The sequence below is a fragment of the Schistocerca cancellata genome, chromosome 2 (assembly GCF_023864275.1).
Source record: "Schistocerca cancellata isolate TAMUIC-IGC-003103 chromosome 2, iqSchCanc2.1, whole genome shotgun sequence".
NCBI classification, from domain to species: Eukaryota; Metazoa; Arthropoda; class Insecta; order Orthoptera; family Acrididae; genus Schistocerca; species Schistocerca cancellata.
This window is the reverse complement of record NC_064627.1, coordinates 121,930,730-122,002,818: the sequence shown is the minus strand read 5'-3', so window position 1 is coordinate 122,002,818 and position 72,089 is coordinate 121,930,730. Positions and strand designations below refer to the sequence as shown.

Below are 72,089 nucleotides of genomic sequence, written 5' to 3'. Positions count from 1 at the left end.
GATTGATGCCGTATTCCTGGACTTCAGGAAGGCATTTGATACGGTTCCGCACTTACGTTTAATGAAAAAAATACGAGCTTACGGAATATCGGACCAGGTTTGTGATTGGATTCAGGATTTCCTAGAAGAAAGAACTCAACATGTCATTCTTAACGGTTCAAAATCTGCAGATGTAGAGGTAATTTCGGGAGTACCGCAAGGAAGCGTGATAGGACCTTTATTGTTTACAATATACATAAATGACTTAGTTGACAACATCGGTAGCTCCGTGAGGCTATTTGCAGATGACACGGTTGTCTACAAGAAAGTAGCAACATCAGAAGACTCGTACGTACTCCAGGAAGACCTGCAGAGGATTAATGCATGGTGCGACAGCTGGCAGCTTTCCCTAAACGTAGATAAATGTAATATAATGCGCATACATAGGGGCAGAAATCCATTCCAGTACGATTATGCCATAGGTGGTAAATCATTGGAAGCGGTAACGACCGTAAAATACTTAGGAGTTACTATCCGGAGCGATCTGAAGTGGAATGATCACATAAAACAAATAGTGGGAAAAGCAGGCGCCAGGTTGAGATTCATAGGAAGAATTCTAAGAAAATGTGACTCATCGACGAAAGAAGTAGCTTACAAAACGCTTGTTCGTCCGATTCTTGAGTATTGCTCATCAGTATGGGACCCTTACAGGTTGGATTAATAGAAGAGATAGACATGATCCAGCGAAAAGCAGCGCGATTCGTCATGGGGACATTTAGTCAGCGCGAGAGCGTTACGGAGATGCTGAACAAGCTCCAGTGGCGGACACTTCAAGAAAGGCGTTACGCAATACGGAGAGGTTTATTATCGAAATTACGAGAGAGCACATTCCGGGAAGAGATGGGCAACATATTACTACCGCCCACATATATCTCGCGTAATGATCACAACGAAAAGATCCGAGAAATTAGAGCAAATACGGAGACTTACAAGCAGTCGTTCTTCCCACGCACAATTCGTGAATGGAACAGGGAAGGGGGGATCAGATAGTGGTACAATAAGTACCCTCCGCCACACACCGTAAGGTGGCTCGCGGAGTATAGATGTAGATGTAGATGTAGTGTTTAGTGTATCTGGGATTGTAAAACAGTTAAGATCCTTAGACGCCAGGAAGGCATCTGGCTCAGACGGTAGCCCCGTAAGATTTTATGATGACTATGCTACAAACATAGCACCATTCTTATCCATCATCTATCAGAGATCATTGGAACAGCGGAAAGTTCCACGGGACTGGAAGAAGGCTCAGGTCATAGCAATCTATAAAAAGGGTAGAAAATCGGATGATTGTAATTACCGGCCAATTTCACTGACATAGATTTGTTGTAGAATCATGGAACATATTTTGCGTTCAGACATAATGACCTTTCTAGACTCTGAGAAACTCATCTGCAGAAACCAACACGGACTTAAAAATCAGCGGTCATGCGAGACACAGCTGGCCCTCTTTGTGCATGATACACAACAGGCTCTAGATACCGGCTCCCAGGTTAATGCCATATTCCTCGACTTTCGAAAGGCGTTCGACTCAGTTCCGCACTGTCGCTTGCTCCCAAAAGTGCGCGCTTACTGTCTGTCCTATGACATGTGGTTCTATAGAAAGTTTTCTGACAGACAAGAGAGCCGTATGTCGTTCTGAATGGGGTGACTTTCAGCACAAACAAGCGTAACATCAGGTGTGCCCCAGGGCAGTGTAATAGGTCCGCTGCTTTTTGCGATTTACATAAACGATCTGGTTGATGGTATTGACAGCGGCCTTAGACTGTTTGCCGATGATGCTGTAGCCTACAGGAAAGTAGTATGACACGAAAGTTGTGAACAAATCAATGAGGATTTGCAGGAAATAAATGCGTGGTGTAATGAATGGCAGTTACCTCTCAATATTAGTAAGTGTAACCTACTGCGTATAACAAGGCGAAAATCCCCATTAATGTACGAGTACAAAATAAATGCCCAGTCTTTGGAAGCGGTAACATCAGTCACGATATGGGTGTGACTACTCGAAATGACCTCAAATGGAACGATAAGATTACACAAGTAGCGAGCAAGGTGAACTCTTAGATTGCGGTTTATTGGTAGAATTCTGAATCGATGCAGCCCTTCAACAAAGGAAACTGCTTCGTGTAGTCTGTGTGGGACCCTTACCAATTTGGTCTGATTCAAGAGATTGAGAAGGTCCAAAGAAGAGCGGCAAGATTCGTGACTGGTACATTTACCCATCGCGGAGCATTACAAATCTAATAGAACGTTTGAAGTGGGAGACACCTTCCGATAGACCCGATAGACGACGCTCTAAATTCCAGAATCCGATCTTCGCCGAGGATGTAGAGCATCTATTATTACCACCATCTTTCATATCGCGCAATGATCACCATTCAAAGATAAGAGAAATTATTGCTCGTACTGAGGCGTTCAGACAGTCGTTTCCCCTCGCGCGATCCGCGAGTGGAACAGAGGGGGGAAAGTATGACTTTGGCTCGAAATGTGCCCTCCGCCAGACACCGCTTGGTGGCTAGCGGAGTATATACGTAGATGTAGAAGTAGATGTAGATGATTAGTAACACTGAACAGTTCAAATTTCTATATGTTCTGATAGATAGTAAACTGTTGTGGAAAGGATCTTGTTCAAAGACTTAATGTTGCCATTTTTAGTATTCGAACGGTATCTGAAGTAAGTGATCGTTCGACACGACATTTAGTGTACTTGCTTATTTTCATTCGCTTATGTCGTATGGTATTATATTTTGGGGTAACTCTTTCCGTTCTAAAAGGATATTTTTTGGCTCAGAAACGGATGGTTCGGGCAATAAGTGGTGTAAGCTCGCGAACCTCTTGTCGACTCCTGTTCACTAGTCTGGCTATTTTGACATTGGCCTCTCAATATAGATATTCTTTATTGTCATTTCTTGTTAATAGTATCAGCCTATTCCCAAGAATAAGCAGCTTTCACTCAGTTAATACTCGGCAGAAATCAGACCTGCATTTGGATCGGACTTCCTTAACTCTTGTGCAGAAAGGAGTGCAGTATAGTGCTGCATCCATATTCAATAAGCTACCACAAGAATTAAAAAGTCTTAGCATTAATCCACGCCCTTTCAAATCGAAACTGAAGAGTCCCCTCAAGGGTCACGTCCTCTATTCTGTCGAGGAGTTCTTTGAAAAATTAATCTGATTCTTGTTGTACTGTTGACTGCGTTTACTTAAACTTATGGCTTGACTTTTTTTTTGGGTTCATAAAGATTTTATTTTTTTCTGTTACTACTTTTATGTTGTAATTTCATGTACTGACACGTTCCATGGCCTTGGAGATTTGTTCCTCAATTTGGTCTTACGGAACAAGACGTGTAAATAAATAAATAAATAAGAATAATCATTCTTAGTATGACGACACCAAGTAAGCGATAATAACGACAAAAAAAAAAACATTTAATGCGTGGTGACTATAGCAGCGCCACACATTGGTACATCGCATAAACTGGCAGCAGTGGCAAAGAAACATAAAAGCTTTCAAATAACAACCGGCAAGACCGCATCGAAACGTCGCCAACGTCAAAACAAGATGGATCATTCCCGGCCAATGCAGCGACGAATAATGAAGCGAGGGATGGGAAGGATGTCCCGAGTGCCGTCCGGAAAAAAATTGTTGTAAATCCATTTTTCTTTAACATTATACAGACGCTACTTTCTTCAATCATCAAGTCACTTTAAAAATAAAATAGCATAAGAAAATAATTTTACTTATAGCTGTATATTATTTGTTTACTTGTACGCGTACCGCTAGAAATGTCCTCGCGAACCATTAGTGGTACGCGTATCACCGTCTGGGAACCCATGGTGTATGCGGACGAATACGGAAAAATGGTCTGAACAGTTTTTGTTATAAACACGGTTCTGTATCATCTCCTCAAGGACTGACCCTACCTTCTGATACATACTGTAAATGAAACAAGAAGAACGAGAAAACACTATTAGGAGCGTAGTAAACGCATTTAAAGATTTGCACAATGCCGTAGCAGCTTCTAAAATCCGATGTCTTCGAATCGAATTCCTTTTGCGGTTGAGGTGTCGTTATACAACGCGGCAAGTGGATCGGAACAGTTTCGCCGCAGCCAGCTGCTGCTGTTGCTGACTGAGGAGCTGGTCGTGTGAGAGATCGTATCACGGCTCACGCCGCCTGACTCGTGGTCATTCGAGCCTAAATATTATCCAATACTCTAAAATATTCCCATCAAAAATAAATGCCTTTAAGTTGACGCAATAGCTATCACGAAAGGCAGGTGTGTCAATCTGAGCAGACCAAGATCCGTTTGCATGCGAACAAAGGTACGATGAATTCGCCGACAAATAAATACACGGAACTTATAATGCTGAGTTTCCTTTGCCAGTCTCAGCTCATACGTCTGACCAGTGTTATGATCTGGAGAAGAATTGATACTCAGTCACCTCGATGTGTAACATATACTGTGAAAAGTTAAATTTCTAACAGTAGAAGAAGCGAGTGGACCACAGTGTCACACCTCTTGCTAATTGGGAGTTCTCATAACACTTCACCCTGTTTCTTGAGCTGGGGCATCCACAGTATAAGGCTCTATTATTCCCATGGTCAGCCACAACGTATGTAATAGTACTGTATCATATGCCCCTTGCATGTCTACGAAAACGAAATAAAATATCCGCCCTCATCCAATACAATTTACTATCATTTGTGTAAGTATGAGAATAACATCTGTGACTCCAGTTTCTCAAATCAGTTTTTTAACAGTAGTTTGTAAGCCTAGGCACCGAACACACCCTTCTGCTTCCTACAGTATATTAAACACAGGGAGTACAATTGCCTTCTTCCATTAAAAAGACAGATACTCGCACTTTAAGACAGTAGGAAATAATAATCCATACTTTCTCCAATCCGCCAATGATCATGTGATAACCGCCAAATATAGTGATGATTCTGGTTATATGCTGAGAAAACTGTAGCAAGAATATGACAAGTGAGGTGTGTTGTGTCAACTACTGCCGGAGTCAGCACCGACACAAACGAGGAAAGAGAGAAGTTGCGATGGCCGGTGGCAGGAATGCAAAATGATGTGTATATGCACACATACACTTGCAGATTAATAGAACTCTTTGTTTCTAAAAAGGAAAGAAACATAATTTCTCGTTACAAAGTGGCTTGATGTGCTTCCTGTGCCTCCTATATGCAACTACATGTACACTCTATGGCTACTCGCAAAACATAGGCAAATTATTGTCTTCCTACTACACCCTGCTGATGCTCTCGAAGTCTGTGAGTAAACAGTGCTCCACCAGCGATGAGCGGCTGGTTATGTCAGTGTGGTCGGAAATTGGAAATTTGTGGTAAGTTCCTATGGGAGCAAACTGCTTAGGTCATCGGTCCCTAGGCTCACACGTTACTTAATCTAACTTAACCTAATAACCTGACTTACGCTAAGGACAACACACACACCCATGCCCGAGGGTGGACTCGGACCTCCGACAGGGGGAGCAGTGCGAACCGTGGCAAGGCCCCTATACCGCACGGCTTGTATCAGTGTTGACAAGGGGCGCTGAACTGTCTTTATGGAGGTGCGGCCCTACCTGCTCTTTCCATTGGCGCGCAGGTCAACGCCTTTGATACTGTTTAGCGGCGTTGCGCTGTCGGTATGCAGTCAATACTGGAGGACTGCACGAGGTTTAAAAGTAAACACAAAGAATGCTTCAAGAATGAGAGTAGGTAGGAGACGAGGTACTGGCGGAAGTAAAGCTGTGAGGACGGGGCGTGAGTCGTGCTTGGATAGCTCAGATGGTTGCCGGCACGGTAGCTCAGAGTGTTCGGTCAGAGAGATGGTTGCTCTCTGTAATAAAAAAACTGAGTAAAAGGATCAACAACGAACTTCAACGAGTGTCATGTGACGCCCACTACAAGCAAATGCAACGAACCATAACGAACAATTTTTTTAAAAAAGATGGTAGAGCACTTGCCCGCGAAAGACAAAGGTCCTGAGTTCGAATCTCGGTCCGACACACAGTTTTAAACTGCCAGGAAGTTTCAAAAATAATACTTGGTATATGGTAGTGGTGCAGACGAATACCATGAATTAGATGCTGGAGTTTTTAGTGTTAAATGTTCTTCTCCTTTTAAACATCTAATTTTAGCTATATACACTGTGCTCTTTAAACGAATGTAAAGACCGTAGAAGGTATCAAAAAGAAGGCAGCACAAGGGAAACTTCAACTCCTTCCTTGGAGTAATAATACCGCAAACAAAACGAAAAAGAAATAAAAAACAATGACAGAAAATAGATGCTTGTGAAGCAAGATAAAAAGGAAAAGCTCAACAGATACTCACAGAAATGGATTACTGAAGACGAAGTACAGATCTCAGAAGAAGATGGAACTGTAACGTAATGCAATCTACTGCGAGGAGGATGTTAAATATGGATATAGCTATTTAGAGCCAATGTTTGAAAACAGACAGCCAAAGCAGGTAAGGAAATCTATCCCATAGGAAAAGAGAAAAGAAGGTCTATGAATGACAGATGTTAAACAGTTGTAGACAGGACTCTCCAAGAGGGGGTCATGTGTGTGTGTGTGTGTGTGTGTGTGTGTGTGTGTGTGTGTGACCGTGCGCGCGCGATGGGAAGGTGGAGTGGGTTTTGCGCGGAAGGGGAGGGAGACTGAGAGAAAAAGATAATTGTAAATTCCGGCACAAACCGTCCTGTTATGTTACGCTCCTTGCTTACTGACGTAAGTCGTCGCGTCTGTCTGCAACATTTCAGAAGCTGATTTCGGTCGACACAGACGTTTCCTCTTCCACATACCATGCCTTTCGTTCAAGTATATTCAGTGGTCTTGTATGAAAAGAAGTGCGCTGCTTGGAGCAACAAAAAATAGAAAAAGTGCTTGAAGAATGGAAGGAAGTGTTTCTGTTAGCACGCATTCGTTTGCAAGCAGGTTCTCAGAGATACTTCCACGATTCTGTTTACGAAGCTAATGGAAGGATAAATACTTAATTCCCCTAGTTTTGGGAACTCAGTAATTCGATAGACATGTATAGCATACACGATGTGACAGCTGAGTCCCGCTACAAGACTGGCTATCCCTTCAGTGAGGATGTTGAAAGGTAAAAAAAGTGTGTGGTTCATTGTGTATTTACAATACACACTGCTATTTTCGTGAATATATTATTTAATGATGTTCCTTATGGAAACTTTTTTACGTCCAAAATACATACTGAAATTTCGTTTAGAAACACAAGCACATCATAACTTTCGTGGAGAAATCTTTTCAACTTCTTCTTCTCTAGTTACAGAGTAGCCATTAAATTACTTTTACGCTTCCTCCAGTCCTTCATCTGGCAGTTTATGCTTTCCTCTCTTCTGCTCATAAATTTCTTCCCTAATTTTCGGAACTGTTTTCTCTTTCTAGCTCTTGATTTTTTTCTCTATTCCGTTCTATCTTTAATATTTTGCTCATTTAAGCCAGTTTCTTCTAGGTGTTCGTGCAGCTTCTCAAGGCAAGTGATTTTGCCTTTCAACTTTTCAAAATTCTGTTTAAATTTGAAGGTAATTTAAGGTAAAACCTTCTAGGCTGTTAAGCCACATTATGTTCCTCTTCGGTTTCTTCTTACACAATCGACGTTTCGACTCTTCTTGGATCTTCTTCATAATCTTTTAATGTTCTCAGTTAGCTGTTTCGTCAGCATGCTGCTACTCATTCTTTTGATGTGTCTGTAGAACATGTCTATTTTCCCTAACTGCGTGTTTCTTTTTTTTCTACCTGATAGCGTACTTCAGTGTCATTTCTCAATTTAAATGTTTCTAGTTAGTTATATATCTTCGTCGCAATATTTTTTCCTTTTTCCTAAGTTGGTCGAATTACTCTCTTGTAATAATGAATGTTTACACTCACAGAGAATGATTTTTTAATTATAAACATCCTTTGTCAAGTGAAATATTAATCTCTTCGTCGCAATATTTTTTCCCTTTCTCCCGATTGCTTATTAGTCCTAAAATTGGTGTTTATGATGCATGTGTACAATCTTGTCCAACTACTCTCTTGTATTGGCGAAACTTTACATTCATAGAGCATGATTTTTTAATTATAAACATCCTTTGTTAAATGAAATGGTAAGTATTATTTCGTAATCTTGTTCCGGCGTCTTCTTTTTCCCATCGATTAGTTTGGCTGACTTCTCCTCAGAACCGAAATTTTCCTGTTCTCTTGATATTTAATTAATGAAAAGGTCAACATCACTGCAATTCATCCACCACACACGCCAAACGACTGGACAGAAACATTAGACTTTCGAGGAACCCCTGCATTCTGAATGCGTAGTACTTCGGTTATAGCCACGGGTGAAAGCATAACCGTGCAAAAACACATTTGCTTAGGTATCTTAACCAACTGTGGAAGACTTAAGCTAACCTTACAGACAACACACTATCGGCCAGCCCTTGTATCGCTGCAGACCTTACCACCATCACCAACTGTGCTCAAACACCCCACAAACAACGACAGGGAAGCCGAACACACACACACACACACACACACACACACACACACACAACCCACACGATATTCTACAATAAGTGAAATATTTTCTCATTAGATTGACTTCTCTAGTGGCGAAATTGGCATATTACGGGAACGCAGACGCTGAAGCTGACCCAGGAGACATCGTCAGTGTGTAGCAACAACGGTAACTAACACATCCTTGCACTCGGGCGTGAACTACCGGTGCTAGGACATAAATGCGCTTATATCCCTGTTACCCGTCAAGAAGGTCGCAGAGGTTTCTTTCCCACAGCGCTTGCTGTGGCACTTTTTTCCTCTCTGTCTTAAAAACCGCTATTTTTCAACCGCTCTCCACCAGCTGTCTCCTAGCTGGGACCGTATTAGTGAGTGATCGTGCCCAGACGTATGGACAACATCACAGTTCCGCATCATGTTAACCCTCGAAAGGAATACTGAATTTACAAACGTGACCCTAAAAGTTTTTGTGGTGGTCATGACAAAAGTACGGGCGTGAGAGGCTCTACTTCTTTTTCGGTGACTATTTGTTATTTAACAAAACAACGACATTATAAATTTAAAAAAATATACTTGCAAATAAACCATCACGTAGTTTACTGATTTTGCGTAACCAGCCAAACCTAACCAACTGTACATGGAGCACTTTAAATAACTGTGAAGCTCCAAGTATCTTCGTTGAAGATTACTGAATGTCTTCAAATAAAGAGCAAAACATCATCTGCGCGATGCATCGCTTCTATGAAATTGTCACACAGGTCCAGACTGATTGCGTAGCTCACAGATGATAACCTCCGCGCCTGTCAGTAAAAGTAATCTTTGGTCAAGACGTCAACTTTTGTTGTTATTTTGCCTTTAAATTGTTTAAAAATGTGGCTACTTCATAATAAAATCACCAAACAAGGTTTAAAATTTACTTCAGTATTTAATGGAGGGCAGTTTTCAATTAAATATGCCGATGACCTTGTAGCTCTAGTGCAAACGGTTTCTTCCGTATTCTTTAACACTTCCTCGACCTGCATGACTGTTCTCAGCACTTCTCGAGCTCTGTTGTTTGACTTTAATTGTCTTCGTTACTGTACCACTCTTTCGTTATCTTTAGAAACATCTTGCAAACGTTTAGGCGCATGTTCACCTTTTTTTGCACTGTAACTTCCACTTTATTTCATTATTTTAGGTCTATGATACTCCACTTCTCAATCAACGAAATTTGCCTGGTACTGCTTGGAAGAGATATTAATGCCTTTCATTAAATTTCACTTGTTATTTAGGTTTGTAAAATGCATTTGACATCCTAAAAGCAGTCTATTTCAAATGAGTCGCTAGTATTCCACGTTTCAAATTTAAAAGTTTGCATCTTTTTATGGGGTACTGAGAAAAATTACGTTACTACTTGTCACAAAATTAAAAAGTAAGAATAAAGAATAAAAAAAGAACACTTGAGAGAGGATATAATTACAAGCGAACTGCAGATGTTGGCAAATGTTAATTTTTTGGGAATACAGGTTGTTCATTCAAAGCCTCAGTTATTGCTACTTCTGCAGATAATCGTCTTCCTTCTGCTGTATGGGAGAACGTAGCTACAGACATCTCGCGCGAGATTATAAGTAGGGATGATAAAGAACATGTCTCAACAGCATTTGAATGGTGTTATTTTAGAGTTGCAGTAGACGAGATGCATAATCAATACAGCTACGTCTGCAACGACATCAATTGTTTGTATTGATTACATGGCTGTAAATACCTCGAACCGTTATTCGTCGCTTTTTTAGTTGTACAACTTCCCAAATGACTCCCTGCACGACGTAATCCCTTACTCTGCCACGCTAATTGTTGCACGAGATTTATCACGGCGGGAGCAGAGTATATCGATCTCAACGCTTTTCAGCAAGGTTAGGCAAATGAAGGTATTGTTTGCAAGATTCCTTGTACATAATTCACGATAAGAGTTGTTAATACGAGAGCTTTCAAGCGAGAACAAGTTGATACAGGATTATATCCGTATAATTCTACTTTCATGTTCCATGTGCAATTGCGTTTTGTATGGCAAGATAACTAGTCACGTAGCAATTTCGTTGTCTTTCTTTAATCAAGGTAGGTAGCAGTGTTAGAACACACAACGCTTCGCAGTAACGCTAAGCGCTGATTTGTCCAACCAACGGAGTAGGTTCTAAACTGGCGAGCATCCGTACTGATTTATTCTGGTGACGTCATGTGTGTCGGCCGCCACGAGTTTCCTGTTGGATGCGTCACCCAGTGGGAGGCGCTGTGTGATAACAGTATGAGTGCAGCATGAACCGTAGCTCCAGTGGCGCAATCGGTTAGCGCACGGTACTTATAAGGCAGTCGCCGTGAGCAATGCCGGGGTTGTGAGTTCGAGCCTCACCTGGAGCATAGTTTTACTTTCGTACGGTGCGTCTAACTTGTCCTTGCGATGCTAGAATTGAAAACTATTTCGGTTTCTGCGCTTTCTACAACTGTGTACATAGTCACCAAGCGTGTAAATACACTAATTTCATTAACGGCAGTGTCATTGCGATGAACACAGATTTTTAAGGTAACAATCGCGTTTATGCCTCACTCACGAAGGTATGATTATTGTTTAATTAATAATTCGTGGGATGCTTTTAAATTATGTTACAATTTTTTTATTTACAACTTTTTCCTCTGTGCGGGGAGACTATCCGATTCATACGAGTGATAATATTTCGTGTATCAAATCCGCTCAATAAGGAACGGAATTTGACTGATGGACAAGTAAATAGTTGTGTAAGAAATTTTGTGAAGTATGTACGCAATGAACCAGCTGCTATCGCATATGAGAAGAAAGGGAAAGAGTAATATCATCTATATTAACTAAAGAATAAATATTAGTATTCTCAGAGATCTGCATGAATAAGTGATGCTGTGACAAACGTCCATAAAAGTAGAAATTTAAGTGACAGAATAACAACGTGTACTCTATCCTGAAGCCTGGTTGGTAAACTTTTAAGCACTGTTTATTCAAAGCCTTTGTGTAAAAATATTTCATTGGTATTCTATAAAGTGAGCTTTTCACCTGATATAGGTTCAAATGGCTCTGAGCACTATGGGACTCAACATCTTAGGTCATAAGTCCCCTAGAACTTAGAACTACTTAAACCTAACTAACCTAAGGACATCACACACACCCATGCCCGAGGCAGGATTCGGACCTGCGACCGTAGCAGTCCCGCGGTTCCGGACTGCAGCGCCAGAACCGCTAGACCACCGCGGCCGGCACCTGATATACACTCCTGGAAATGGAAAAAAGAACACATTGACACCGGTGTGTCAGACCCACCATACTTGCTCCGGACACTGCGAGAGGGCTGTACAAGCAATGATCACACGCACGGCACAGCGGACACGCCAGGAACCGCGGTGTTGGCCGTCGAATGGCGCTAGCTGCGCAGCATTTGTGCACCGCCGCCGTCAGTGTCAGCCAGTTTGCCGTGGCATACGGAGCTCCATCGCAGTCTTTAACACTGGTAGCATGCCGCGACAGCGTGGACGTGAACCGTATGTGCAGTTGACGGACTTTGAGCGAGGGCGTATAGTGGGCATGCGGGAGGCCGGGTGGACGTACCGCCGAATTGCTCAACACGTGGGGCGTGAGGTCTCCACAGTACATCGATGTTGTCGCCAGTGGTCGGCGGAAGGTGCACGTGCCCGTCGACCTGGGACCGGACCGCAGCGACGCACGGATGCACGCCAAGACCGTAGGATCCTACGCAGTGCCGTAGGGGACCGCACCGCCACTTCCCAGCAAATTAGGGACACTGTTGCTCCTGGGGTATCGGCGAGGACCATTCGCAACCGTCTCCATGAAGCTGGGCTACGGTCCCGCACACCGTTAGGCCGTCTTCCGCTCACGCCCCAACATCGTGCAGCCCGCCTCCAGTGGTGTCGCGACAGGCGTGAATGGAGGGACGAATGGAGACGTGTCGTCTTCAGCGATGAGAGTCGCTTCTGCCTTGGTGCCAATGATGGTCGTATGCGTGTTTGGCGCCGTGCAGGTGAGCGCCACAATCAGGACTGCATACGACCGAGGCACACAGGGCCAACACCCGGCATCATGGTGTGGGGAGCCATCTCCTACACTGGCCGTACACCACTGGTGATCGTCGAGGGGACACTGAATAGTGCACGGTACATCCAAACCGTCATCGAACCCATCGTTCTACCATTCCTAGACCGGCAAGGGAACTTGCTGTTCCAACAGGACAATGCACGTCCGCATGTATCCCGTGCCACCCAACGTGCTCTAGAAGGTGTAAGTCAACTACCCTGGCCAGCAAGATCTCCGGATCTGTCCCCCATTGAGCATGTTTGGGACTGGATGAAGCGTCGTCTCACGCGGTCTGCACGTCCAGCACGAACGCTGGTCCAACTGAGGCGCCAGGTGGAAATGGCATGGCAAGCCGTTCCACAGGACTACATCCAGCATCTCTACGATCGTCTCCATGGGAGAATAGCAGCCTGCATTGCTGCGAAAGGTGGATATACACTGTACTAGTGCCGACATTGTGCATGCTCTGTTGCCTGTGTCTATGTGCCTGTGGTTCTGTCAGTGTGATCATGTGATGTATCTGACCCCAGGAATGTGTCAATAAAGTTTCCCCTTCCTGGGACAATGAATTCACGGTGTTCTTATTTCATTTTCCAGGAGTGTAGATTAAAGTGGAGAGTGAATGCGGTGGAAGCAATTTAACTAAGGAATTGCACTTTAGTAAATTACTTGGGAATTTATTTCTTTACCATATAATTAACTACCATGTCACGGGGAAACTTCCTACAAAAATAGAACTGTATGAACTCCGTTTGAACAGGCGATGGGAGGCCTGAGAGTCACCATCAGCCATTAGCCGTCACTGGGTGCAGATAAGGAGGGGCATGTGGTCAGCACCCCACTCTCCCGGCTGTGGTCAGTTTTGTGACAGGGAATGCTACTCCTCAGTCAAGTAGCTTCTCAGCTGGCCACACCAGAGCTGAATGGACCCAGACCCGGACAGTGACCCGTCCCAGTGCTAGCCACGCCCGACACATAGTCGTTCTTGTGAAACACAACTAGCTCTTTATATTCATGAAGTAATAAGTGCTATCGACAGGGGATGTCAAATTGATTCCATATTTTTAGATTTCCAGAAGGCTTTCGACACCGTTCCTCACAAGCGTCTTCCAACCAAACTGCGTGCCTGCGGAGTATCGCCTCAGTTGTGCGTCTGGATTCGTGATTCCCTGTCAGAAATGTCACAGTTCGTAGTAATAGACGGAAAGTGATCGAGTAAAACAGAAGTAATATCCGGCCTTCCCCAAGGAAGTGTTATAGGCCCTCTATTGTTCCTGATCCATATTAACGACATAGGAGACAATCTCAGTAGCCGTCTTAGACTGTTTGCAGATGATGCTGTTATTTACCGTCTTGTAAAGTCATCAGATGATCAAAATAACTTGCAAAATGATTTAGGTAAGATATCTGTATGGTGCGAAAAGTGGCAATTGACCCTGAATAAAGAAAAGTGTGAAGTTATTCACATGAGTACTAAAAGAAATCAGCTAAATTTCGATTACGCGATAATTCACACAAATCTGAAGGCCGTAAATTCAACTAAATACTTAGGGTTTACAATTACAAATAACCTAAATTGGAAGGATCACATAGATAATATTGCGGGTAGAGCAAACGAAAGACTGCGATTCATTGGCAGTACACTTGGAAGGTGCAATACGTCTACTAAAGACACAGCATACACCACTCTTGTCCGCCCTATTCTGCAGTATTGCTGTGCGGTGTGGGATCCGCATCAGGTGGGGCTGACGGATGACGTCAAAAAAGTACAAAGGAGGGCACCTCGTTTTGTATTATCGCGAAATAGGGGAGATAGTGCCACAGACATGATACGTGAACTGGAGTGGCAATCATTAAAACAAAGGCGTTTTTCGTTACGACGGATTCCTCTCATGAAATTTCAATCGCCAGTTTTCTCCTCCGATTGCGAAAACATTCTGTTGGCACCCACCTGCATAGGGAGAAATGATCATCACGATAAAATAAGAGAAATCAGGGCTCGCACAAAACTATTTAAGTGCTCGTTTTTCCCGCGTGCCGTTCGAGAGTGGAACGGCAGGGAGACAGCTTGAAGGTGGTTCATTGAACCCTCTGCCAGGCACTTTATTGTGAATAACAGAGTAATGACGTAGATGTAGATGAAGTTGTAGACAACGCTTAACTTTGGTGATCTGACGGGAACCGGTTTGAAAATTGCAGTAAGGCCGTTGGCATAAAAACTATATGCCACGTACTTGAAATGATCGTATGCTACTAATAAAAATATCTTGGCCGTATGATGGTCTGATGAAGTGAAAGAGGTACATTGACTGGGTATCTGGCCTTCAGTCATGTATACAGGGTGTTTCCGTGAGAGCGTTCAAAAATTTAACAGGACATAGAGGATGTCCACTGAACAATTTGAGGTAGGGAAGCTGGGGTCGGAGGAGCGAGCTTGACGAGATAATAGGAATACAGCAATCACATTTCTGTGCGCTTTTTAATTTACATTAATTACAGAAAACTGCAAATACCATCATTGACACAATGAACGTACCATTTGTGCTGTATCTTACAAAATGTGCTGAAACTGACGGCCATCAACCTCAGTGTAAACATGACATCGGCGAACAAGATTGACTCACCTTGACAAATGCCCCTGGTGTGTTTGGAATCTCATCACAGGCAGCTACAATTCTGGAAACTAATTCCATCTCCGTATCCACTGGGGTCTCATACACAAGTGACTTTAGATACCCCCAATAGGAAGTAATGAAGGCCATTTAGGCCAGGTGACCTCACAGGCAACGGAATAGGACATCCCCTACCAATCCAGCGACCAGAAAGTACAGCATTGAGATGGTTACGGACATCCACACTGAAGAGAGGCGGTGCACCGTCATGTTGTACCCACATCCTCTCAAGAAGAGCCAATGGGGCGTTTCCGACAACTCGGGTGGAAATCTTTGCACAAAACTCAAGTCCAGGTGGCCATTCAGACGGGCAGGTAGAAGATATGACTCGTCCTCTTTGTTTTCTTGCGGGAAATAAAGGTCGTACACGTAAATAAACGGCACAGTATGTGTAAAATTGTATGCATGTTAGTTGTAAATAAGCTGGAAAACAGTAATGCTAGACAAAGCGGTACACATGTTTACTTTCAGATCTCCTTAAGCTTGTTTCTCCGACCCCAGATACCTCAAATTGTTCAGTAGAGCATTCTCTACGTGCTGTTACATTTTTGCATGCACTTACGGAAACAGCATGTGCATTTGGTGTTAAGAAGATTAGCACTTAGGGTTGGTTACTAAATAATGATAACATGCCTGATATACTACGAAAATGCCTCTGATTGAAAAATGGTTCAAATGGCTCTGAGCACTATGGGACTTAACATCTGAGGTCATCAGTCCCCTAGAACTTAGAACTACTTAAACATAACTAACCTAAGGACATCACACACATCCATGCAGGATTCGAAGCTGCGACCGCAGCGGTCGCGCGGTTCCAGACTGAAGCGCCTAGAACTGCTCGGCCACACCGGGCGGCTCCTCTGATTGAAATTTTGAAGGAAGTGCAGAATTTTTAAATAGCACGTGATATCTGAACTTTCTTTTTATTTCCATGAAGTTTTGTAAATGTGTATACACATATTTGTAGTTAGTAAGTATCTATCATCACGTTTCATAGGGAGAAACGATCATCATAATACAATAACGGAAATCAGAGCTCGCACTGAAAGACGTAGGTGTTCGTTTTCTACCGCGCGCTGTTCTAGAGTGGAATAATAGAGAATTATTGTAAAGCTGGTTCGATGAACCCTCTCCCTGGCACTTAAGTGTGATTTGTTGAGTATCCATGTAGATGTAGATATAGGTGTAGAAGAGTTATTATCTGACACGTGAATACGTGAAAGACCAAAGTTATGACTTTGAAATGCCAGCTGGGTACAAAAAGAGCAAAAATATATTTGTACTAATATTTCCTGCTTGTTTCTATGGACAAATAAGTAAATGAGAGGTACTATAGAGGTACTGGGAGATGAAGAAGCTTGCACAGGATAGAGTAGCATGGAGAGCTGCATCAAACCAGTCTCAGGACTGAAGACCACAACAACAACTATAGAATTTCATGAACAAGCCTCAAGTAAATGGATTTTGCATGTCGCTGTACGGCAAATTCTCTATCGTAATATGGGATGTGTAAATCGCGTTTTCCGCTAACTTCTGGTCCGATTGTCCTGCGTTTTATCATCTTGATCTGCACCCACATACTGTATATTCTCTGCAAGCCAATGTACGGCGTAATGTGGTTTTCTTTTGTACGAGTGTGCCACCCGCTCTCTTGTTCCATTCACTAACGCAGCGAAGGGGAAATGACTGTACGCCTACGTAAGCGCTCGAATTTCTGTGATACTTTTCTCGCGATACCTACGCCAGATATGCGATGGACTCTGTTGTTTCGATCTATGTTGATCCATTATGGACCATGGGACAACGGCTGGCATGTATTTCTTGATGCAATAATTTACCAACCGCCGTATGTATTGTAGAAATTTAGTTTATGAACTTCTTATGTGCTACCAGTTTCGGCATTACATTGATACCATCTTCAGGCCCCACACGTCATAGTAGCAAAATCGCTATACACAGATTGCCAGTCTGTGTCGCTCTATTGAACTTAGTGAGGTGTTGATAATGACGAGTTTGTCGCCTTGAAGTCATTCTTGCCTAACATCAACTCACGACGTCCACTCTCAAAGGTAACTAACGCTCACGACAGTTGCAGCATGTTTTTAAAACGAACCTGATTTGCATTCTTACAGTGGCGCTGCTAGTGCCACTAATACACGACTGGTGCGAAATTTGAGCAGCCATCGTCTTTTAGATGTAGAAACACGCCTAGCAACTGTCGTTTACGTCGTACAACTCCTTCTCAGTGTTTCGATTTTTTTCCGTCAGGTTGTATTACTTTAATTACGTAATGTAAACTTATTTTCTTTTCTGCACACAAGCAATTCCTGGAGATCTGTTATGTCTAAGTGAAATACTGCTATCTAGTTTACATTTACGACAGCAGTGCGTATTTGCTCTTAAGCAATTTCTGTAATGTTTTTGCTATAATTCATTGTTAGGGAATCACCAGCCTGCTGGAGCAAATGTAATTTCGATGTATTGCTCACGCGCTGCCTGCGACAGGAAATATCTTTGCTGCAATAGAGTCGCAGGTCAGAGCAGTCTCGGCAGCAGTTGCAACCGCTCTCTGCAACAGAGTGTAACCTTCCCGTATAAAAATAAAAATGATATTTTTTATCAATATCTTAACTTATGAAAACTGATAAATTTTCACGTAAGCAGTGCTACGCCATGGCCCTGTGAAATGAAGCTAAATATGTGTGTGAGAAATAAATTGAAAAATTCTTACCTCATGATGGTGTCGCCGGATAACGCTGTCTATATATCTGCTCGTAAATGTCAGAGCTTAGTGCAATGCTGGCCTATCTACTAATGCTGGACAACATTTGTCTGAGATCTGAATTATTAGAAAAACTGACTTTGCTTATTGACATAGCTGCACAACTGGTCTTCTAATTACTAAAGAACACATAACTATGATCTGAGAAAATTTCTGAAATATTTAAATTTAAATATATGACTGGATCGGGACTGGTAATGACTTAAGGCAAAATTGTTCCTTTTTTTTATTGACTGGTAAAAATTATATTCTGAAAATCCTTTACGTTATTGATAAAGATCTGCAATCCATTATATGAAAAATTGAACATTACAAATCTGGGTCAACTGGTGCTGACGAATTACAAGCCGGCTGGAGTGGCCGTGCGGTTCTAGGCGCTACAGTCTGGAACCGAGCGACCGCTACAGTCGCAGGTTCGAATCCTGCCTCGGGAATGGATGTGTGTGATGTCCTTAGGTTAGTCCGGTTTAATTAGTTCTAAGTTCTAGGCGACTGATGACCTCAGAAGTTAAGTCGCATAGTGCTCAGAGCCATTTGAACCATTTTGAACGAATTACAAAAATATTGAAACAAATTCATATTAACATCTCAGACAAGTGACTTAACTACGCGCATTCCAATAAAAATAATAGAATTTACCTTACAATACCTGGCTATGAGCAGCTCGTGGTCGTGCGGTAGCGTTCTCGCTTCCCACGCCCGGGTTCGATTCCCGGCGGGGTCAGGGATTTTCTTTGCCTCGTGATGACTGGGTGTTGTGTGATGTCCTTAGGTTAGTTAGGTTTAAGTAGTTCTAAGTTCTAGGGGACTGATGACCATAGATGTTAAGTCCCATAGTGCTCAGAGCCATTTGAACCATTTTTGAACCTGGCTATGAACTGCACTGTACCAGCGACAGACTACAACTCACAGAACACCACTACAACTGACGTGTAGCAGCGAGCGATTGCAACAACTACCGAGATTGCTCTGACTTGCGACACTATTGCAGCAAATATATTTTCTGTCGCAGGCAGCGCGTGAGCAATACATCGAAATTACATTTGCTTCAGCAGGATGGTGAACCCCTTACATCATTAAGGAAAAAGGTGCAACTGCAAGTCTAATTTTTTTGCTGTTATTCAAACAAGACCACGGTCTATGTTTTTCCGGAGTGAATTTTTATTTAGTATTTTCGTGATCCACCATGATCTCTCTATTTTTTCACAGTTCGGATTAAGATAAAATTTGTGGCATTAACTGCTAGTGAATGGATCAGAGCTGTGTGTGAACTGAAATAATTCTTAGATCATTAGATTGTTGTTGTTGTTGTGGTCTTCAGTCCTGAGACTGGTTTGATGCAGCTATCCGTGTTACTCTATCCTTTAGAAGCTTCTTCATCGCCCAGTACCTACTGCAGCCTACATCCTTCTGAATCTGCTTAGTGTATTCATCTCTTGGTCTCCCTCTACGATTTTTACTCTCCACGCTGCCCTCCAATACTAAATTGGTGATCCCTCGATGTCTCAGAACATGTCCTACCAACCGATCCCTTCTTCTAGTCACGTTGTTCCACAAGCTCCTCTTCTCCCCAATTCTATTCAATACCTACTCATTAGTTATGTGATCTACCCATCTAATCTTCAGCGTTCTTCTGTAGCACCACATTTCGAAAGCTTCAGTTCTCTTCTTGTCTAAACTTTTTTCGTCCACGTTTCACTTTCATAGATGGCTACAAATGGCTATACAAATACTTTCAAAAACGACTTACTGACATTTAAATCCATACTCGATGTTAACAAATTTTTCTTCTTCAGAAACGCTTTCCTTGCCATTGCCAGTCTACATTTTATATCCTCTCTACTTCGACCATCATCAGTTATTTTGCTCCCCAAATAGCAAAACTCCATTACTACTTTAAGTGTCTCATTTCCTAATCTAATTCCCTCAGCATCACCCGACTTAATTCGACTACATTCCATTATCCTCGTTTTGCTTTAGTTGGCGTTCATCTTATACCCTCCTTTCAAGACACTGTCCATTCCGTTCAACTGCTCTTCAAGGTCCTTTGCTGTCTTTGACAGAATTACAATGTCATCGGCGAACCTCAAAGTTTTTATTTCCTCTTCATGGATTTTAATACCTACTCCGAGCTTTTCTTTTGTTTCCTTTACTACTTGCTCAATATACAGATTGAATAATATCAGGGATAGGCTACAACCCTGTCTCACTCCATTCCCAACCACTGCTTCCCTTTCATGTCCCTCGACTCTTATAACTGCCATCTGGTTTGTGTAGAAATTGTAAATAGCCTTTCGCTTCCTGTGTTTTACCCCTGCCACCTTCAGAATTTGAAAGAGAGTATTCCAATCAACATTGTCAAAAGCTTTCTTTAAGTCTACAAATGCTACAAACGTAGGTTTGCCTTTCCTTAATCTTTCTTCTAAGATAAGTCGTTGGGTCAGTATTGCCTCACGTGTTCCAGTATTTCTACGCAATTAAAACTGATCTTCCCCGAGGTCGGCTTCTGTCAGTTTTTCCATTCGTCTGTAAAGAATTCGCGTTAGTATTTTGTAGCTGTGACTTATTAAACTGATAGTTCGGTAATTTTCACATCTGTCAACACCTGCTTTCTTTGGGATTGGAATTATTATATTCTTCTTGAAGTCTGAGGGTATTTCGCCTGTTTCATACATCTTGCTCACCAGATGGTAGAGTTTTGTCAGGACTGGCTCTCCCAAAGCTGTCAGTAGTTCCAATGGAATGTTGTCTACTCCGGGGGCCTTGTTTCGACTCAGGTCTTTCAGTGCTCTGTCAAACTCTTCACGCAGTATCGTATCTCCCATTTCATCTTCATCTACATTCTCTTCCATTTCCATAATATTGTCCTCAAGTACATTGCCCTTGTATAGACTCTCTATATACTCCTTCCACTTTACTGCTTCCCTCTTTGCTTAGAACTGGGTTTCCATCAAAGCTCTTGATATTCATGCAAGTGGTTCTCCTTTCTCCAAAGGTCTCTTTAATTTTCCTGTTGGCAGTATCTATCTTACCCCTAGTGAGATAAGCCTCTACATCCTTACATTTGTCCTCTAGCCATCCCTGATTAGCCATTTTGCACTTCCTGTCGATATCATTTTTGAGACGATTGTATTCCTTTTTTGTTGCTTCATTACTGCATTTTTATATTTTCTCCTTTCATCAATTAAATTCAATATTTCTTCTGTTATCCAAGGATTTCTACTAGACCTCGTCTTTTTACCTACTTGATCCTCTGCTGCCTTCACTACTTCATCCCTCAAAGCTACCCATTCTTCTTCTACTGTATTTCTTTCCCCCATTCCTGTCAATTGTTCCCTTATGCTCACCCTGAAACCCCGTACGACCTCTGGTTCTTTCAGTTTATCCAGGTCCCATCTCCTTAAATTCCCACCTTTTGGCGGTTTATACAGTTTTAATCTACAGTTCATAACCAATAGATTGTGGTCAGAGTCCACATCTGCCCCTGGAAATGTCTTACAGTTTAAAACCTGGTTCCTAAATCTCTGTCTTACCATTATATAATCTACCTGATACCTTTTGGTATCTCCAGGGTTCTTCCATGTATACAACCTTCTTTCATGATTCTTGAACCAAGTGTTAGCTATGATTAAGTTATGCTCTGCGCAAAATTCTACCAGGCGGCTTGCTCTTTCATTTCTTAGCCCCAATCCATTTTCACCTACTATGTTTTCTCCTCTCCCTTTTCCTACTCTCGAACTCCAGTCAACCACGACTATTAAATTTTCGTCTCCCTTCACTACCTTAATAATTTCTTTTATCTCATCATACATATCATCAATTTCTTGGTCATCTGTAGAGCTAGTTGGCATATAAACTTGTACTACTGTAGAAGGCGTGGGCTTCGTGTCTATGGCTCTGAGCACTATGTGACTTAACATCTATGGTCATCAGTCCCTTAGAACTACTTAAACCTAACTAACCTAAGGACAGCACACAACACCCAGTCATCACGAGGCAGAGAAAATCCATGACCCCGCCGGGAATCGAACCCGGGAACCCGGGCGTGGGAAGCGAGAACGCTACCGCACGACCACGAGCTGCGGACGCTTCGTGTCTATCTTGGCCACAAAAATGTGTTCACTATGCTGTTTGTAGTAGCTTACCCGTACTCCTATTTTTTTATTCATTATTAAAACTACTCCTGCATTACCCTTATTTGATTTTGTGTTTGTAACTCTGTATTCCTCCTGCCACCGAACTTCACTAATTCCCACTATATCTAACTTTAACCTATCCATTTTCGTTTTTAAATTTTCTAACCTACCATCCCGATTAAGGGATCTTACATTCCACGTCCGATGCGTAGAACGCCAGTTTTCTTTCTGCTCACAACGACGTCCTCTTGAGTAGTTCCCACCCGGAGATCCGAATGGGGACTAGATCCTTTCAGTCCCAACAGTTCTGATTACTTAATTGATACTTGCGTGAAATGTAGCAGTGTCACTGACTGGTGTTGTATACGCTCGATTCTTGATGTCACCCTACAGAAAGAAGCCTAATGGGAAATCGGGAGAGCGCGAGGTCTATGCGATGAGACCATCGTGACCCATTCACCTCAGCAAATGTGTAATTCACGACATTAAGTATGTTCAAGCTCCATTATCATGCTGGAAAATGACTGACGGGCGCAGAAACCTTTCCTCCCTAAATCAGAGATCATTTTAGAGTGAAAATGTCCTCCGACATGCTTGCAGTTTCATTAAGTAGAATGGGGGGGGGGGGGGGGGAATATACTTCTGAAAGATAACACCTTCGGGTTTCAAAGACTTGACACGTGGTAAAGCGGACGTGCAACATTAAGGGTTCCAGAAGCTATATTAAAATTGTTTCTGTTGAGGGGCTGGATGTTGTGGAAATTCAAGAAGAGCACAATCATGTGGAAATATCTTGTGACAAAATTCAGAGGCAAAAAATAATTTATAATCTGAAGAGAAAAGCCACGGAAGATATTTGTGGAGACCATAAAAGCTATTTTGCAGTCGGTTAAAAGGAGAAGATATGCAAGAGATACAAATCAGATATGTCGACACCTTTCGTAAATCTATATACAAAGGTAGGGACAAATTTTTGCCAAAAGTTCCGACGGGTGTTGAAGAGGTTCATGATGTTATCAACACGTTATATGTGGAAACTACAGCCGGGGCAAATTCATTACTAGAAAATAATACCAAGAAAAAAGTTGTAATATTTTGAGAATCTGAAAACCTTAAAATACTCAGTATGCCACAATATACTGTATAATGACGTAACATTCCAGTGTTGCATAAAGTTTTTTTCCAGCTTTTTGCGATACTCGGGCTAGTTAGTGGACAGTACAACCTAACGACTTTTTTCTTTATTTAACGACAAGAAAACTTTCAGTTGTCGATTACTTTAACGATCTAGGTCTGAAATTTTCACCGTGAAAGACGTTTTCAGACTTTGCACACCATGCGAATCATACAGTCAACCAGTTGCACGTCGCTGTCAAAGAACTGTGACTGACGCCCGAACAACAGGAACTTACATGCATTGAGAATGGCTAGCTACTAGAGGAAATCTGGAATTGCATAATAAAATCTAAAAAGCACGACTGATTGCTGCACTCTAAGTGCGACATACAGTCGCTAGTGCATCCTCTTTCCGAATGGAAGGTAACCTGAATATTCGCAACGTTAACACGTCTCATGTTTACTCCCATCAGTGTGATGACTTTCATACTGTGTGCCATAGAGAGCCTGTTCCGAGGCCGGCCGGTGTGGCCCAGCGGTTCTAGACGCTTCAGTCTGGAACTGCGCGACCGCTACGGTCGCAGCTTCGAATCCTGCCTCGGGCATGGATGTGTGTGATGTCTTTAGGTTGGTTAGGTTTAAGTAGTTCTAAGTTCTAGGGGACTGATGACCTCATATGTTAAGTCCCATAGTGCTCAGAGCCATTTGAACCTGTTCCGAGGCATTGTGCTGCACTACAAGGCACACGGACAACCGTGGTTACACAAGAGAACTCAGTTCTGGTGTATTGCGTTTCTTCATAAGCCGTGAACGCGCGGCTGCTAACGACGCAATGTGGCAACGACGAACGAATTCGCATTATGTACACAACCACGTTCCTACATTAACACAAAAGGAACATCCATAGTGACTAATGATTTTGTAATTTGGAAATATGCTTTTTTGTTGAGTGTACATACCAAATATTTTTTTTTAAAAGTATAGCCTATGTCCGTCCGAACGTTTATTAGAGAATCGCATAAAAGTGTGAAGTAAATTGGTCAAGAACTTTTCGAGATACCTGGTAACAACGGTAAACATCGATTTGTCTTCGTCTAGTAACACAGATTTTAAATACAAAATAAATTTAAGAAACTGTAGCCTTTGTCAATCCGAAGGCTTATTGTTGTATCGTGCACAAACCTGAAGTAAATTGGTCAAGTACTTGTGTCGAATTTCGCTAATAATGCTTCCCATTTACATAGTCAATATATACCGGTAGTTATAGAACATACATAGTAAAAAATGTAGCTTGTGTCAGAGAGAAATTTTATTAGAGAATCGTGAAAAAAATCTGAAGTAAATCGGTCACGTACTTTTTGAAATTTTTTGTATCAACTTTAAACTACGACTTGTCTTTATATAGTAGTACAGATTTGGATTGTTCTACATCTACATGTACGTGATTGCTCTGCTATTTACTTCAAGCTGTCTCTCTACCGTTCCACACTCGAACGGCGCGTGGGAAAAACGAGCAATTAAATTTTTCTGTGCGAGGCCTGATTTCTCATATTTTATTGTGCTGATGATTTCTCCCTATGTAGGTGGGTGCCAATAGAATGTTTTCGCAATCGGAGGAGAAAACTGGCGACTGAAATTTCATGAGAAGATTCCGTCGCAACGAAAAACGCCTTTGTTTTAATGGCTGCCACTCCAATTCACGTATCATGTCTGCGGCACTATCTCCCCTACTTCGTGATAATACAAAACGATGTGTCCTTCTTTGTAATTTTATGTCAGCCGTCAGTCCCATCTCATGCGGACCTCACACCGCACAGAAATACTCCAAAATAGGGCGGACAAGCGCGGTGTAAGCAATCTCCTTAGTAGACCTGTTGCACCTTCTAAGTGTTCTGCCAATGAATCGCAGTCTTTCGTTTGCTCTACCCACAACATTATCTATGTGATCGTTGCAATTTACGTTATTTGTCATTGTAATCCCTAAGTATTTAGTTGAATTAACAGCCTACAGATTAGCGTGACGTATCGCGTAATCGAAATTTAGCTGATTTCTCTCACTACTCATGTGAATAATTTCACACTTTTCTTTATTCAGGGTGAATTGCCACTTTTCGCACCATACAGATATTTTATCCAATTCATTTTGCAGTTTGTTTTGGTCATCTGATGACTTTACAAGACGGTAAATGACAGCATCATCTGCAAACAATCTAAGACGGCTACTGAGATTGTCTCCTATGTCGTTAATATAGATCAGGAACAATAGAGGGCCCATAACACTTCCTTGGGGAACACCGGATATTATTTCTGTTTTACTCGATGACTTTCCGTCTATCACTACGAACTGTGACCTTTATGACAGGAAATCACGAATCCAGCCGCACAACTGAGACGATATTCCACAGGCACGAAGTTTGGTTATAAGACGCTTGTGAGGAAAAATGTTTTTTCTTTTACCTGTATTACATGAAACTACCTTCACAAAGGTGAAAAAGCCTTCAATACCCCACCATTAAAATGTACGCTACAAAACACGGAGTCTTTCTACAACCTTTCAGATGCAAAATAAGTGAGATTTGGATGCTGTCGCTGCGGCAACAGCTGAGCTTTCGCGTCGGTGTGCTGCTGTTCCACTGCACCAAGCGAAGCTGCGGACGGCGTGCGTATCGGCAAGCTCTTCATCAGTAAACCTGCTGCGTGCCGTCGTTAACGTACCACTGACACTTTCGGGAACATCCCTCACATCAGAATACGCAAAAAATATCTCTGAACAATCTTCTATATTTTGTCAGTCAATATCGTGCCTACCATGTGTAAGTAGGCTGTCTATGTTTTTATGTTGGTAACGTCACCTAGCGCTATGTATGAAAATCACTGGTTGTGCTGTGTGCAGTCTGTGGGTGGTTGGCATTGTTGGAATATTCGCCATTGTATTGTTGGGCAGTTGGATGTGAACAGGGCGTAGCGTTGCGCAGTTGGAGGTGAGCCGCCAGCAGTGGTGGATGTGGGGGGAGAGATGGCAGAATTTTGAGAGCGGACGATCTGGACGTGTGTCCATCAGAAAGAGTAAATTTGAAATATTGGATATCATGAAGTGATATATACACTCCTGGAAATTGAAATAAGAACACCGTGAATTCATTGTCCCAGGAAGGGGAAACTTTATTGACACATTCCTGGGGTCAGATACATCACATGGTCACAGGCACATAGACACAGGCAACAGAGCATGCACAATGTCGGCACTAGTACAGTGTATATCCACCTTTCGCAGCAATGCAGGCTGCTATTCTCCCACGGAGACGATCGTAGAGATGCTGGATGTAGTCCTGTGGAACGGCTTGCCATGCCATTTCCACCTGGCGCCTCAGTTGGACCAGCGTTCGTGCTGGACGTGCAGACCGCGTGAGACGACGCTTCATCCAGTCCCAAACATGCTCAATGGGGGACAGATCCGGAGATCTTGCTGGCCAGGGTAGTTGACTTACACCTTCTAGAGCACGTTGGGTAGCACGGGATACATGCGGACGTGCATTGTCCTGTTGGAACAGCAAGTTCCCTTGCCGGTCTAGGAATGGTAGAACGATGGGTTCGATGACGGTTTGGATGTACCGTGCGCTGTTCAGTGTCCCCTCGACGATCACCAGTGGTGTACGGCCAGTGTAGGAGATCGCTCCCCACACCATGATTCCGGGTGTTGGCCCTGTGTGCCTCGGTCGTATGCAGTCCTGATTGTGGCGCTCACCTGCACGGCGCCAAACACGCATACGACCATCATTGGCACCAAGGCAGAAGCGACTCTCATCGCTGAAGACGACACGTCTCCATTCGTCCCTCCAATCACGCCTGTCGCGACGCCACTGGAGGTGGGCTGCACGATGTTGGGGCGTGAGCGGAAGACGGCCTAACGGTGTGCGGGACCGTAGCCCAGCTTCATGGAGACGGTTGCGAATGGTCCTCGCCGATACCCCAGGAGCAACAGTGTCCATAATTTGCTGGGAAGTGGCGGTGCGGTCCCCTACGGCACTGCGTAGGATCCTACGGTCTTGGCGTGCATCCGTGCGTCGCTGCGGTCCGGTCCCAGGTCGACGGGCACGTGCACCTTCCGCCGACCACTGGCGACAACATCGATGTACTGTGGAGACCTCACGCCCCACGTGTTGAGCAATTCGGCGGTACGTCCACCCGGCCTCCCGCATGCCCACTATACGCCCTCGCTCAAAGTCCGTCAACTGCACATACGGTTCACGTCCACGCTGTCGCGGCATGCTACCAGTGTTAAAGACTGCGATGGAGCTCCGTATGCCACGGCAAACTGGCTGACACTGACGGCGGCGGTGCACAAATGCTGCGCAGCTAGCGCCATTCGACGGCCAACATCGCGGTTCCTGGTGTGTCCGCTGTGCCGTGCGTGTGATCATTGCTTGTACAGCCCTCTCGCAGTGTCCGGAGCAAGTATGGTGGGTCTGACACACCGGTGTCAATGTGTTCTTTTTTCCATTTCCAGGAGTGTATATGACGACTCTGGAACATTATTAAGGTAAATACATTGTTTGTTCTCTATCAAAATCTTTCATTTGCTAAGTATGCCTATCAGTAGTTAGTGCCTTCAGTAGTTAGAGTCTTTTATTTAGCTGGCAGTATTGAGCTTGCAGTGGTTCGAGTAACAAAGATTTTTGTGAGGTAAGTGATTCATGAAAGTTATAGGTTATTGTTAGTCTGGGCCATTCTTTTGGAGGGATTATTGAAAGTCAGATTGCGTTGCGCTTAAAATATTGTATGTCAGTTTATTGATGATCTGAATAAGTAATGAGACAAATGTCTGAGGACGTTCAGTTCTGCTCAGCTGCTCGAAAATCAAATAACGCAAGGGGTTTACCAGCACAGTCATTCATAAATTTTTTCTAAGGAGACGTTTCACATGTAGATCTTCTTCTTATACTTCTTGCTGGCCTCAACCCCTGTCTTCGCAGTGTCAGCTTGTTATTTCGGATTTGCCATTTTTAGGATAGTGACTGGCCGGATACTCTTCCCGACCGCCAAGACCGAAATCTTTTCGTAGTTTGGACATATTTTTTCAGAGTTAATGTAAAACTACCTGCCAACACATGCGATTTCTTTCTAGAAGGGACGACGAAAAATTTTTCGTTTGTGCGCGTTACTGCCGCGTATATGCAACGTAGAGCGACTCCGATGCGGGTATACAAGCACCAACACGTAGGCAATGGATTAGTGTGGTGCTCACATCTTTCCGACGCTAAATGCTGTAATATGAACAACGACGAAGTTATTAGCAAATGCGTCCAAACAGGACCAACGCGCTATTAGTCTTTTCTTGGCTGCCGAAGGGCAAACACCAGGAGACACTTATCGGAGAGTGAAAAATGTATATAAGGCAGCATGTCTGACGAAAACCACCATTGTGGAATGGTGCGCTCAGTTCCGTGCTGTTTGCGACTCGAACGGAAACTTTTTGGTGTATATTACAGTTTTAAACATGGCTGTTACTCAGTAACCGTATACTGGTTTCAATACAGGATTATACAACCAACCTGTTACAAATAACAGTTAAGTGTATTTACCTAGGTTTCGACAACAACTAGAGGTGTCTTTATCAGAATAAACCTTTCGATAAACGGTAAAATTACATTGCGAAAAAGTAATGATCAGAAATTAGAGCAGCTATGCTCAAGTAAAAATAAAACGTTCCAGCCTTCTTTCCCAACTAGACTCACGTGTCAAAGGCTGGAACGTTGTATTTTATTTTCGACTTGAAGATAATTGCTCTAATTTCTGACCGTTCCTTTTCCGAAATGTAATTTCACGGTTTATCAAAAGGTTCAGTTTGATGAAGACACCCTCAGTAGGTGTCGAAACCTAAGTAAATGCACCTAACAGTTATTGGCAAATAGAGGGTTAAATACTGAACTGTGCGTGCTAGGAATGGGATTAAAATCTCTTTCCAACCCCCTTTATTAAGATTTTATTTAGTTTCCCTAAATCAGCTCAAGTGAATACTCGACGGTTCCTTAAACGAGACCATAGCTCATTTCCTTCCTCATCGCTTTCCGCTTCAGGTTAGTACTCTGCCTAAGGACAACATTGTGCATATCTAGCTCTAGCAGTAGTGTAAACAATCTCTGGTCGTTCGTATGCTATAATAACCAACCAGTCGCTTTTATTGTGTTTTGATGCAGTGTATGATACTATAAAGTAGTTTTGAAGACACTGGAAGATCTTCATCAGACGACGATGTTACAGGAACGGTATATCGATCACGTGCGGTTAGACAATAGTGTCACGGTGATGATGTAAATAACAAAAATTTAGTTAGTGAATATTTATGAAACCAAAACATCAGTGCATTTTGGATTACGTACGTTGCACTGTCTGTGGTATTCGTGAAAAATTGTCCTCATAATACTTTTTTGGTTTCACAGAAAACAAACTCTGAACATAAGTACAAAGAATATACTTTTCGCTTCCAAAACATCATACATTAAAATATAGAATACGTCAAATGTAATAAAATTTCAAGTTTAAATATATTTTAGCCAATAATTAGCTAGCTGTAAATCTGGAGAGGTACAGCTTGTACTGGCATTCAAACCAAAACTTTGTTGCAAATGCTATCGCAACTCGCACTAACTCCTTTGACAGGTTTGGGCACGTCACTAGTTGGTCGTCCGTTTAGACATTTACACTGTCACTTAATGGTTCAAAAAATGGTTCAAATGGCTCTGAGCACTATGGGACTCAACATCTGAGGTCATCAGTCCCCTAGAACTTAGAACTACTTAAACCTAACTAACCTAAGGACATCACACACATCCATGCTCGAGGCAGGATTCGGTTCTAGGATGAAGCGCCTAGAACCGCTCGGCCAACTTAATGATTCCTCATCGTAGAAGCTCCATCGGGCAGGGTTATACTTGCAGTCTGAGACCCTAGTCCTTGCCCTGTTGAGAGCCTTCCAGGTTGTGAGAGATTAACTACTTTCAGCCGCAAGTTCTTCCTTCAGCTACAGGATAGGTTTTGGTGTTGCTTCGTTCCATAGCTTATGTCTCTTCTCTTTCGCGGTGACGTTGATTCGCTCTGACGTCCAAAGGAAGGTGTTTCTTGAGCGAGGCCGCCTGGGCTGTTGATGGTGCCCGTGTAGAGGGTGACGATTATTTCTTTCGTCCTTTCCACCTCGACAGCTACTTGCTGCCGTTTAATGGGGGGCGGGCTATCCCTATGAGAAGGTATATCGTCTCTGTCGGCGTGGGCCTCAAAAATCCTGGTATGATGCGGGATGACTCATTTAAGGCCACATCAATGCGTTTCACGTGGACCGAATTTTGCCACACAGCGCGGCTTATTCAGCTGTCGACGAACTGAGTACAGTGGGCTGTTGTTCGAAGCACTTGTAGGTCAGCACCCCAATCTGTGTTTATCATTTTGTGAGTGACATTATTCCTAGCACTTAAGTTTTGATTAGTGTCCAAACAATACTGGTTATATGGCATTGTTCCGTCCAACTTAACGCCTAAATATTTAGAGTGTAACACTGCTCTAGGTCTTACTCTTTCCAACCAACATGCAATTTTCTTTAGTTTCCATATTCCTCAGGTGGAAACTGCGAACTTGCGTCTGTGCTGGGTTTTATTTCAAGTAGTTTTGGGGATAGTAATTCCGCAGTATTTCAAGGCTGCTAGTTAATTTCTCATCCACTTCGTTGAAGGTGTCCCCTTGGGCAGTCACAGCCATGTGTAAACTGCCTGTCATGGAGTAGCGGTGGCTGGTCCTTGGAGTATAGTGAAGATCAATGGAGCTAATACCTTACTCTGAATGAGACCAATTTTTTGGTTTCTCCACCTATTTTTTTTCCTTGCATGGTAAGACACAAGCGCCTATTCTGTGGTACACACTGCACAAATCTTGAAAATCCAAACTCCTCAGTCACCGGTTAAACCTTGTATATCAGCCTACTGTTGACTGTCAGTCTATTGTGGTTAATAGCATCACAGGCTGTGCTCACCTAAATGAAAGCCACACCGGTCACCTGCTTTGTTTCATATCCATCTTCATTGTGCTTGGTTAAATTCAAAATTTTCCCAGTGCAATGAACGTCTTGGTCTAAATACGGCTTGTTCAGTCCTTAGGACATCAACTACAGGCTTTCTCTCGAGGGCCTTTAACAGGTGGCACAGCAAAGACGGAAGTTCTGAACATCTAATGATCGTTGCCCGTTTTCATAGGGCTACCACTCTTGTTTTTCTCCAGACCCTGGTGATCAGTCTGGTGCTGATGTAGTTGTTCATTAGGTCCGTTGGTCACCTAAAAGTTTTTGACCCAAAGTGTTTCATTTGATCGATCCTTAAATCGTCATGCCCAGCTGCCTTATTATTTTTCATTTCCTCTATTATTGTCCTCAAATGATTTGTATTCATTTTGCAGGTTCTTTGTAACAGAACGGGGAAATCTGTGGGTGGCTTTTACACTGAGTAGACGGTAAAGATCCGTGAGTGACTCCAGGCCTGTCAGCTGCCCTGTTTCCAATCCAGTGATTTGACTAAGTCACATCATCTCTCCCTTATCTCCAACTCTAAGGTGTCTTCAGAGAATGGATCTGGATTGAAAAGCTGCTTATGCTTTTCTAGGATTATTTGTATACTGCCAGTAGGCCCAGCAAGGTATTTCTTCCGGCAGCCTCAAGGAGTATGTCTTGCGAGCAGTCTAAATGTGTCATAGGAGCTAGAGACTGGAGGTATCCCATCAATCTCGGTATCCAATTCCTCTGTGAAAATCTCCAACGCGCCTTTTCGAAGCTGGAATAGAGCGGTATCTGGGCAAACTACAGCTTTTATGGTCAGTGTGATGAGTCTATGTTGGGTCCTTGATAGAGCGTCTTCTACCGACTCTTAACTGATCGCTGAGCAATCAAATCTGTTACATATATGTTGTCGGGGTTGTATACAAGTCCCTATCGTCCACTGTTCAAAGAGGCTGATAATTTGGGATAGTGTATATGCTTGAGTCCAGACATCTCTGCACATCTTGCGACTTTTTCGCCGTTGGAACCCGTCTCATGGTAGCCCCATGTTGTGCTGTGACTATGAAAATCTCCTATTATGAACTTGAAAGTCCGGTTTTGAAAGTTACTTGGTTCTCTGAACCTGAAATCTGCACCAGGTAACTTTTGTATGAGGGTCGCTGTGCATTTCTTCAATTTGATTCTTAAATTTCTATACTATCTATATGCGTGATCACCACTAACCGAACTATAAGGAGGGCTTTGTGAATATTGAACTTCCCAATGTTGATGGAGTCTTTCTGAAGCTAATATCATGCTTTTGATTTTCGGGCTGTGGCTAGTGGGTCCTCTATAGATTTCCTGCGAGATTAAAATATCGCGTTTGCATTTGCTCCACGTGCCAGAGAGTGAAAGTTCTTTATTTGCAGGTAAATCTTCAGTGTTAATTGAAGTCATTTTTAAGGCTGGTTCTCAAAGGGACCTTTTGTTTATATTTGTGTTTCCCGTTGGTGTACTGGTTTTAGAACTATTAGCCGGCAGCATACAGCTTCCAGCGACTCCCGATCTTTATACGATCTTGTAGGAGGCTCCTTCTGTGTCTCTAGTCACAGAGAATATGAATATTCTATACACTTCGTCACATCACTATATTTGACTTGAGATACATCACTTTTTTTTTTTTTTTTGACTGATTTGATGCTGCCCGCCACGGATTCCTCTCCTGTGCTAACCTCTTCATCTCAGAGTAGCACTTGCAACATACGTCCTCTATTATTTGCTGGATGTATTCCAATGTCTGTCTTCCTCTACAATTTTTGCCTTCTACAGCTCCCTCTAGTACCATGGACGTCTTCTTTCATGTCTGAATAGAGGTCCTATCATCCTGTCTCTTCTCCTTATCTGAGTTTTCCACATACTCCTTTCCTCTCCGATTCTGCAGAAAACCGCCTCATTCATTACCTTACCAGTCCAACGGATTTTCAACATTCGTCTGTAGCACCACATTTCAAATGTATAATTCTCTTCTGTTCCAGTTTTCCCACAGTCCATGTTTCACTACCATACAATTCTGTACCCCAGACGTACATTCTCAGAAATTTCTTACTTAAATTAAGGCCCTTATTTGGTATTAGTAGATTTCTCTTGGCCAGGAACGCCATTGCTAGTCTGCTCTTTGATGTCCTCCTTGCTTCGTCCGTCATTGGATATTTTACTACCTCGGTAGAAGAATTCCTTAACTTCGTCTAATTCGTGACCATCAATCCTGATGTCAAGTTTCTCGATGTTCTCATTTCTACTAATTCTCATTACCTTCGTCTTTCTTCGATTTACTCTCAATCCATACCGTGTACTCATTAATCTATTCATTCCATTCAGCAGATCATGTAATTCTTCTTCACTTTCATTCAGGATAGCAATGTCACCACCCGAATCGTATCATTGATATCCTTTCACCTTGAATTTTAATTCCACTGCTGAACCTTTCTTTTATTTTCGTCATTGCTTCCTCGATCTACAGATTGAACAGTAGGGACGAAAGAATACATCCTTGTCTTACACCATTTTTGATACGAGCACTTCCTTCTTGGTCGTCCACTCTTGTTAGTCCCTTTTGGCTGTTGTACATATTGTATAAAAGCCGTCTCTCCCTATAGCTTACCCCTACCTTTTCAGAACTTCGAGCATCTTGCACCATATTACCTTGTCGAATGCTTTTTCCAGGTCGACAAATCCTATGAACGAGTCTTGATTTTTCTTTATTCTTTCTTCCATTATTAACCTCAACGTCAGAATTGCCTCTCTCGTGCCTTTACCCTTCCTAAAGCCAAACTCATCGTCATCTAGCACATCCTCAAATTTCTTTTCCGTTCTTCTGTGTATTATTCTTGTCAGCAACTTGGATGCATGAGCTGTTAAGCTGATTGTGTGATAATTCTCGCACTTGTCAGCTCCTGCCGTTTTCGGAATTGTGTGAACGATACTTTTTCCGAAAGTCAGATGCTATGTCGCCAAACTAATATATTGTACACACCAACGTAAATAGTCGTTTTGTTACCACTTCCCCCAATGATCTTAGAAATTCCGATAAAATGTTATCTATCCCTTCTGCCATATTTGACCTTAAGTCCTCCAAAGCTCTTTTAAATTCTAATACTTTCCACCTATCCGCTCTCTCCTCTGCCTTTAACAGTGGAAATCCCGTTGCTCTCTTAATGTCACCACCCTTGCTTTTAATGTTTTGACTTATCTGTATGCTGGGTCTGTCCTTCCAACAATCATTTCTTTTTCGATTTCTTCACAGTTTTCTGCAGTCATTTCGTCTTAGCTCCCCTGCTCTTCCTTTTTATTTCATTCATCAGCGACTTCTATTTCTGTATTCCTGAGTTTCCCGGAATATTTTTGTACTTCCTCCTTTCATAATCAAATGAAGTATTTCTTCTGTTACCCTTGGTTTCTTCGCTGTTACCTTCTTTGTACCTATGTTTTCCTTCCCAACTTCTCTGAAGGCCCTTTCTAGAGGTGTCCATTCCTCTTCAATTGTACTGTCTACTGAGCTTTTCCTTTTTTGCTGTATCTATAGCCTTAGAGAACTTCAAGCGTATCTCGTCGTTCTTTAGTACTTCCGTATACCACTTCTTTGCGTATTGATTCTTCCTGACTAATGTCAGCCTAAACTTCATCACTACTATATTGTGATCTGAGTCTATATCCGCTCTTCGGTACGCATTACAATCCAGTATCTGATTTCGGAATCTCTGTCTGACCACGACAGAGATCTAACTGAAATCTTCCTGTATCTCCCGGCCTTTTCCAAGTGTACCTCCTCCTCTTGCTGTTCTTAAACAGGGTATTCGCTATTACTAGCTGAAACTTGTTACAGAATTCAATTAGTCTTTCTCCTCTCTCATTCCTTGACCCAGGCCCAGATTCTCCTGTAATTTTTTCTTCTACTCCTTCCTCTACAATCTCATTCCAGTCTCCCATGACTAATAGATTGTCATCCCCCTTTACATATCGTATTACCCTTTCAATATCTTCATACACTTTCTCTATCTCTTCATCTTCAGCTTGCGACTTGGGCATGTAAACCTGAATTACGTTGTCGATGTTGGTTTGCTGTCGATTCTGATGAGAACGACCCTATCACTGAACTGTTCACAGTAACACACTCTCTACCCTACCTTCCTATTCATAGCGAATCCTACTCCCGTTATACCATTTTATGCTGCTGTTAATATTACCCTGTGCTCATCCGACCAGAAATCCTTGCCATCTTTCTACTTCACTTCACTGATCCCCTAATATATCTAGATCGAGCATTTGCATTTCCATTTTCAGATTTTCTAGTTTCCCTTCCACGTTCAAGCTTCTTACATTTTACGCCTCGACTCGTAGAACGTTAATCTTCCGTTGAATATTCAGTCTTTTTCTCGTGGTAACCTCCCCTTTGGCAGTCCTCTCCCGGAGATCCGAATGGGGGACTATTCCGAACTCGTTTGCCAATGGAATAAATATTTACAGAATAAGTATTTAAAAGCATACACAATGGACGTAAGGGAACATTAAAGTTGGAGATGTGTTCATACGTCGAAAATACACTTGTAATATGGATCAAAATTTACGTAAAGACAGCCTATGCAGCCAGATAATTAGCGTCGCTGGTGCAGAAGGACTCGGGTTCGATTCCCGGCACCTCCTTCGGTTTTTCCGAGGTCTGGAAAGCGTTCCACTCAGACTCGTAAGGTCAAATGAGAAGCTACGTCAATAAAGAAAGAGCGGGATCATCAGAATTCATCTACTGGCAATAACGGCTGGAGGAATTGGCAACATGCAGATCACATGTCCCAGTATCACAGATCGATTCTCGTCCTGCCTTGTAGGCAGCCGTTGGTACTGGTCTGAGGCCTAATCCGTGAGTGATATTTACGTTTATCTTAAGTTCCACAAAAGCTACACAAACAGAGTGGAACATTTACTACATAATTAAAAAGTTAATGGGTTACTAGTGTGTGCCATTAAGCTTTTCTTCTTACACTCATGGCAATAAGGCGCAAAATACTTACAAATTAACTGAGTGCCGCAGTTGTAACATGAATAAGAGAACAATATCTTCTGCAAGAGAACGAATATATCTTATTAGTATCGGTTTTGAAGGTGTTTTGGTGGAAGGAAAAATGGCTCTGAGCACTATGGGACTTAACATCTGTGGTCATCAGTCCCCTAGAACTTAGAACTACTTAAACCTAACTAACCTAAGGACATCACACACATCCATGCCCGAGGCAGGATTCGAACCTGCGACCGTAGCAGTCGCGCGGTTCCGGACTGAGCGCCTAGAACCGCTAGACCACCGCGGCCGGCTTTGGTGGAAGGATGTGTTGGAAATTCTTGAAGAAAAATCTCTGAGTTGATTCAGTTTGTTCGTCCAGGATTGTTAGAGGTGATTTTTGTTTGTGAACGCACAAAGTGCGTCTGGAAAATTAGGTAAATGGTCTCCAAAGATAAAGAAAACAAGAGCTACAAACAAAACATCTTCACTGGTATTCGAAGCAGTCACTATTACCTACATCAAACTTCTGACGTCAGTTGAATGTTGGAAATTGATCAACGCTCCTTGTGGAATCGCTTGAAGCACCGTGGTCAGACGTTCTTGGAGGTCTTCATCATTACTGGATCTGAAGCCTGGTGCAACGAATATTCTCTGGAGACCAGCTGCACACATCTTCACTGGTATTCGAAGCAGTCACTATTACCTACATCAAACTTCTGACGTCAGTTGAATGTTGGAAATTGATCAACGCTCCTTGTGGAATCGCTTGAAGCACCGTGGTCAGACGTTCTTGGAGATCTTCATCATTACTGGATCTGAAGCCTGGTGCAACGAATATTCTCTGGAGACCAGCTGCACACCCAAATGAATCGCCAATTTAAATGACAACTGCAGTTCGTCATCCACAGTGAATAAAATGAATCAGCATCTTGTCGAGTTCTCTGTTGATCCTTCTTCGATACGGGCCAGCGGACGGTAAGATATGTAGGGAAAAAAAAACAGTCATCAAACAGCCTTGTTGTTGTTGTTGTCTTCAGTCGAGAGACTGGTTTGATGCAGCTCTCCATGCTACTCTATCCTGTGGCAGCCTCTTCATCTCCCAGTACCTACTGCAACCTACATCCTTCTGAATCTGTTTAGTGTATTTATCTTTTGGTCTCCATCTACGATTTTTACCCTCCACGCTTCCCTCCAATACTAAATTGGTGATCCCTTGATGTCTCAGAATATGCCCTACCAACCGATTCCTTCTTCTAGTCAAGTTGTGCCACAAACTCCTCTCCAATTCTATTCAATACCTCCTCATTAGTTATGTGATCTGCCATCTAATATTCAGCATTCTTCTGCAACACCATGTTTTCAAAAGTTACTTTATTTACACGACCAGTATCGTCACCTCATTAACGCCATTTTCAGTGCTCTATGCACTCCATGTATAGAGAATCAGATAAATCGATGCACGCAGAACCTGAGCCATCAATACCAGGATTCTGTGACCTTTTTTTGTGGAGTGTGTACTTCGAAGACTTGATGACAGCAAATGTCGAGTAGTTGTTGTCTCCGGTTACGCATGCATCGATGTATCTGTTTCTCTATACATGGAACGCATAGTGGCTTGGAGATGACATTAATGAAGTGCCGAAATTGGACGTGTAAATAAAATAATAACTTCTGACTGTTTGGTAAAAATCTTCTGGAGTTGGTGTTCATCCCGCATGTCGTATTAAGATCTCAGCTGGAGTGCGGCAATGTACAGCTGATAGCCCACTTTCGCCTGCCAGGAAATGCTGTCAGTATGCTTGTACAGATACAGTTGTAGTGGACACGGACAGCCCTGCTCGAGACGGGAATGGAATTGAGCGAGGCTGGCTGTGCCGAGATAAGGTGCGGAGGCCACGCGCCCTTCTCTCGCTGCGCTGTCGCCGGTAGGTGCCCGGGCCGCCCGTCACGCGGGACGCCACTTTCCCCGGGTTTTAGCACCAAGAGTGGCCCCCGTATATAAGCCGGTGCGTTACCGGTAGCCGGCACCAGTCACCGGGCACCTCCACCGCTGCCGTCATGAAATTCGCCGTGGCCGTCGTCCTCGTGGTGTGCGCAGCGGCCGCCGCCCGCGCCGGGCTGCTGCACCACGCGCCGCCCCCGCCACCGCCGCCCCCGCAGCACGAGATCATCTACGACTACGTGGCGCCGCCCCAGTACCGCTTCGACTACGCGGTGCGCGACGGCCACACGGGCGACGCCAAGACGCAGTGGGAGCACCGCGACGGCGACCGCGTCACCGGCGCCTACTCGCTCGTCGACGCCGACGGCACGACGCGCATCGTCGAGTACACGGCCGACGACCACAACGGCTTCCAGGCGGTCGTGAAGCGCGTCGGTCACCCCGCGCCGCCGCCCCCGCAGCCTCCGCGTCTTCCCGCCCACCCCGCACCCGCCCCCCACCCCCTGCCTTACCACGGTTAGCCTGCCACTACATTGGTAACATCTACGTCATCCATTCGCACTACAAAAATTTCATCTTCTGTCTCCCTCCTCACACTTGTTAATCGTCTTTCTGTGTTTCAACTTACTGGTACAAAATTATCATGTTAATATCATGCTGTTTGTTGTTAAATGTGTTGAAATAAACAACTTTGATTAAAATCTACATACTATTTTCATTTCTGTTCAAACTTAACTAACATCCTCTTCCTTAAATTTATCCAAACATTAATTATTTAATTTTCTAGAGCATTGGTTCCCAACAGGTGGTCCGCGGACCCCTAGGGGTCCGCAAGATGCTAGTAGAATGAAAAATATATTAAATATATTTCGTATATAACAGATTTTTTGTTCTGGCCGCTCAATATTTTTTTCAGTATTGAATGTGAATGTTTTTTCTAAGTACCAAAAATAGAAAAGGTATAAAAAGACTCTTAATTTGGTTTTTTTAGGTACTTGATACTGTGATATGACAAGGTACCAATCATGCTCGATGAGGCGGTCCTCGAGAAAATTTTGTTGGGAACCCCTGCTCTAGAGTAATTTCCAATCCGGCCCGCACTAGATCGGCCTCTCAGTAATCTAGCCGCTCAAGCAGAAATGGCGCATACAAAATAAATTCTCCTGTGCAACAATGTTGTCAGCTAACTACCACGTGGAACAATGCTATACGTATTTGATATTGTGGCTTTTTTTTACGGTTCAGCGTCAAGGCTTCTAACAGCAAATTCGGTATACCAGACCTCAAGGATGAGCTCGAAATTTGAGAAAAGCTCAACTCAGGTTTTTCGCAGATATCCTTTTCTGCCGAGTACAATGTTGGTCGAGCAACTATTTATGACCAAACTTTAACATACGAAGATATATTCAAAAGCATACAGGGAACTCGTGACGTTAGTGATGAAGGTTATAGGACATCTGCTTAGGGTACGTTATGCAACAATCAGAAGCGTGCACTACCGATGTAATGCCCATAAGGCCTTTGTGTGTTAAACAATACTGCCATTGCGTATCATCATTGTGACTGCCAAAAATTAGGGGCGTTTTTCGTACTACTGTACATGAATGCACTCAAGGACTAAGTCTTCTACGAAAATGAACATATGTTTGGATTTAATAAAGTATAATCCCAGTGACTTTACACTAAACTTAAGACACTATCTAATACGGCAGTTCCGCCAATACGGCACCCATATGCGCAAGAAATGGGCGGATTAGCAAGAATCTAGTGTAATACCGAAGTGATAGAAAAATGAAACTTTTAGTGTTGTCTATACATCTGCTCGGACGAAAATCTAGTCAACAGAATACCTAGTGACTTCCCAAGTCCTCAACTAGTTAACCACTCTCCTATACGTTAATTTGGACAGTCGAAATTTGTGCCAGTGATCATCCTTCAAAAAGTTTCATAGTTGCCTTCAGAGGGAAAAGTTACTGATGGAAAATGAAAACTCATCACAGTTAAGCAATTGTCATACATGCATCAGCTTTTGTGCACTGTATATAAATGGTATGTATCGCAATCTCTATACCGACAGACTGATTTCCATGGATCACACCCAATCATGTCTCGCACATGCTAACCAGGTTTGATGATTCTTTGTACCTGGCCAGTCGAACAATTGGAGACAACGTTGTAGTGATTTGTACCATTGTTCTCCTAGATGAATACTTCTACCTACATGCCATTGCTTGACACTTTAGATCACGTTCCTATAGCTGACACCACACTCTCAAACATTCATAAAATTATCACCAATACAGTATTGTTCGCATCATTAAAAGTAACTCCCTACACTATTAGAGGTGCTTTGCATGATAAAAGTGAAATCATCGAATGGTAAAGTAATACTGAGAGTATCCAAAACTCAAATTATAAATGTCATATAAAAATTAAATAACGTCTGAAACTCAATGAAGCTATTCACAGTGGAAGCTCTTGCATATAGGAAAGTCGGAAAGCCAGAAAATTTTTATATTGTGCACAAGTATCCCAAATCCACATTACTACTTGACTAAACCATAGCATTAGGTGAAAATCAAAATAATTAGGCACAATGCTCACAAACCAAAGGAGTTTCATGTGCCTTTACTACGTAATCTACAGTTACAAAATAGCGTCACTTACAGGATATGTAACAGATGGTGATAGCTCGTATCTACCTCAATGCTACAGAGTAACTGCATCAATAACATAAAACACAGGAACGATTCCAACTCATACATGAGATAATAACTTAATGGGGCGAAGAACACGTACAGACTGAAGTGTCATACGTTCATCTGTGAAAAAACAGTGTCACAGAGTGAAAAATCCACTCCATAGATGTTCTGTTTGGCTAAATGAATAGTTTAACAAAGTGCGTCTGTGGTGCCAGCGACAGGTTCGAAATGGCCAATGTCTGCTAAACGTGCTGTATATTATCATCTTGCCAGTTACAAAGTTTATGTTTATAAACCACTTATAAAAATGGGTACATTATTGCATAAGTAGAAAGACTGAATACAGAAACCTGCTAGAATCTACCAAATACTCACATAAATCGTATGAATATATTAAACATTAAATAACGTAAAATACATATTTTCTACTGCAGAACTTACAGCACAATACTTATTAAAGAGCATCATACAAATCCTTAGGCCGGCTTCTGTGACCGAGTGGTTCTAGGCGCTACAGTCCGGAACCGTGCTGCTGCTGCGGTCGCAGGTTCGAATCCTCCCTCGGGCAAGGATGTGTGTAGTGTCCTTAGGCTAGCTAGGTTTAAGTAGTTCTAATTCTAGGGGACTGATGACCTCAGATGTTAAGTCCCATAGTGCTTAGAGCCATTTGAACCATACAAATCCACAAAGAAAATAAATGGAGACATCGAAATTTGTGGGGGGTTGTTTTAGCCTCGTCAAAAATTTTCAAGCAATGTATCCACGATACCTCTGCCTTAAGTACATCAGTATATACCTTTCTGTTTTATCATGCATTCTACGCTGCTTTATAAACACAGCGAAGCACCCAGAAATGGGGAAGGAAACGGAATAAAACTTCACGGGTTGAGAGCTTATGTGATGCTATTTCAATGATTATAATACAGAATCAACTTTACAAAGAACATGGCAGTATGGGCTCACTTATCAGTAGGACCCTGCACAACCTCTCACCTGGATGCATCAGTTGATTTGGTTGAGAAGGGTGTCATAAGGACGTTGTATCTTCTCCTGAAGCAAGTTGGCCAACAACTGCCGTAATTGGTCCTTGAAATCCCGGATACTGGCAGTGGAACAGGCTTGCCATATGGGCTGGTCCCAAACATATTCTACTGGGGACAGGTCTGGCGCTCTTGTTGGACTTGGAGGTACGTCGACATCAGGCAGCAAAATCATAGTGACCGGTGCCACGTGCGGACGAGCATTGTCCTGTTGAAAAATAGCACTAGGTACTGTCGCGTGGGAGGTAACACATGAGAGTGCACGATGTCCATGACTTAACGTTGTGGCACTACATTTCCGTCAATCACCATTAGCCATGACCTGAAAGTATAACCGGTAGCTTCCACCAGTACTGTAGATAAAATATCGATACGTTTAATATATAGAATGTTCCATTTATCTTGACCACCGTAAACAACTATTTGTCCAGATGCCCAGATGCAAATCACAAAATGTTTTAAGCAAATGTTCCTTATCCGTCAGGGGAACATCAATCAGCGTGATTGCCTTCGTTGTAGCTTTGTTTTTTTACAAAGATATGAACAGCGATATGACTTTTTTAAATGGCATCCTGCATTTTTTATACGGTAATTCATTTCCTTTACTAAAAACCTATTCAAAAATGTATCACAATGTACCATTCACTGAAACACAACGTTATTAATTACATAACACCACACTGACTTTGAGCCCAGGATCATAAACTCGTGCACTTGCTGGAGTTGTCAGAAAACAAATGAAAACCAAGTAAAAACATAACACAAAATTGACTTTGACTCTCCAGTACCATTTCCCAGGAGTAGAACATTCAAAGGTGCTCAAAGAGGTGACCCTGGACACCGACACACTCGTTGAATGAAAGAATTATTTACTGTTTCCAGTGTTGCCTGCTGAAGAGAATTACAAGCAAGGACGATACGTCCCTGTATATCCTCTGGAGTTGTTGGAATATCGCGTTAGACTACGTCTTTAATGCATCCCCAAAGAAAGAAGTCCAGAGGATTTAAATCAGGAGACCTATAACGGTGTTCGTCCTCGACCAATCCATTTGGCAAGATACCTTCGGTTCAGAACACGATGTACACGCAAGGAGAATTACAAGCAAGGACGATACGTCCCTGTATGTCCTCTGGAGTTGTTGGAATATCGCGTTAGACTACGTCTTTAATGCGTCCCCAAAGAAAGAAGTCCAGAGGATTTAAATCAGGAGACCTAGCACGCTGTTCGTCCTCGACCAATCCATCTGGCAAGATACCTTCGGTTCAGAACACGATGTACACGCAAGGCATTAGGTGCTGACATCCGTCGTGTTGGTACCACATAAGCAATTCTGGTTCTTAGCGGCACTTCATCCAGAAGAGGAGGAAGAATTCGTCTTAGGAAGTTGGCATACGCTGTGCCGTTTAGACTACCATTGATGAAATAAGGGCCAATAATTGTAGTACCAAGCATCCCACACCAGACGTTAACTCTCCTTTGACGCTGATGTTCCACCTGTCTAAGCCATCGTGGGTTTTGGCTGGACCAATAATGCATATTCTTGTATTTACCTGTTCTTTGTTTGAGAAGGGACATTCATCGATAAACAGAACATTGGAGAAGAAGTTCGGGTTGGTGAGGATTTGTTGCTGTGTCCACTGACAGAACTGTACACGTTTCTGGAAATCATTCCCATGCAATTCTTGACGTAGGTGTACATGATAAGGATGGAATCGGTGACGTGGTTCAAATGGCTCTGAGCACTATGGGACTCCTTAGGTCATAAGTCCCCTAGAACTTAGAACTACTTAAACGTAACTAACCTAAGGACATCACACACACCCATGCCCGAGGCAGGATTCGAACCTGCGACCGTAGCAGTCCCGCGGTTCCGGACTGCAGCGCCAGAACCGCTAGACCACCGCGGCCGGCGAATCGGTGACGTGTAAGAATACGATGTACACTGGTTTTAGGAATGCCAATCTCGTGTTCAAATGGCTCTGAGCACTATGGGACTTAACTACTGAGGTCATCAGTCCCCTAGAACTTAGAACTACTTAAACCTAACTAACCTAAGGACATCACACACATCCATGCCCGAGGCAGGATTCGAACCTGCGACCGTAGCGGTCACGCGGTTCCAAACTGACGCGCTTAGAACCGCACGGCCACAGCGGCCGGCAATCTCGTGTTCAAGCCGTCGTGTGCTCACATGTGGATTCATAGCAACGGAAGCGAAAACAGTAACTTCGGCAGCTTCGTCTTTGCGAGTGCTACGACGATTGCGTTGTCGTGGATTGAAACTTCCCGTTTCCTGAAGCGTCGCAACAAGACGAGAAAACATCCGTCGGGAAGGTGGGTTCTTGTCAGGATATCGCTCTCTGTACAGTTCCGCTGCCTGCGTAGCATTTCGCCTACATTCAAAGACAACAATAAAAGAAACGTCATGTCGATGCAGTTCGTAGGAAGGACAGCCTTTGCTGTATGCCTACTCTACATAACAGTATTTAAATGGACTAAACGACTGTACTAAATGTACCCGCGCATAAGAAAGCAGTACTGCAATTACTGTTCTGCTAACTTACATCCCCCATAGATGAGCAGCATTTCTACCTTCTCTTCGTTGGTGTTCATTCTACTCGCACAACTCTTCAACTGACGATGGTTGACGGAATGACGGGTATGCATTCTACTTATGTTTACATTTGTCCTCTGTCAACGTCAGCACGTGGATGTGTTCCGTTACCCCGAGTACATGCACTAAGCGCTGGGAGCTTCAACGTCAGTGTTGTGTTATGTAATTAATAACGTTGTGTTTTAGTGTACGGTACACTGTGATACGTTTTTGAATAGGTCTTTAGGAGAGGAAATGAATCATCATCATCATCATCATCATCATCATCATCATCATCATCATCATTTAAGACTGATTATGCCTTTCAGCGTTCAGTCTGGAGCATAGCCCCCCTTATACAGTTCCTCCATGATCCCCTATTCAGTGCTAACATTGGTGCCTCTTCTGATGTTAAACCTATTACTTCAAAATCATTCTTAACCGAATCCAGGTACCTTCTCCTCGGTCTGCCCCGCCTCTTCCTACTCTCTACTGCTGAATCCAAAGTCTCTTGGGTAACCTTGCTTCTCCCATGCGTGTAACATGACCCCACCATCTAAGCCTGTTCGCCCTGACTGCTACATCTATAGAATTCATTCCCAGTTTTTCTTTGATTTCCTCATTGTGGACACCCTCTTGCCATTGTTCCCATCTACTAGTACCTGCAATCATCCTAGCTACTTTCATATCCGTAACCTCAACCTTGTTGATAAGGTAACCTGAATCCACCCAGCTTTCGCTCCCATACAACAAAGTTGGTCGAAAGATTGAACGGTGCACAGATAACTTAGTCTTGGTACTGACTTCCTTCTTGCAGAAGAGAGTAGACCGTAGCTGAGCGCTCACTGCATTAGCTTTGCTACACCTCGCTTCCAGTTCTTTCACTATGTTGCCATCCTGTGAGAATATGCATCCTAAGTACTTGAAACCGTCCACCTGTTCTAACTTTGTTCCTCCTATTTGGCACTCAATCCGTTTATATTTCTTTCCCACTGACATTACTTTCGTTTTGGAGATGCTAATCTTCACACCATAGTCCTTACATTTCTGATCTAGCTCTGAAATATTACATTGCAAACTTTCAATCGAATCTGCCATCACAACTAAGTCATCCGCATATGCAAGACTGCTTATTTTGTGTTCACATATCTTAATCTCACCCAGCCAGTGTATTGTTTTCAACATATGATCCATAAATAATACGAACAACAGTGGAGACAGGTTGCAGCCTTGTCTTACCACTGAAACTACTCTGAACCATAAACTCAATTTACCGTCAACTCTAACTGCTGCCTGACTATCCATGTAAAGACCTTGAATTGCTTGCAAAAGTTTGCCTCCTATTCCATAATCTTGTAGAACAGACAATAACTTCCTCCTAGGAACCCGGTCATATGCCTTTTCTAGATCTATAAAGCATAGATACAATTCCCTGTTCCACTCATAACACTTCTCCATTATTTGCCGTAAGCTAAAGATCTGGTCCTGACAACCTCTAAGAGGCCTAAACCCACACTGATTTTCATCCAATTGGTCCTCAACTAATGCTCGCACTTTCCTTTCAACAATACCTGAGAAGATTTTACCCACAACGCTGATTAAAGAGATACCTCTGTAGTTGTTACAATCTTTTCTGTTTCCATGTTTAAAGATTGGTGTGATTACTGCTTTTGTCCAGTCTGATGGAACCTGTTCCAACTCCCAGGCCATTTCAATTATCCTGTGTAGCCATTTAAGACATGACATTCCACTGTATTTGATGAGTTCCGACTTAATTTCATCCATGAATTACCGAATAAAAAATACAGGTTGTCATTTAAAAAAGTCATATCGCTGCTCATATCCTTGTAAAAAACAAAGCTACATCGAAGGCAATCATGCTGATTTATGTCCTCCTGACGGCTAAAGAGCATTTGCTTTAAACGTTTTGTAATTTGCATCTGGGCAAACAGTTATTTACAGTGGTCAAGATAAATAGGACACCTTATACACTATGTGATCAAAAATAGCCGGACACCCCCAAAAACAAACGTTGTTTATATTAGGTGCATTGTGCTGCCACGTACTCCGTATCAGCGACCTCAGTAGTCATTAGACATCGTGAGAGAGCAGAATGGGGTGCTCCGCGGAACTCACAGACTTTGAACGTTGTCAGGTGATTCGGTGTCACTTGTGTCATACGTCTGTACGCGAGATTTCCACACTCCTAAACATCCCTATGTCCATTGTTTCCGATGTGATAGTGAAATGGAAAAGTGAAGTGCACGTACAGCACAAGAGCGCACAGGCCGTCAGTTGACTGACAAGAGACCGCCGACGGTTGAAGAGGGTCAGAATGTGTAATAGGCAGACATCTATCCAGACCATCACACAGGAATTCCACACTGCATCAGGATCCACTGAAAGTACTATGACAGATAGGCGGGAGGTGAGAAAACTTGGATTTCATAGTCGAACGGCAGCTCATAAGCCACACATCACGCCGGTAAATGCCAAACGACGCATCGGTTGGTGCAAGGAGCGTAAACATTGGACCATTGAACAGTGGAAAAACGCTGTGTGAAGTGTCGAATCACGGTACACAATGTGGCGATCCGATGGCACGGTGTGGGTATGGCGAATACAAGGCGAACGTCATTGCCAGAGTGTGTGGTGCCAATAGTAAAATTCGGAGGCGGTGGTTTTATAGAGTGGTGGTGTTTTTCACAGAGGGGGCTTGCACTCCCTCTTGTATTGTGTGACACAATCACACCACAGGCCTACACTCATGTTTTAAGCACCTTCTTGCTTCCCACTGTTGAAGAGCAATTCGGGGATGGCGATTGCATCTTTCAACACGATCGAGCATCTGTTCATAATGCACGGCGTGTGGCGGAATGGTTACACGACAATAACGCATGCACTGGTCTGCACAGAGTCCTGGCCTGATTCCTATAGAACACCTCTGGGATGTTTTGGAACGCCAACTTCGTGCCAAGCCTCACCGACCGATATCGATACCTCTCCTCAGTGGGGCACTCGGTGAAGAATGGGCTGCCATTTCCCAAGAAACCTCCCAGCACTTGATTGAACATATCCCTGCGAGAGTGGAAGCTGTCATCAAGGCTAAGGGTGGGCCAACACCATATTGAATTCCAGCATTACCGATGGAGGACGCCACGAACTTGTAAGTCATTTTCAGCCGGCGATATTTCTTCCCCGATATATCGATACCAAAACGACATTATCACGTGGCGATATTTTTATTTTATATTTTTTCACAGTTTTCGGAAAATATCTGAAGTTGTTCTTTTGATGTAAGACATAATTTTACTTTCACTGTGTGAAGGAGTCTTACTACTTTTTGAGTTTTCAACACGTCCAACCTTTCTATTTGACTATGTGAAGCAAGTATATGTGGCATCAAAGAAGAGCGCCGATTGCACTGTGGGGGTGGCAGTGTGAATGGGGTAACAAGATTTCCGATGTGAAGAAGCAACACACCAGTTGCGTTAAAAAACAGTTTTTAACACAACTAGTATGCTATATTTCACATCGACTACCTTTAAAAACAGTTGCAGAAAATGAGGAACAAAAATCTAAATGACAAGATCGGTTGTTGTCGTGGGTGGCGACGTGTGAGGGGAAATGCTGACGTAGTCGCATCTCGGCGCTACCAGCAGAAACTGCAACGTTTAGCTTTACCACAGAATTTTCTCTATAGCTAGGTCGATGGCGTTTGCAGAAATGAAGAAACAGGAAAGTGGACATGAAGTGTTCTGGAAAAATTCGATATGTGTCGAAAGCTAACGATGGACTCATCGGTCACCTTTTATTGTGCCACTTAAAATGCAGTAACCATTGTTAGCAAAGTGGTTATCGCCGAGTATGAACGTGCGTTTTTTTTACTTTCTATTCTTGCTCTAAGAGATATAGGCTGGCTGGTAGCTTGTTCATTTACGGAATATCTAATAAAAAAATCAATACTTAAATATACATCTCTAAAACCGGCAGTATATTTACAATGTGCAACCGATATTTTTTAGGCAGGTACGTCGACCCACACTTAAGAGCCAAAGAAACTGGTACACCTGCCTAGCATCGTGTAGGGCCCCGCGAGCACGCAGAAGTGCCGCAACACGACGTGGCATGGACTCGACTAATGTTTGAAGCAGTGGTGGAGGGAACTGACACCATGTATCGTGCAGGGCTGTCCACAAATCCGCAAGAGTGCGAGGGGGTGGAGATCTCTTCTGAACAGCACGTTTCAAGGCAGCCCAGGTATGCTCAATAATGTTCATGTCTGCCGAGTTTGGTGGCCAGCGGAAGTGTTTAAACTCAGAAGAGTGGTCCTGGAGCCACTCTGTAGCAATTATGGACTTGTGGGGTGTGGCATTGTCCCGCTGGAATTGTCGTCCGTCGGAATTCACAAGGGACATGAATGGATGCAGGTGATCAGACAGAATGCTTACGTACGTGTCACCTGTCAGAGTTTTATCTAGACGTATGAGGGGTGCCATATCACTCCAACTGAACATGCCCCACACCATTACAGAGCATCCACCAACTTGAACAGTCACCTGCTGACATGCAGAGTCCATGGAGTCACGAAGTTGTCTCATACCCGTACACGTCCATCCGCTCGATACAATATGGCCGGCCGCGGTGGTCTAGCGGTTCTGGCGCTGCAGTCCGGAACCGCGGGACTGCTACGGTCGCAGGTTCGAATCCTGCCTCGGGCATGGATGTGTGTGATGTCCTTAGGTTAGTTAGGTTTAAGTAGTTCTAAGTTCTAGGGGACTTATGACCTAAGATGTTGAGTCCCATAGTGCTCAGAGCCATTTGAACCATTTTTTTGATACAATATGAAAGGAAACTAATCCAACTAGGCAACATGTTTCCAGTCATCAACAGTCCAATGTAGTTGTTGGCGGGCCCAACGAGGCGTAAAGGTGTATGTCGTCATCAAGGTTAATGAGTGGGCTTTCGGCTCCGAAAACCCATAGCGCTGATGTTTCGTTAAATGGTTTGCACGTTGACAATTATTGATGACCCTGAAATCTGCAGCAATTTGGGTAAGGGTGGCACTCCCGTCACGTTGAACGACTCTCTTCAGTCGTCGTTGGTGCCGTTCTTGCAGGATCTGTTTCCGGCCATGTCGGAGATTTGATATTTTACCGGATTCCTGAAATTCTTGGTACACTCGTGAAATGGTCGTACGGAAAAATCCCTACTTCATCGCTACCTCGTAGATGCTATGTCCCATTGCTCGTGCGCCGACTATAACATCACGTTCCAACTCACCTAAATATTGATAATCTGCCACTGTAGCAGCAGTAAGCCATCTAACAACTGCGCCAGACACTTGTCTTATATAGGCGACCGCAGCGCCACATTCTGCCTGGTTACATATCTCTGTATTTGAATACGCATGCCTATACCAGTTTCTTTGGCGCTTCAGAGTACCGATATATCGATACTTTTTTCGATTTATCGAGAGCTGTCGGTGACATCTTTTTAAATTCGATATTTCGGAAACCCGATATGTTTAAAAATATCTACAGTCCTAGTTCCCACACTATGACGCCAGGAATAACACTACTGTGTCTTTCCAAAACGTTGAAAGAATGAAAACTCAGCCAACGTCATGCGTGTTAGTGCGAAATCGTGATTCACTGATAACCGTAATGCGATGCCATTCACCAGCAGTTCATGCTTCGCGTTAATGGTACAACTTCCAACACAGCCCTTTGTGTTGCAGTATGAAACGTCTCATTTGAATGTAAAGAATGTCATTGCTGGAAAAACTCTTATGTTATTAGATTTTCAAACAGCTGAGAAAAACTCAACGTACTCAGACGGTTTTCTCTTTACTTATTCTGGTCACCACTAAACTAACACAATATTTTAGCGCGACGCAGTCTGACATTCAATAATCCCTACAAAAGAATGGCCCTGACTAACAATAACCTATACCTTTCATGAATCACTTACCTCACAAAAATCTTCGTGACTTTAACTACTGCAACACAGCGAGAGCCAATACTGCCAGCTAAATAAAAGTTTCTAACTACTGAAGGCATTAACTACTGATAGCCATAGTTAGCAAATGAAAGATTTTTATAGAGAATAAACAATGTTTTTACCTTAATAGCGTTCAAACGTCATAATATATATATAATTTTGAGACATCCAATTAAACAATTTCCCTTTTCTGACGGACACACGTCCAGATCGTCCGCTCATAGTAATCTCTCAAAACTCTGGCATCTCTCTCCCCACATCCATCATTACTGGCGGTTCACCTCCAACTGCCAAACGGTACGCGCTGTTCACATCCAACTGCCCGACGCTACACTAGCGAATATTCCAACAATGAGTCCAACCAGCCACAGACAGCACTCAACGCAGTCAGCGATTTTCATACAGAGCACTACGTGGCGTTATCAACATAAAAACCTGAACAGCCTACTTACAGTAGTATTATCTTGCCCTATGCGTGGGATGGTAATTCCGCAGCCCAACTGCTGCGAGTCACCGACCAATGGTCCAGGATGACACAGAATGTTGCAAGGAGAACACCACGCACGCACATATGGGAAGGGGTCACAGGGTGCTTCGTTTACAATTCGGCGGTCCTCCCTCGTGGTGGTCGGACGTGGTCAACATGGGGACACTGCCACATCCAAATGCCACACAAATCTGGATACTGCACGATTCCACTTGCTGGACCAAATGGAGACCCACAGTGTAGTCCCTTTCAAACTTTATCAGTGCTGATTACGCCTGTCTAATACGAGTACGTGGCATATCTGGGTTCTCCATGGTTAACAACATTGATCAGGAATATCATTAGTGTATTCTGGTGGTCATTCTATCTTTTAACTCAGCGTAAAAATGACCGGGCAAGTGAAATAGACGAAAGATCTATAGATTTGAAATTTGTAAGACACGGAACATTATTCTCTAGAAATAACTGGCTTGGCTTGATATTTACGCGACGGTGAAGATTCGGTATGGCTCAAGTGCGCTAATTTGATTGACACTAGGCAGTCGTACTTTTTAAAATCAATTGGCATGCAGGTTCTAAGCAGTTACTACGGTTTGCAGCTCTCTCGGTGAGATGGCCATAACGGCAGCTATGTTATCTTCACCCAAGTCGGTTATCACCATTCATAAAGCAAAATTCATCCGCATTTCGTTACAAAATCTGTTAATAACATATAAAGGGCGATATTGGCATAAAGAAAGACCATAACATAATGTTTGGACAAAAAACGATTGATTAGTTTCACTTAAAGAAACTTACGTTTATATATGCGTCTGAACAGTACATGGCCAGGAGTAGGAAACGTAACGATGGAAGCGAGAGAAGAAAAAAAGACAAAATTGTTCAAATGGCCCTGAGCACTATGGGACTTAACATCTGAGGTCTAACTAACCTAAGGACATCACACACATCCATGCCTGAGGCAGGATTCGAACCTGCGACCGTAGCTGCCGCGTGGTTCCAGACTGAAGCGCCCAGAACCGTTCGGCCACAGTGGCCGACGAAAACAGACAGACAAAAAACAGAGGTCACATCACAAAGCTGTTGTAATTTATTCTAAAAGGAAACGGGAGGTTCGGGCAATAAGTGGTATAAGTTCACGAGCCTCTTGTCGCCCCTGTTCAAGTGTCTTGGTATTTTGACATTGGCCTCTCAGTATATTTATTCCTTACTGTCCTAAGTTCATGGCTTGTGGAAGATAAACTAATGCTAAATCACAGTAAGATTCAGTTTCTACAGTTTCTAAATCAATTCAACAAAACCTGACGTTTTAATTTCACAGAATGGGCATATGATTAGTGAAACTGAACAGTTCAAATTTCTAAGTGTTCAGATAGATAGTAAACCGTCGTGGAAAGCCCACGTTCAGGATCTTGTTCAAAGACTTAATGCTGCAATTTTTACTATTCGAACGGTATCTGAAGCGAGTGATCGTTCGACACGAAAATTAATCTACTTTGTTTATTTTCATTCGCTTATGTCGTATGGTATTATATTTTGGGGCAACTGTTCCCATTCTAAAAGGATGTTTTGGGCTCAGAAACGGGCGGTTCAGGCAATAAGTTGTGTAAGTTCACGACGTCTTGTCGACCACTGTTAACGAGTCTGGGCATTTTGACGTTGGCACCTCGATATATATATATATATATTCCTTACTGTCATTTATTCGTAACAATATTAGCTTATTCCCGAGAACAGCTTTCACTCAGTTAACACTCGGCAGAAATTAAACCTGCATTTGGATCGGACGCCCTTAACTCTTGTCTAGAAATGTGTGCAGTATACTGCTGCATCGATTATCAATAAGCTACCACCCATATTCAAAAATCCTAGTAGTAATCCTCACGCTTTCAAATCGAAATGAGTCACCTCTTCTATTCTGTCGAGGTGTTCCTTGAAAAATTAAGCTGATTCATGTTTTGTTGATGGCGTTTACTTACTTATGGATTGACTTTTTTCAGGTTCATAAACATTTTGTTTTTATCTTACTTTTATCTTGTAATTGCATGTATTGACACGGTCCATGACCTTGGAGATTTGCTCCTCAATTTGGTCCTACGGAACTTGAAGTGTAAATAAATAAATAAACCCCTTCCTCCAGATTTTGAAACACTATGGATTCATATTTTATAAGTAAGCCTCCTTTCTTTGACATTAATATATCACTGTATAATTAATTCATTATAGTTGGTAAAAGCAATTTTACTAGCAGAAAAAAAAAATACTGATACGTCGCTATAACCTGTCACAGAGAACTACAGCTCTAATTATTTTGATACTCACCGATGGTCAGTACGTGTGCAGGGTGGCACTGACATCCCGCCATGCCTTCTGAATGCTCTACTTTCTGTGGTGTCACCGCCAGACATCACACTCGCTAGATGGTAGCCTTTAAATCGGCCGCGGTCCGCGAGTATACGTCGGACCCGCGTGTCGCCACTGTCAGTGATTGCAGACCGAGCGCCGTCACACAGCAGGTCTAGTCTAGAGAGACTCCCTGGCACTCGCCCCAGTTGTACAGCCGACTTTGCTAGTGATGGTTCACTGACTACATACGCTCTCATTTGCAGAGACAACAGTTTAGCATAGCCTTCAGCTACGTCATTTGCTACGACCTAGCAAGGCGCCATATTCAGTTACTATTATGAGTATCTTCAAGAATGTATTCTGAACAGATAATATTGTGAATCATGTACCGTCAAGAGCGACGTTCATCATTAATGGATTAAAGTTAAGTATCAAACTAATTAAGTCCGCTTTCTGAATTCTCATTCCTTGTCATGTTCCAGACCTCACGTCAGTATAGTTCTTCCCTCCTCACGCCAGCCTGCGTGAGCTAAAACGCGTGCACTTCGGCCTCCACTTGTAACACGGTGTTGGCTCTTCTGCTAACACAAAACTTTCTTTGTCAGACAGTGTATTAAGCACATGCAGTACCTTGAACCAACAATTAATTTGCAAAACAGCTGATATCAAGATACCAATGACAAAGTCAGAATCTCTTATAAATTTAGAAGCATGGTACTCATTCCATCATTCTGCCAGATAAAATACTACTGTGTCAAAACTGACTACAAGCACATGGTGAACATAATCATCCTGAAAGTTAAAATATTCGAACGAACTCCAAAACGTGGGCACAGTATAATCTTTGACACAATTTTTGTGACAAGGGAACATATGCCACTTCGAATTGGTTATGTGAGCTCCACTAACTCGTTATCGTATGTGTGTTTCATGCTTCCTGTAATCTGTAGTTTTGATGCTATTAGTTTTCGGCATTGATCTAGATACAAGTTTCCCTGATCTGTCACGTGTCCTGCAACTGATGTCGTTTTGTATGATTATGTGACGAATATTGTAAAGATATATGACGTTTGTTTTTGTTTGTTATCACTTCGCTTAGGTACGGAATTTTCTTTGTATGTATTAGGGTAGGTAAATAAGTATTTTCAATTAACTTTTATAATTTATTGCAGCAATAATACACAATTTTGATTAATATTATCTTTCAACTTGGTCAAGCTGCTTTTCAACGTACTTGCTCCACCGTTGCACAATCTTTCCTATATTCTCTACAAGAAAGGTTTTCGTTGCGCAGCAATCCTTCTATGCCCCGCTTCCTTCACCTGTTGATCGGAGCTGAATCAACGACCACTTAAAGCATCTTTAAGTGGGCCTGACAGATGACAAATCGACGGGGCAAGGGCGGGACTGGATGCAGGATGTTCCAACTTCCCGAAAAACGGCATCTGAAGAGTTTAGAGCGGTGCGGGCTGCGGTATGTGGACGCACATTGTCACCCAACAAAAGAATGCCTTGCGACTAACGACTTCTGTGCTCTCCAATTACTGCGAATTGCAGGCTTCATTTCGTTGAACAGCGTGTCACTGTAACGTTTACTGTTGACCCCTTTTCCAGGTAATATTCCAGCATTGGCCCTTTTGAGCCCCAAAAAACTGCGAGCACCATTTTACTGCAGAAAGTTGACTACTGGATTTCTTTTTGAATGGGGATCCAGGGTAGTTCGATTCCATGATCTGACGTTTGCTCTCTGGTTCGAAATGCTGAATCCATGTTTCATCTCCATTGACGATTTGTTTCAGAAACGTTTCACCCTCTTTAGCATGACGGTTCAGTAGGTGCTGACAGATTTTCAAACAATTACGCTTGTGCTCTTGATTGAGTTGTTTTGGAACCCATCTCGCACAGACTTCGTGAAAGTTGAGCTCGTTATGCTTGATTTCATGCGCAGAACCATGACTACTTTCTGTATGGCTTACCACACCGATGACAATCACTCGTCTGTTATTCAGAACCAAGCCACGGGCTTGTTCAGTACTGGCAACAGTTGTGAATTTAGCTGAACTTCCCACTCTTTCCCCATCCTTCACGCTCGTTCCACCACTTCTGAACTGTTCAGTCCACTGGTAAACACTCTGCAGTGGCGAAACATTGTCCCTGTATTGTGCTGAAAGTCGTCTGTGAATTTATGTCCCCGGTACACCTTCACACCACAAAAAACGAATTACGGAACGCTATTCTTCAATGGTGCAAACGGAGTGCCGCGGCCATCTTTACGTCGCAACAGCGCAGAGCAGACTATGATAACGTTTCACCACTCCACAGGCGAAGTCAACGGTGCCATCTAGCGGGTAGTCAACCTAAAGACAATTACAGAAAAATTTTTAATACTTATTGACCTCCCCTCGTAGATACCTGATGATTGTTGTCTGACTAAAAGTAGCCGTTTGCAACAAAGTGACATACAGCCATTATGCAAATCAAGATTCTTGATCAGTAATTAGATGCTGGATATCTCCGCCTCCTTAAAATAATGAAATTATTTGCAGGGAAAGCAGATATTAGATTGATATTCATTAAAGAAATCTCGGGGAAATATAAACCACACAAGAAGAGAGAACTTACAAAACGATCGTTCTACCCTTATGAAATACGAGTTATAGAAGACTTAAACAAGATCCAAAGAAGAGAGCCTCATTTCGTCGCACGTTCTTTTGCTAAGTGCGAAAGCATGACCGAGATGCTCGTTGAACTATAATGGTATAAGGTACAGGATAGGCTTTGTACATCAAGAACAGATTTACCGTTAAAATTTAGAGAATACCTCCTTTCCCAGAACACCATAACAACATGTCTTCCACAAAACTCCCACGGAACGATTATGAGGCATAAGTCAGAGAAATTCGAGCTCATACAGAGTCTTACCGACATATGGTCTACTTGCACTGCATCCGCAATTGGAAACAAAATGAGGTTAATCATTCTGGTGACAAAAGGACGTCTCATCATTCATCTAAATGTAGTTTGTGCAGTATAGATGATGTACGAGGGACATTCAATAATTGAAGAGACAAATTGATGCTGAAAAAAACTGTGTATTATTACAAAATGAAACTCTTATTACTTGTCGAGTAATACCCACCAATATCAATATATTTGTTTCAACGATGAACTAACTTCTTTTTATACCTGACGCAGAGAGGTCTTCTCTTTTCGTTTGAGGAACTTTCCCACAAATTATTTGACCTCCTAGATGTTTCTGAACTCCGGTTTAAAATGGTGGCCAGCCGGAGTGGCCGAGCGGTTCTAGGCGCTACAGTCTGGAACTACACGACCGCTACGGTCGCTGGTTCGAATCCTGCTTCGGGCATGGATGTGTGTGCTGTCCTTGGGTTGGTTACGTTTAAGTAGTTCTAAGTTCTAGGGGATTGATGACCTCAGAAGTTAAGTCCCATAGTGTTCAGAGCCATATGAACCATTTAAAATGGTGACCCCCAAGTTTCATCACATGTTAAAACCTTTTTTAGGAAAGTGTCACCTTCCCTTTCATAGCATTCTTCAAGCTGTCCACACTTTGAGTCTTGTTTACTTGGGTTGTTGTGGTAACTCTTTCGGGACCCATCTTGATTTGCTTTGAAGTACTTGAGTTTGTCACCAACAACTTTTTGAACTGTGCCAACACTTACTGCAAATGTTTTTCTTACACGTTTTACTGTAATACTTCAGTCTTCACGAATAATGTCGTCAGTGCAGGTTTGAAGCAAACTAGTTGTCTCTTCAACTGGTCGCCCAAGACGCTGTTCCTCAGTCACTGAGGTTCGACAGTTTTTTGAAATGTTCTACCTTCTTATAAAAATTTCCGCGTCTCGTACAACATCCACCATACAGTAAAATCATTCAAGAGAAGATTTTAGCTGGTTATAACCTTGTGAAAGTAAGAAACGCATCGCTGAACGTTGTTGAACTAAAGAGGAAATTTCAGGCGGACATGCCGTCATTAAATGCAACGTTGAAGCTATAGCCAAAACAATTCTGATCCGTCAGCTGTTCTCAGCTCATCCCAGTGATGCCAACCTACAGTCATCAAAGTACAAAACTCGTCCTACAAGCTGTTTCATTTGTGCATCAGTTTGTCTGCTTAATTATTATTTAATGCCCCTCGCCTGTGAGTAAGCCTAGCGAATGATGCTCTCGTTTTTATCTCAGATTCCAGCAAGTAGTCACTGTCACTCCAGGGTAACATTCTGGGTGCAACATTCGTCTTAATAAGTGCTGCGAAGAGTGTGCAAACAGCAAAGGCTGGTGGTGTGTTTCGGCTGTCAAGGTGTAAATCCGTATGGTTATGATGGCCGGACTCAGTACGATGAACAGTTACATTTTTCTTGTATCACCAGCATCAACAGTGGTCCTCTTCTAATGTCCACCTGTGCAGCTGTACACTGCAAACCACGGTGAAATGTATGCCAGGGAATACATCCCACTGTACAACTTATTGTGGCTCTTTCCTGTTCCATACTAATGGGGAGTATGGGAAGAATCACTACTTAAATGCCTCTTTGCATGCTATAAGTAGTCTAAGCATGTCTTTGCTGTTCCTGAGGGAGTGATATGTATTGGGCCGTAGTATTTCACTCACTCAGTGTTGCCTCTTGAAACTCTGTAAGAAGTCTTTCGTAGGAGAATTGGCGTATATCTTCGAGTGGCTACCACTTAAGGTTTTTCAGCACCTACGTGACACTCTCCCATGTATTAAACAAACATGTGAGCATACGTGTCGTCCTCCTTGTGAACACCCAATATCCCTAGTTAGTCAAGACTGGTATGGATTCCACGTACTTTGAACATTTTCTAGGTGAGGCCACACAAGGTTTCGTAAGCGATCTATTTTGCACACTGACTGCATTTTTCCAGTATGCTATCAACATTACCTGCTTTACCTTAAGTATATGTTGCTACATAAGGTCGTATAGGAGGCCTGAGACCTTTATGTGAACACTAAGCACATATTTTCCACCAATTTTTGACAGCTAATATTTATTTCCTGCTTTCCTGCTTTCCTGTACCAGTAGCCAAAAGTCATTGGATATCTCCTAATATTGTGTCTAACATCTTCCCTGGGGTAGCGCACCATCTCAACGTGGCATGCACTCAACAAGTCGGTGGACATCCTCTGCTGGAATATTGAGCAATGTTGCCTCTATAGCTGTCCATAATTGCGAAAGTGTTGCCTGTGCAGGATATCGTGCATGAACTGACTTCTCGATTATGCCCCATAAATTTTCGATATGATACATATCGGGTGACTTGGGTGGCCAAATAATTCACTCTAACTGTCCAAAATGTTCTTCAGACAAATTGCAAACAACTGTGGCAAAGTGACATGCCCATTTTCACCCAGAAAAATTCCATAGTTGTTTGAGAATGTGAAGTCCATGAATGGCTGCAAATGGTCTCCAAGTAGCCGAACATAACAATTTCTAGTCAATGATCTGTTCAATTGGACACGATCACTCAATCCATTCTATGTAAACACAGTCCACATCATTACGGAGCCACCACGAGCCTGCATAGTGCCTTATTGACAACTTGGATTCATGTCTTCGTGGTGTCTGTACCTCATTCGAACCCTACCATCAGCTCTTACCAACTGAAATCGGGACTCATCTGAAGACCCTCCGGTTTTCCAGTCGTCTAGGGTCCAACCGATATTGGGGCTGTAGGTGATGTCTTCCTGTTAGCTAAGTCATCTGCGTCGGTCGTCTGCTAACATAGTCCATTAACAGCAAATTTCGCCACACCCTTTTAACGGACACGTTAGTCGTACGTCCCACATTGATTTCTGTGATCATTTCACGCAGTGCTGCTTGTCTGTTAGCACAGACAACCCTACCCAACGCAGCAGCTCTCGGTCGTTAAGCGACGGCCGTCGGCCACTGCGTTGTCCATGGTGAGTAGTTATGCTTAAAATTTGGTTTTCTCGGTACGCTCTTCACACTGTGGATCTCAAAATATTGAATCTCGTAACGAATTACGAAATGGAATGTCCCATGTGTCTAGCTCCAACTACCACTCCGCATTCAAAGGCGCTTAGTTCCCGTCATGCGGTCATAATCTCGTAGGAAATCTTTTCACATGAATGACCTAAGCACAAATGACATCTCCGTCAATGTACTGCCCTTTTACACAATGTGTTCGCGATACTACCGCCGTCTGAATACGAGTATGTGCATACCGCTACCCCACGACTTGTCATCTCAGTGTATCTGTATGTGTGAAAGTATGTATATATGTTCCACATCTCCTCTTAAACCAATGTATCAGTTACAATCAAACTTAATACACGTATCATTTACTGTCTCGAAAGAATCGCTGTGGAGGTAATAACCACCAACCTATGAAAGTGGTGGGGGTGGGGATGAAAAATTAGTGTAGCCACGACACGCAAATATCCCGATTTTATTCGTCCAGTATTTGGGAACAGGAGAACTTCGTGAATTGCAAAAAACTTAACGCATGATTTCAAACCCTTATGAAACTTTTTATCGCTGAGAACCCGCACAAAACGATGAAAGGGAAAATCTGTGTCGCTTACTATATTTTCGCTGTTCATGCAAAAACAGCCAATCATGTGTGACGTTTTAATTTATTACTTCTTTACTGCGATCAGTATTTGTGTGACCCATTTTGTAGACAGTGTTCACGTATACTACTGAATGTATGTGATAAACTACATCATTGTGCTACACGTAGTTCGGGAGCTATGACATCATAAACAATGAGAAGCGTGCAAAACTGCCGTTTCATCCATCAAGTTTAAATTTATTGAAACTTCCTGGCAGATTAAAACTGTGTGCCGGACCGAGACTCGAACTCGGGACCTTTGCCTTTCGCGGGCAAGTGCTCTACCAACTGAGCTACCCAAGCACGACTCACGCCCCGTCCTCACAGCTTTACTTCTGCCAGTACCTCGCCTCCTACCTTCCAAACGTTACAGAAGCTCTCCTGCGAACCTTGCAGAGCTAGCACTCCTGAAAGAAAGGATATTGTGGAGAAATGGCTTAGCCACAGCCTGGGGGATGTTTCCAGAATGAGATTTTCACTCTGCAGCGGTATGTGCGCTGATATGAAACTTCCTGGCAGATTAAAACTGTGTGCCGGACCAAGACTCAACTCGGGACCTTTGCCTTTCGCGGGCAAGTGCTCCAGCAACTGAGCTACCCAAGCACGACTCACGCCCCGTCCTCACAGCTTTACTTCTGCCAGTACCTCGCCTCCTACCTTCCAAACTTTACAGAGACTCGATTAATATATATATATATATATATATATATATATATATATATATATATATATATATATATATATATAGGGTCGTTTACTTTCCATGTTAGAGCTCATTTTATTACTTCTCTTCAAATCACATTAATCATGGAATGGAAACACACAGCAACAGTACGTGCCAGCGTGACTTCAAATACTTTGTTACAGGAAATGTTCAAAATGTCCTCCGTTAGCGAGGATACATGCCTCCCGCATGCCCACTATACGCCCTCGCTCAAAGTCCGTCAGCTGCACATACGGTTCACGTCCACGCTGTCGCGGCATGCTACCAGTGTTAAAGACTGGAAATTGAAATAAGAACACCGTGAATTCATTGTCCCAGGAAGGGGAAACTTTATTGACACATTCCTGGGGTCAGATACATCACATGATCACACTGACAGAACCACAGGCACATAGACACAGGCAACAGAGCATACACAATGTCGGCACTAGTACAGTGTATATCCACCTTTCGCAGCAATGCAGGCTGCTATTCTCCCATGGAGACGATCGTAGACATGCTGGATGTAGTCCTGTGGAACGGCTTGCCATGCCATTTCCACCTGGCGCCTCAGTTGGACGTGCAGACCGCATGAGACGACGCTTCATCCAGTCCCAAACATGCTCAATGGGGGACAGATCCGGAGATCTTGCTGGCCAGGGTAGTTGACTTACACCTTCTAGAGCACGTTGGGTGGCACGGGATACATGCGGACGTGCATTGTCCTGTTGGAACAGCAAGTTCCCTTGCCGGTCTAGGAATGGTAGAACGATGGGTTCGATGACGGTTTGGATGTACCGTGCACTATTCAGTGTCCCCTCGGCGATCACCAGTGGTGTACGGCCAGTGTAGGAGATCGCTCCCCACACCATGATGCCGGGTGTTGGTCCTGTGTGCCTCGGTCGTATGCAGTCCTGATTGTGGCGCTCACCTGCACGACGCCAAACACGCATACGACCATCATTGGCACCAAGGCAGAAGCGACTCTCATCGCTGAAGACGACACGTCTCCATTCGTCCCTCCATTCACGCCTGTCGCGACACCACTGGAGGCGGGCTGCACGATGTTGGGGCGTGAGCGGAAGACGGCCTAACTGTGTGCGGGACCGTAGCCCAGCTTCATGGAGACGGTTGCGAATGGTCCTCGCCGATACCCCAGGAGCAACAGTGTCCCTAATTTGCTGGGAAGTGGCGGTGCGGTCCCCTACGGCACTGCGTAGGATCCTACGGTCTTGGCGTGCATCCGTGCGTCGCTGCGGTCCGGTCCCAGGTCGACGGGCACGTGCACCTTCCGCCGACCACTGGCGACAACATCGATGTACTGTGGAGACCTCACGCCCCACGTGTTGAGCAATTCGGCGGTACGTCCACCCGGCCTCCCGCATGCCCACTATACGCCCTCGCTCAAAGTCCGTCAACTGCACATACGGTTCACGTCCACGCTGTCGCGGCATGCTACCAGTGTTAAAGACTGCGATGGAGCTCCGTATGCCACGGCAAACTGGCTGACACTGACGGCGGCGGTGCACAAATGCTGCGCAGCTAGCGCCATTCGACGGCCAACACCGCGGTTCCTGGTGTGTCCGCTGTGCCGTGCGTGTGATCATTGCTTGTACAGCCCTCTCGCAGTGTCCGGAGCTAGTATGGTGGGTCTGACACACCGGTGTCAATGTGTTCTTTTTTCCATTTCCAGGAGTGTATATATATATATATATATATATATATATATATATATATATGGCTGATAACGTGGAGAGAGAAGGTGGGAAGGAGAGATGGGCAGAGAATGAGAAAGAGTTGATGGACGTAGATGGGGAGGTAGAAAGAGGTGGGGGAAAGGGAATGGACAGAAAAAGGAAAACGGATGAGATGGGCGGACGGAGGAAGTTGGAGGAGATGGACAGAGATAGGGGGTAAGAGCGCAAGGACAGAGAGAAGGGCGGGAGGAGATGGACAGGGGAAGCAGAAAATTGATAAACATAAGTTTAGAATACACACAGAGGCAACGCCGGGTACTCAGCTAGTATCAGATAAAACGATACACAGCACCATTTCAATCTTTAACACTGAGCATCTATGTTAAGATAGAAATCATGTGATACAATGCTGGGCTTTATGCTCTTTAATTATTATTCACATGATGGGCTGTAACTAAAACGAGTAAATAAACAAAGCTTCAACAACAAGTGAACTGTTGTTTTCACTGTCCAGAAGTGATGAAAAACATATGCTCAGTACCCCTTTTACCTCCAGCTGAGTCTATGTAATCACTGTACTTAATATCACTACAAACTGTTCTATACAGGTTTTTATGTGAGTTAAGTGATTCCAGTCGTGACTCACTGATATTGTAACCATATTATCCTACTTTTAGGGTGTTTTTCTTGTGGGCAATATTACTTTACTGAACATTTAAAGAGAGTCTCCAATCTTTGGATAGCTTTGGGTTACGCCAAAAATTACCTCTACATCGAAATAACGTGGTGTGTTCCCCTGAGTCAAGAAATTCTCAATCCAGTCACAGGTCTCATGTCACACCCAGTGTAATCATCAATGAGCGTTGGTGTGGTACTGAGTCAAATTCATTTTAGAGGTTAAGGAATAGTGCGTCTCCGAATTGATCCATGGCTTTCACGATGTCATGTGAGAGAAGATGGAATTCACGTGGTCGATATTTTCGGAATCCAAGCAGACTGTCATGGATAAGAACATCCTGCGTCAAATCGGAGTTAAATCTCGAACTTTCGAAGATTAAGACCATCTTTCTCGTCAGGAGATGACATTGCTGGCGAAGAAACTGGAGTTAATCTTCGAGAGATCGAGTTTTAACTCCGATCTGACATGGTCTGAACACTGCAAAAATTTTTGTTCATGGATACCGCTGCGAAAAACTACGATCTCAGGGGATCATTCTGTTGTACACGGGGCAATCAGATGAAAGGGTGATAGAAGGAAAAAAAAGTAAATAAACAGTTTATAATTTCAAAAGTAGGCGCCATAACTGTTAATACACTACTATGGCTCTGCGGGACAAGACGGTCAAGGCTTTTGTGGCAAAATGTTTGCGGTTCCCTACGCAACCATGGTTGTACCCCGGGGATGACCTCTCCGACCGAGGCATATTGACGGCTATGAGTGTCTTTCTTCAGGGTTCCAAAAACATGGAAATCGCTTCGGGAGATATCCGAACTGCATGGAGGAAGAGAAAGGTGCTTCCCAGCGAAACATGCAGCGTAGTCGAAATATCAGACACGAAGCTCCAGGAAAGTCATGATGACCTTTTCCTTTGATTGCATTGGCCCACAATTAACGCACAGTGGGACACCGACACATTCCAAAAATTGAAGTGCAGCATCAAGTCCAAACGCCCGGGATTGTTGAGAGACAGGAACATTCTGTTGCAATATAATGCTCGCCCAGATGTCGCCAAGGTTGTTCCGACTACACTGCAGAAGTTCCGCTGGGAAGCCCTGACACATCCATCGTACAGTCTAGATCTCTCCTTATGTCATTTCGATATACTTGGAGCCCTGAAAAAAAGACATTCATGGACTGATCGAATTTTCTCATTATGAGAGTACTGAAGAGTAGTCCGTTTTAATTGTTAAAAACCATCCTAAAGCAAAGATCGCACAAAAAATGTTTTATTCAAGACAACCGGTTTCAACAGTTGTACCTATCGTCTTTAGAGCTTCAACTCTTTTTTGTAGTAAAACATGTTCATTTTACGCTGACCTCATGCACAAGATGTCAAATGGATAAAACTCAGCACTTTATAAACGTTTGTTATCACTAAAATATTTTAAAATACACAGTATCTTGTCCAAAAGGCCATGTCCGTATGCATGTTGTTCATAGATACATGTTACATGATACAAATACGATACACAACAGCTTATCTGGTTACATATGCTGGGCACATACCCATATGTGCTATTGTGTAGCGTATTGGTATCATGTAAGAAGCGTGTGTGAGCAGTATGCATATCGACATGGCATTTTGGAAAAGTTGCTGTGTGGTTTTAAGTACTTTAGTGATGACAAACGTATATAAAGTGCTGAGTTTTATCCATTTGACATCTCGTGCATGAGGTCAGCGTAAAATGAACATGTTTTACTACTAAAAAAAATGTTTAAGCTCTGAAGATGATAGCTAAGACTGTTGAAACCAGTTGTCTTTGAATAAAAAATATTTTCGGCGATCTTGCCTTTTGAATGGTTTTTAACATTCATGGACGAAGATTTGCTTCGAACGAAGAAATGCAGCCGGCCAGTGTGGCCGAGCGGTTCTAGGCGCTTCAGTCAGGAACCGAGCGAGCGCTGCGGTCGCAGGTTCGAATCCTGCCTCGGGCATGGATGTGTGTGATGTCCTTAGGTTAGTTAGGTTTAAGTAGTTCTAAGTTCTAGGGGACTGATGACCTCAGATGTTAAGTCCCATAGTGCTTAGAGTCATTTGAACCATTTTGAAGAAGTGCATGCCTGGGAACAATCAGGGTTTATAGGAAATTGCAAGCTTCTTCCATGGTGGCATTGACTCTCTTGTGTCACAGTGGGATAAATGTATTAACAGTTACGGAGATTACTTACGAAATAATAAACAATTTACTAACCTTTTTCCATCTGTCTCATTTTCATTTGACTGTCCCTTATAAATTCATAATTACGTTGCGGTTGCTGACAGACATCTCATTTCCAACGGAACAACTGTTCAGACAAGCCACTCACCTTCTTGTAGGTCAGAAGATTACATGCTTAAATCAATTGATTGTTTAAATTACATTAGTAGGTAACCTACCTACAAGATATCTGCTTTTTCCCACTGAGTACGAAGTTCAGAAGAAAAGGACACGACTTAGGCTAGCGCCATACAGTTACTACGAACCAAGCGTTTTCATGGCCAGATCACAGCTGAACGCTCCGGTCCACTGCCTACCACCCAGTAAGCGGCTACCCACTTTCGCTGCGGTCCCAGCGTCAGGTGTGGCCCCCGTATATAAGGCGGTGCGTTACCGGTAGCCGCCAACATTCACCGGGCACCTCCACCTCCGCCGTCATGAAAACCGCCGTGGTCGTCGTCCTCGTGGTGTGCGCAGCGGCCGCCGCCCGCGCCGGGCTGCTGCACCACGTGCCACCCCCGCCCCCGCCGCCCCCGCAGCACGAGATCATCTACGACTACGTGGCGCCGCCCCAGTACCGCTTCGACTACGCGGTGCGCGACGGCCACACGGGCGACGCCAAGACGCAGTGGGAGCACCGCGACGGCGACCGCGTCACCGGCGCCTACTCGCTCGTCGACGCCGACGGCACGACGCGCATCGTCGAGTACACGGCCGACGACCACAACGGCTTCCAGGCGGTCGTGAAGCGCGTCGGTCACCCCGCGCCGCCGCCCCCGCAGCCTCCGCGTCTTCCCGCCCACCCCGCCCCTGCTCCACACCCCTATCCCCTGCCTTACCACGGTTAGTCTGCCGCTGCATTGGTAACATCCGCATCACCCACTCCCACTATAAGAATTTCACCTTCTATCTCCCTCCTCACTCTTGTTAATCGTCTTTCTCTGTTGCAGCTTACTTGTACAAAACTATTATGTTAATCTCATGTTGTTGTTGTTAACTACGTTGAAATAAACAAATATGATTAAAAACTACACTTTCGTTTCTTTTTAAACTGAATTGTTGCTTTCACCTAATCCAAAGTTAATGATTTAATCAGCTCGGTAGATTTCCATGCACACATGTACAACGGAATTTACAGAAAAATTTAACCATTACTGTTACCCATATTCGTTCTGACATGTAAATTTGATCAACAAAACTCAGCATTTACCGACTTTCCACGTTCTCAACATCATAAAACAAGGAGTTCAAGTCAGTCTGTGTGTCAATTAAAGTCAAAAAGCAGTCTAGTACAAAAGAAGATACTCTGACGTTTTGTAAGTAGGCTGTTTAGGTTTTTATGTTGGTAACGCAACGTAGCGCTCTATATGAAAATCACTGACTGTGCTGTGTGAAGGCTGTGGTACGTTTACATTGTTGGAGTATATGCTATTGTAGTGTTGGGCAGTTGGCTGTTAACAGCGCGTAGCGTTGCGCAGTTGGAGGTGAGCTGCCAGCAGTGGTGGATGTGGGGTGAGAGATGGCGGAATTTTCAGAGCGGACGATCTGGACGTGTGTCCATCAGAAAGAGTAAATTTGTAATATTGGAGATCAGGGCCTGATATAAATATTATGACTTTTGAACACTATTAAGGTAAATACATTGTTTGTTCTCTATCAAAATCTTTCATTTGCTAACTATGCCTATCAGTAGTTAGTGCCTTCAGTAGTTTGAATCTTTATTTAGCTGGCAGTAGTGGCGCTCACTGCATTGCAGTAGTTCGAGTAACGAAGATTTTTGTGAGGTAAGTGATTTGTGAAAGGTATAGGTTAATGTTAGTCAGGGCCATTCGTTTGTAGGGATTATTGAAAGTCAGATTGCGTTGCGCTAAAAATATTGTGTGTCAGTTTAAGCACAGTCATTTATAATTTTTCTATGGGGACGTTTCAGTTTCAGATTATTGTGGCAAGTAATAATGTGATGCTAGTTTACCTGGAGCTCTCTTCAAATGTAATTTCCAGAAAACAAATGGTAAAAATTTTAAACATAAAACTGTAACAGTACTGATTGTCACGTATAATACTGAGAATAAACTAAATATTAACAGCTCAAAGCGAATCGAAAATGTTTGTCAGATGCATATACCTGTATTGTAACCTAGACATGCTAGACTAGAGGTATCAGATTTGGAATCAATTACGAGGATGAAAAGTTGGTCTGTAATGTCTTCTTAGTATCGATATAGAATAATTCAAACTAATAACAATAGCCCTTTTTAAACGAGTATCTCCCACATTGGCTACAAGGGATTTATGGAAATACTGCAATTCGGCTGGGGATTTTTAACTGTCCTGTTGAACAAGAGCGACTAAATAATGGAACTCTGAGAAAAGTTATCTAAGATTACTAACTAACAAGGAGAGATAGACAGGGGCTGCATCGTCTTTTTGAAACCATCTATTCGATGATGTAATTTATGGTCCCAGGTATCTCACCCTACAGTCATTAATCCTGAAAGGCCCTCGTTCGCGAGTACTCGACGAAAAAATATTCCGTAACTTTGCATGGTGTTCTAGAGCCCTGAGATTGACAGTAATACATTTACTGGCGTTGTTACGTAGTTGATAGCATAGAAGACTGACATGTAGAAGGCTGAAGGTTCAAATCCCGCCAGGAGTTTCAATTTTTTTGTTTTTGAATACTTATCGGAACGACTTTGAAAATTATTTTTTTCAGATAGTTGATTTTAATGTATTCTTTTAAAATTTCGAATCTTTTGGCACGTCATTTTCATAATTGTGTTTCCGTTTTATTTTTTTCTTATTCTTTCTTCCTATCATTTCATTTTCATTTGGAATCTTTATGTATGTGATTTTAATTAGTTTTATTTATCTGACACAATATGTAGGCGTTTGAAAAGGTCGATCTGCCAATTAAAAAATAAAAGACGGAATAAAATATTTATATTGCCTGTGCAATGGTGTAAAAACTTTATTTTTCATTATGTATAAGAAGTACACATTTTTGGTTGGTAATCATCATGCAAAAATTTAAAACAAAGATTCCTGTTGCACTATGATAAGGCAGATTAAGACTTACACGCAAGAAGAGCTTATGAATAAATGCGCAAAATGGGCAACAGAAATAATGAACGCAGTAACACAGAAAAAAACACAAGATAACAAACGGAAGAAATTAAATGAAAATTAATACAGAACAATAATTAAATCACATACAGAAAGATTCCAAATGAAAACAGAATGATAGGGAGAAAAAATAACAGCAATTGAAAAAGTTAATACAATGATAAAATTACGTGACAGAGGATTCAAAATTTTGAAAATGTAATTCATTAAAAATAGTGATCAAATAAATTTCGATAACTATTTAAAAATGAAAATAATTGAAACATGTTACAAGAGTTGAACCTTCCATGTCCTACAATTCAGTCCCCTATGCTAACCACTACGCAACAACACCACTAAACTTATTTCTGTCATTTTAGAGCTCTAGAACATCACACATAGTTACGAAAATATTTTTCTCGTCGATTACTCTCAAACTGGTGCCCACCATGGTGAATGGCTACAGGGTGAGATACCTGGGACCCTAACCTACGTCACCATATATATTGTTTCAAAAAGTCAGTCCCACCCCTTGGTATCTCTCTGTGCAAGTGCTATGTTGGAATACCGCACAAAAATAAAAATAATTGTAAAAAGAAAGCCAGATTACGTAATATATTGCACTATCTGATCAAAAGTATCCGGACACCCATATATCATGCGGAATTGGCCTGTAGACGTCACGAGAGGTGGACCCACATTATAAAAGGAGGTGAGGAATATTATGTTGACAGTACAAAAGAAGTAAAAGCAGAACGGATCGTTTAAGAAGTTCAGCGTTTTCGAACGTGAACAGGTGACCGTCATCAGATGCCACCCGAGTAACAAACCTACCAGGGACATTTCAACCGCTCTAAAACTGCCCAAGTCGATTCCTGGTGACGTGACTGTGGAGTCGAATCGCGAAGCAACGACCACAGCTAAACGCAAATCAGGAAAATCTGATGTGTTGACGGAGAGGGACCGTCGCGCGTTGCAAAGGGAGACTTAGAAATGGAATCAGATCAGCGGAAGGAGTCACTCCTGAATTTCAGAGTGCTAGCTAAAGTCCAACCTGCACAATGGCTGTGCGTAGGGAGTTAGAGAAAATCCAATGGAAGTATCTGGGTTTGTCGAATGTCTTGAGAATGTTACTCGCCAGTATGCGTCGTATGAACAGTGAAACACGCAGGAGATAGTGTTACGAAAGAGGGGGAAGGGGGGTGTTTTTCTTGGATAATCTGTGGACACCTAACTGCGTTTAAAGAACGCTAAATACGGATCGACAGGAACACATTGTATGCCACTGTATACTGCTTACAGTAGAGGAACAGCTCCGATACGATGATTGTATAGAATGTCAGTGCACCGTGTCGTAAAGCAGCACCTGTCAGGCAGTGGTCCGTGGGTAAGAACTTTCCTGAAATAAACTGGTCTGCCCAGAGTCCCGACCTCAACGCAGAGGAACACCTTTGGGAGAAGTCAGAACGTCGGTTTCGCTCCGGACCCAGCATCCAACATTACTACCTAGTCTGGTTTCGGCTCTTGAGGAAAACTGCACTGGCGTACCTCCACATTAATTCAGATACCTCACTGAAAGTGTCCCCAGCAGAATTCAAGACGTCATAAAGGCAAAGAGTGGACTCAGCCCATATCAATGTTTACCAACAGGTGTCGGAAAATTTTTGATTAGATAGTGTATACGTATCTCAATACAAAAAAAAAAAAATGGTTCAAATGGCTCTGAGCACTATGGGACTTAACGACTGAGGTCATCAGTCCCCTAGAACTTAGAACTACTTAAACCTAACTAACCTAAGGACATCACACACATCCATGCCCGAGGCAGCATTCGAACCTGCGACTGTAGCGGTCACGCGGTTCCAAACTGACGCGCTTAGAACCGCACGGCCACACCGGCCGGCATTTCAATACCTTCCTTTGTATCTTAGAAGGAGAAGGAAGTTATCATTTGAAATAAAAAATAATACAACATGAAGCTCCATTAATTTTAGGTTACTCTTTTTGCTTCTATTTATGTCTGTTTGTAATGATCTATTTCTACGTTATCAATGGACAACACGTACACATCTATACATTCAAGGAGATCTAAATGCTTTCATCCAGGACTTCAAAAAAATTTCTGGCAGGATCACAGCGTTAAACGTTAAAAGGATGGAACGTTCTCCCTCGAGATACCAAAAGACAGGCACATTGGTTTTCAGACGTTCATCCTTCACGAATATTGTCTTGTGGGATCAACGGCCTCAACACTGTTGTAATACACTCGGGCACGAGTACCTAAAAGTCTGGCTTTCGCTTATGGCACAACCAAATTGAGCACGTAAACTGTACTTGATCACAATGGGAATAAGTTTTTATCTGTGCCCGTGGCTTACACAAAAATATGAAAGGATTTATTAGACTATGGAACTGGACCTACTCTTAAATATGCCAGACTGAGTCACGATGGGAATAAGTTTTTATCTGTGTCCATGACCTACGCAAAAAATATGGAAAAATCTATTATAGCCTCAAACTATTTCTAAATAAATTCAAATACATCGAAGAATAACCGTATATCTGTGATAAAAATATTATGTATTCTCTTAGGTTACAATCGGATTTCATAAATTTCATAAGTGGTAAATTTACCATCATATGTTTATGATCACTACATAACAAAGGTGAGTTCTTCCAAATTTTATGAAACATACAAAAAAGTGGATTTGTATTTAAACAAAAAAATTTAAATTTAAGGTCAGAGGTCACAGCAGGCACCTGTATACGGTCTCAGATAAGGTAATTAATATATTACAAGAATTGAAATAAACTGAGATAACATTGTCGGAAGCTTTCAAGAATCTTCATAGCTATTAATCTATCGATTGATAGGCAGCTCTGAACACTGGGCTATATCTATTCCGACATTGTATCCATTATAGTAAATACTAGACGTACTGCTGCCCACTTGTAGGCTAGCTTGTTTAAAGTTGGCTCCAAGTATTTCATTACTATCATTTCTACCCGTTCCATGTGGAGCACCGTGCTCGAGGAAAAACGTAGGTTCCAATAATGCTAAGGATTAGAACAACTGCCGGCCATCGTGGCCGAGCGGTTCTGGGCGCTACAGTCTGGAACCGCGCGACCGCTACGGCCGCAGGTTCGAATCCTGCCTCGGGCATGGATGTGTGTGATGTCCTTAGTTTAGTTAGGTTTAGGTAGTTCTCCGTTCTAGGGGAATGATGACCTGAGAAGTTCCATAGTGCTCAGAGCCATTTGAACTTTGATTAGAACAACTCCGAGTGGAATCTTTTAAATGCGCCTATGGATACGGGATAGTAGGACACGTTATGGAAAGGAAGGTAGGGCAGAGAGTGTGTTACTGTGAACAGTTCAGTGATAGGGGTGGAATTAAAATTCAAGGTGAAAGGATATCAATGATACGAATCGACAGCAAACCAACACCAACAACGATAATTCAGATATACATGCCGACGTCGCAAGCTAAAGATGAAGAGATAGA

The 72,089-nt window shown here is 43.0% G+C and overlaps 1 protein-coding gene and 1 non-coding gene across 2 annotated transcripts; both read left to right on the top strand.

The window, feature by feature from the left end:
- Positions 1-10,867: 10,867 nt before the first annotated feature.
- Trnai-uau (transfer RNA isoleucine (anticodon UAU)) lies at positions 10,868-10,959 on the top strand. Its single transcript is given in 2 exon segments — positions 10,868-10,905; positions 10,924-10,959. It is a non-coding gene; the product is annotated as a tRNA-Ile (tRNA).
- Positions 10,960-38,470: 27,511 nt separating this feature from the next.
- LOC126151462 (cuticle protein 8-like) lies at positions 38,471-66,407 on the top strand. Its single transcript, XM_049915943.1, has 2 exons — positions 38,471-38,849; positions 65,995-66,407. The coding sequence occupies exons 1-2, from the start codon at positions 38,487-38,489 to the stop codon at positions 66,325-66,327; spliced, it is 696 nt and encodes a 231-aa protein (XP_049771900.1). The 5' UTR covers positions 38,471-38,486; the 3' UTR covers positions 66,328-66,407.
- Positions 66,408-72,089: the final 5,682 nt, after the last annotated feature.

What these genes read in the sequence shown, in the direction of transcription:
- LOC126151462 (XM_049915943.1), top strand. Translation starts at nt 38,487, where the DNA reads ATGAAATTCGCCGTGGCCGTCGTCCTCGTGGTGTGCGCAGCGGCCGCC. An exon ending in AGCCTCCGCGTCTTCCCGCC is followed by an intron (nt 38,850 to 65,994) that starts CACCCCGCACCC and finishes CACCACGTGCCA; the next exon opens with CCCCCGCCCCCGCCGCCCCC.